At 36.1% G+C, this 72,089-nt stretch overlaps 4 protein-coding genes and 1 non-coding gene across 5 annotated transcripts; 2 read left to right on the top strand and 3 right to left on the bottom strand.

Annotated features, from left to right (window-relative positions):
• Positions 1-44,003: 44,003 nt before the first annotated feature.
• LOC136208398 (thioredoxin-like 3-1, chloroplastic) lies at positions 44,004-45,174 on the top strand. Its single transcript, XM_065999258.1, has 5 exons — positions 44,004-44,396; positions 44,463-44,537; positions 44,625-44,691; positions 44,801-44,818; positions 44,912-45,174. The coding sequence occupies exons 1-5, from the start codon at positions 44,125-44,127 to the stop codon at positions 45,008-45,010; spliced, it is 531 nt and encodes a 176-aa protein (XP_065855330.1). The 5' UTR covers positions 44,004-44,124; the 3' UTR covers positions 45,011-45,174.
• A 43-nt stretch (positions 45,175-45,217) lies between these two features.
• On the top strand, positions 45,218-45,299 carry TRNAS-GCU (transfer RNA serine (anticodon GCU)). Its single transcript has one exon. It is a non-coding gene; the product is annotated as a tRNA-Ser (tRNA).
• Positions 45,300-47,060: 1,761 nt separating this feature from the next.
• Positions 47,061-49,675, bottom strand: LOC136208351 (pentatricopeptide repeat-containing protein At1g08070, chloroplastic-like). The gene has a single exon (XM_065999190.1). It carries the CDS (start codon positions 49,565-49,567, stop codon positions 47,765-47,767), a length of 1,803 nt encoding a protein of 600 aa, XP_065855262.1. The 5' UTR covers positions 49,568-49,675; the 3' UTR covers positions 47,061-47,764.
• Positions 49,676-50,360: 685 nt separating this feature from the next.
• LOC136208072 (probable protein kinase At2g41970) lies at positions 50,361-51,446 on the bottom strand. Its single transcript, XM_065998908.1, has 2 exons — positions 51,138-51,446; positions 50,361-51,068 (listed from the first exon to the last, which is right to left on the bottom strand). The coding sequence occupies exons 1-2, from the start codon at positions 51,444-51,446 to the stop codon at positions 50,361-50,363; spliced, it is 1,017 nt and encodes a 338-aa protein (XP_065854980.1).
• Positions 51,447-53,885: 2,439 nt separating this feature from the next.
• On the bottom strand, positions 53,886-56,560 carry LOC136209790 (E3 ubiquitin-protein ligase SINAT2). The gene is made up of 4 exons (XM_066001373.1): positions 56,394-56,560; positions 55,119-55,413; positions 54,560-54,946; positions 53,886-54,483 (listed from the first exon to the last, which is right to left on the bottom strand). The coding sequence occupies exons 2-4, from the start codon at positions 55,332-55,334 to the stop codon at positions 54,163-54,165; spliced, it is 924 nt and encodes a 307-aa protein (XP_065857445.1). The 5' UTR covers positions 55,335-55,413; positions 56,394-56,560; the 3' UTR covers positions 53,886-54,162.
• Positions 56,561-72,089: the final 15,529 nt, after the last annotated feature.

Here is a 72,089-nt window from a genome sequence, read left to right as displayed (position 1 = left end):
ACTGGCCGTAGGCGAAGTAAAAGGCCAGAAAAGGCATCCCATGCAAGTGGACCACCACCGCCGCCGCCTTCAGGAACTGTTGGACACATCCCGTCAGGAGGCCAGGGGGGAGGAAGCGGTCCGACTCCCCCAGGTGGAGGAAATGGAGGGAGAGGTGGTGGTGGAGGAGGAGGCGGAGGAGGAAGTGGACGCGGTAATAAAGGAAGACGTTCGCCATCAGATCCATCGTCTGATTCAAGTTCTTCTTCTTCTTCTTCTTCTCAAAGCAGATCGCCACGAAGAGGCCGTCCCAGGGCGGATCCGGAAAATTTTGATGATAGGGTAAGGGCCCTGGTGCTCCGTATGAATAAAGAAAATGCCAGGCACAACCCGTTCGCCAATAGAGATTCGCCTTTTGCAGCTTGGATTGAGGCGGAGGAGACAGAAAGAGCTTTTAAGATTCCCAATCTCGCAATATACACAGGCAAAGATAATCCAGAAGCTCACGTTCGAAAGTATCGAATACTGGCCAGGCTCAACCGAGCCACCAAGCCCGTGCTCTGCAAAATGTTTGTCACCACGCTGGGGGGCCCAGCCTATTTGTGGTTTCAATCTCTACCTCCGGGCTCGATAAACAGCTTCGATCAATTGAGCAGGGAATTTTATGCTAAATTCGCCGGTTGTATTCCTGCAGTGGTGAAATCTGGAAAGCTTTTTGAGTTAAAGCAGAAAGCGAATGAACCCCTTCGGGAGTATGTGGACACTTTCAACCAATTGTGCATACAAATCGTTGATGTGGATATCTCCGTAGCTGTGGAATGTTTCGTAAGAAACACTACCTGCAAGAGTTTGCAGGAAGATCTCATCCGAAAGAAACCCACCAGCATGGCGGAGCTGATGGAGCGTTGTAAAGATTTTATAGAGGTGGACGACATTCGCCGAGGTTCACCATCATCGCCAAAAAGAGACAGGGGCAAATCTCGTCTTCGAGATCGGGACAAAGACAAGCGTCAGGATCCTTCCCCCCGAAGCAAGCGAAGAGATTCTAGGAATAAATCAACGTTTGTCACCTCCTTTACACCTCTCAATGCTTCTAAGAGTGAAGTTCTTATGTGGATCGAGAACAGCCAACACAAGCGGAGCATTTCATACCCCGAACCAAAGGGGGGGAGTATACCAATAATGGTAAAAACCCTAAAAACTATTGTAAGTACCATAGGAAAAATGGCCATGACACTGATGCATGCTGGGAATTAGCTCGAGAAATTGAGCGTCTCATAGAAAGGGGAAAATTGGATCGGTTCATCCAAACGGAAGGCAAAAGAGGAGAAGGTGACAGACCCAAGGAGGACCCAAAGAAGAAAGGAAAGGGTACCATCAATGTCATAGCAGGCGGACCTGGGTACCAGCCAACGTTGAAAAAGGCAAGGACTACTGCCCTTGACAGGACGTCATTAAATCGCCCCTTTTCAAATGCAGGTCCTGAGATACCACCCCATGCAGATGCTCTGGTCGTCACTATGATGGTTGAAGGCTGGGAGATGAAAAGGGTAATGATTGATACTGGAAGTTCATGCAATGTCATTACCCGAGGAGCTTTCGCCAAACTCAGGATTGATCCTGTTCAAGTAGAGCCAACCGTGGTCGATATCTTGGGAGTAACGGGACATACTATTCAAACAAAAGGCCAAGTTACTTTAGACTGTGAGCTTACAGACGATGATCAAGTTTGGAGGGGAGATTTAGAGTTTTCAGTCTTGGATGGTCAGTTAGCTTACAATATCATCCTCGGACGACCTTTTATCTCTGAAGTTGCAGCTCTTATCTCCATTCGCCACTTAACACTTTACATTCCCACGGCCAAGGGAGGTGTAATGATCAAAGGTAGCCAAAAGGTGGCCCAAGAGACGTATTCAGCATCATTAATGATTCGCCCCCAGTCTAAGGAGGAAGATGAAGAGGAGCGCGTCACAATGGCCTTGGGCGAGACCGAAATGTACCTTATGGCGGATGGAAAGCAGGTGCGAATGGCTAAGGGGCTCAAGGGCGAGATTAAAGATGCAATCACCAAAGTGCTCTGTGAGGCGGAGGATGTCTTTGTATGGAAGGATGAAATTCTCCCCGGAATCAGCCCAGACGTAATCACTCACAAACTCAACATTGATAAGGATGCAGTTCATGTGGCTCAGAAACGGAGAAATCATGGCCCGGAAAGGCAGAAGGTGATTGAGGAAGAGATCGCCAAGCTCCAGAGGGCGGATGCCATCGAGGAGGTACTTTACACTCAGTGGTTGGCGAACGTCGTGTTGGTGAAAAAAGCTGGCGGATCTTACCGTATGTGCATTGACTTTACAGATCTCAATAAAGCTTGCCCCAAGGACAACTATCCTTTGCCATGTATTGACATGCTTGTAGATGGAACCGCCGGTCACGCAATGTATTCCTTTACTGATGTGAAGTCAAGTTATCATCAGATCCCTATGGAGCCCTCAGATAGAATCAAGACCTCGTTCGTAACACACCAAGCCACTTATTGTTTCAAAGTTATGCCCTTCGGGCTTAAGAACGCAGGTGCAACTTATCAGAGGATGATGAACAAGATATTCGCAGATAGTAAAAGGGGTAATTATTCTGTCTATGTAGATGATATGATCATCAAAAGTACAACCGTAGAAAAGCATGCAGATGATATAAAGGAGGTACTGGACGTACTCCGACGCCACAACATTAAGTTAAACCCAGAGAAGTGCACTTTCGGGGCAACCTATGGAAAATTCTTAGGGTTCATGATCAGCGAAAAAGGAGTTAGCCCAAATCCTGACAAAGTTAAGGCAGTCCTGGAAATGCAAGCGCCACGGAATATCAGAGAGGTACAACGCCTTAACGGGCGTATCATAGCCTTGGGCAGGTTTATCTCTTGTTCAGCTCGCAGATGCCAGCCCTTTTACGAAGTCATCAAGAAACAAAAGGCATTCGAGTGGAATGAGGATTGTGAAAGAGCCTTCGAAGGAATCAAGCAGTTCCTCACAGAGCCACCCATGATGAGTCGACCTTTGAAGGGAGAAGATCTCTACATGTATGTATCGGTCACAGACAAAGCCGTATGCACGGTCATGATACGAGAAGAGGATGGCCAGCAGTTTCCGATTTATTACGTGAGCAAGGTTTTGAAAGACGCCGAAACCAGGTATTCAAAACTTGATAAAATGGCACTAGCTGTTGTAACCACGGCAATCCGCCTTAGGCCATATTTTCAGGCGCATACTGTAGTGGTTCGAACAAATATACCAATGAGAAAGGTGTTGCAAAAACCAGACACTTCAGGAAGGTTGATGGAGTGGGCAATTCGCCTTGGTGAATTCGATGTGAGGTATGAAAGCAGGTCAGCTTTAAAGAGTCAGGTCCTGGCGGACTTCGTGAATGAATTCACTGACGAAGGGATAGATCATCCCATGCCTCTGATAGAGGAATGGTCAATGTACACCGATGGAGCCTCCTCGGCGGATGGAGCGGGTGCAGGCGTTATGATCAAAGGTCCCCAATACATAAAATTACGATACGCAGCAAAATTAAATTTCCATGCCACTAATAATGCTGCTGAATATGAAGCTCTGATACTGGGATTACGCCTACTCCAAGAAATCACTCCGGAGCGGATCATAATCTATAGCGACTCTAAACTAATGGTCAACCAAGTAATCAAGAATTACGAGGTGAAAGACGAGGTTCTGGCCAAATACGTAGCGGAAGTCAAAAAGTTACTGGATCACCTTGAAGCTAAGGAAACTAAATGGGAGCTGATTCACGTACCAAGGGAGTCCAACACAGAGGCTGATCATTTGGCCAAAATGGCCTCTTGTGAAGAAAACTGGACAGATCCGGATTGTCCCTTCGAAGTTAAAATAGCTCTAGCATTTGCCTCAGAGGAGGTATCCCTACTCACAACGGTAGAAGATGATTGGAGATCGGTCATTCGCCAATATCTGCTAAATGGAACCTTACCTGAAGACAAGGAAGAGGCACGACGGATAGTCAGGAGAGCAGCTTATTTCTCCTTGATCAATGACGGCCTTTACAGAAAGTCCTTTAGTCATCCTTGGTTGAAATGCATTCTACCGGAAGAAGGGCAACAGATCCTCAAAGAGCTACATAAGGGATCATGTGGGGCACATGAAGCATCCGCCGCCATCTTGAAAAAATCCAGGTTAGCAGGTTTTTACTGGCCCACGGCTGAATTGGATGCCCAAAAATTGGTAGAATCTTGTCACAATTGTCAGATTCATGCGAATGAATCACATACTACCAAACACATTCAGAGGCCAATCATAGAAGGACGTCCATTCGCCCTCTGGGGAATAGATATTGTCGGCCCATTTCCCCCGACTCGTCGGCAAAGAAGGTACGTGGTAGTGGCAGTGGACCATTTCACCAAATGGGTAGAAGTCGAAGTTGTTTCATCCATTACTGCAGAACGAATGGTGGAATTCGTCAAAGACAACATCGTAGGAAGATACGGTGGTCCACATACCATCATCACTGATAATGGAACACAGTTCAACTATGGAGAATTCAAGGCTTTCTGTGAGGGGTTGGGCATCCTGAACAGATTCGCCTCCGTTTATTATCCCCAGTCCAATGGAATGACCGAAGTAACCAATCGAACGATCGTGAAGGGGATAAAGAAGAGATTGGGAGAGCATGATAAGAAATGGGCGGATCAACTAACAAGTGTTTTATGGGCTTATCACACCACCCCAAGGACGGCTACAGGGGAAACACCGTTCGCCCTTTCTCATGGCGTTGAAGCCGTTATTCCAGTCGAAATACAGGTCCCCAGTGACCGAGTGGCCTTTTATTGTGAAGAGGACAACGACAAACGACTAAGGGAGCACCTAGATCAGATTGAAGATCGCAGGGATCAATCATATGTACGCATGGCAGCATACAAACAGCGGATTGCAGCTTACCATGATAAAAACGCCAAACTTGTGGATCTAAATGTGGGAGATCTCGTGCTCCGTAAAGCTGATAAAGTCCAATCTCGAGAAGGCAAGGGCAAGCTAGGACTTAACTGGACGGGTCCATATCAGATAGTGGACAAGATTGGACCAGCCACGTTTAAAATACAGGACATGGAGGGCAATACACTACCACGCATGTGGAACCTCCAAAATCTCTGCAAATAGTTTGTCAGAAAATGAAGTGTATACACAGTATTGAGTACTCTTTTTCCTTTAATAAGCTTTTTCCCATGTGGTTTTTCTTATTAAAGGTTTTAACGAGGCTCACTTATAAGACCTACTTGCTGTAATAAGGTTTCTCCCATTAATAAACATCATTTGTTCTATTATCTATGTTCTTTTTATTGTTTACTGCAGCAATATCAATATTCCAGTCTTAAAAAGAGGGGGGGCATCCAACGCTCTCCACATTTGCAATGTATCGCTATCTTAGAGATACGTCCTCGATGCCCTTAAAAACATAAGAGGATCAATCTTATGGGCGGATCCGCCTCTAGGCGGATCCCAATCTCCAATAGAGTTAAAACGATCCTTGGACGCAAGGTCTTTACACTCTCTTATCCTTCCCAGAAAGGAATTCACAAGTCCTACGTGCGGATCATTTCACCTCAAAGATAGGTAGCAAATCGATCCCCTGGGCAGCTTTACTTCCTCTAGAAGGAATAGAACAGCTTTCAAACCTTCACAAAGGTTCATATAGTAGAGTATGGCTGGCCACCTACTCCAAATCCTAGGTGTCTATATATTTCCTTACGCAAACGTAAAGGTAAAATAACATAGTTTCCATAAAGGATCAAAACAAATTGTACTTAGAAATGTTTTTACAATATCCCAAATAAAAGTAAGCTAAACAACAATAGGAGCATCCTCCTTTGCGCTTTCTTCACCCACGGTGCTTGCTTGGGGATCCTCCTTCTCCACATTCGCAGATACGCCATCAGGAGATACCTCCTTATTCACCAAAGATGCGGGACCAAGTGGAAGAGCCTGGTCAGGAATTGGTTCTGCATCCGCCTTAAGGGGCACTTCATCAAGCTCATCCACCAAGACCGTAGTAGAGGGTTTGGTTTCCTCCATAGGTCCCTTCATCCATCTCCGAACGTAATCACGGAGGTACTCCTTAGCGTCTGGCATTTTATTGAACTTCGCCACATCTTCCGGTTCAGGGACGGCGAATTGCGGATCTGTGAAGTTAATCTCAGGATGCGCCAAGGAGAAGTACGCCATAAGCATCTCGCCGTAATAAAAAGCTTGCACACTCGCCGTGTATTCAGCTTCTCCAAGGGCGTCTTCGTGGCTCTTGGCATCAGATGCAATCTTTGCCTTTAGACTCTTAATCTCCTCATCCCTGAGAATTAAGGCGGCTGTGGCAGAAGCAAGGTTTGCATTCGCAGAAGCAAGACCTGCATTAATAGAAGCAATAGTGGAATTGGCTTCCACTATCTCTTTCTCCAACCTCTCAATAGTTTCCTTATCCGCTACATTCTGAAGGAGCTCATTTTCCATGGTGAGAAGGCGAGCATACAACTGTCAAAAACAAACGATTCAATCAAAAAGCAAAAGGACTAAGGAACTAATACTTTCTACATCTTTTCTAAAAAAAAAAACTCACCGAAAGGAGCTCCGTCTTCCCCTTTTGAGCATGAATTGAACCAGGAATCTGGTCATAGTTCCTCTGCACTTCGCCCACCTGACCCAAGGCCTCATCCAGATCATTTAGGATGGATTCGTTCTCGAAAGAACCTTGGGCTCCCAATTTGGCGGACCAGTATCCACCAATATCAGGCTTCGCCGTCTACACAAACATGAAAGAGTCATACTCCGGTCCGAAACTTAATGAATGAAGGGAAATCAAAAGGTAGACTACCTGTGCAATCTCCTCAGCAGGTTTGGCGGACCTCATGGCGTCCGCCATAAGCTTAAGGCCCCCAGTGGTGTTGGGCTTCCTCCTCTTTAATGGCGGATCAACCACCTTCTCTGCGGGACGTTTACCAGTATCAGCTTGAGGATTCACCGCTTGACCTTTCTTGTGTGCGTCAACCTCCAAAAACTTCCTGCGTGTCTCTGCAAGAGCGTGATTGGCCTTAGATACACCCCTGCCAAAGAAAACATTAAAGTAATTAAAGTTCACGAAGAAATGAAGGGTACCTTGGTCAAATTGCGCAATCTTTGAGTAAATAAATTTATCCTCTTCCCGGCGAATCAATGGGATATCACTCATCATGAAAGCTAAGGCATCTGCATAAGTCCATGCATCCGCCTTAATCTGCTTCATGAGCTCCGCCACCTCCTCATCACTGTTTGTTAAAATTCGCATGTCACCTGCCATATGTAGCGGCCTGGGATTCCAGACTGAAGGAAAGCCCAATGGTTTGCCATCCTTTATCTTCACGTAGAAGAATTTCTCATCCCAGCAATGAACATTAGACATTTTTTCGCTAAAAGGCGAATAAGCTCCGAACTTGGCGAACGTGAGATAAGATTCGGACTTCCTTTTTGAGGGTTTGTGAAAAGCTCTAAAGATACGGCCTGTGTATACAACTCCTAAATTCGAGGCAAGGTAGCAGTCTAAAGCAATGTCCAACCAGCAGTTAGGATGTAGCTGGCTGACTGTGATGTCAAAGTAAGAGAGGATGTCCGCCATCATCTTTGGAAGAGAAAGTCGGAACCCTCTCTCCACATGACTACTATACACTGTGAGGAAGCCGTTAGGCGGACAGGAAGGACGTTGATGAGATGCGGCGAGCTGGGTCTCATAATTTTTTATCCATGGAAAGCGATCTGCCAGATTCGCTAGATCCGCGGCATTCATGCGAGACGGAGTGGACTCCGCTCGGGGATTCTTTTTCTTGGGAGGAATCGAAAAAGAGGCCATTGATCCCCAGAACCACCTAGGGTCACCGGCCGGAGCAACACCGGAGATAGAAGTAAAAAGAGAAGGATTCCTAGTGGAACGAGTCTGGTAATGATTACGCGCCGAGTTATCAAACTCAGCTAAATCGGAATTAACCGTGTCCTCGGAAGAATGGGAGTTCTCCGATGATGAGGTAGTCCAGCTAAAATCTACTTCAATTTCAGGAGGAGGAGAGGAATTAAAAAGTTCTGAAGTTGATCTAGAAGATGAAGACGAACTTCTAAACATCCAGGAAAAGTTAAAGTGAAAAGAAAAACTTACATGAGAAATCGGAAGCTTGGTGCAAAACCCAGAAGAAATCCCAGAAAAGCTTCGAGCGCAGGAGAAAAATGGGGAAATGAAGAAGACAGAAGTTTTCTTCTTCCTGGGACAGTGTGTCCACTACACGTGTCAATCATCCAATGGCATTGAACAATGTGCTCATTAATGCAAGTGTTTATGACGGCGCGCGGAAGTTTAAAAGCCCTAAAGGACTTTAAAGACATTTTGGGGGGGCTTCTGATAACATTGAGATATTATCCTGAGGACCAAAAGGGGTATTCACCTCAAAGTACGCCGCGAAGTGGTCTCCAAAAGGAAGCTGGTTGGCGGATCTCCCCAGATCAGCTCAGAGAGATCCGCTGGCGGACCTATAGGGCGAATCTCTCCCTTCGCCTCTATAACGGCTGGCCGCTGACTCGGCCATAAAAGATCATTAATGAGTTATTAATTAGCTAATCCGCCAGGTTCAGAATAACCCGTAACCGCCATTAATGAGGCATTAATGGAGACTTTCTAGTTACCTGAAGGTTACAACTTCCCAGCTATATATAGCCTGACCCCCTAGGTTATCAAGGTACACACACATTCTCACCATTCTTGTCAATTCTGTTGGTTTCCTTGATCCATCTTACTGACTTTGGCATCAGAGTGTCCCCGGCCGATCCCAACGGCACCTCACAGGGAAGTGCTCCGATCGAGGATTTTTCCTCAAGTTAACAAAAAAAAAGAAAGAAAATCCCAATAGGTTGAAAATCCGCAAAGGACGGCCTATGCAACAATAAGGGACACCCCAATAAGTGAAAACCTCATAGGGCGCTTATTTGAAAATTCCGGGGGGGGGGGGGGGGGGTAAAAGGAGAGCGTTAAAATAACTGAAATGTGAAAACCCGAAAGGGCATACTTTGGTGACAGTGGTTAATGAACTGAGCAGTAAACAATTCAATTTATGTTTGCCAAGTGCTTTATTTAAGCTAGACGGTTGCATTTGCAATGAAAACACCCGCATCAATAGACACCCCGTCTCAACTAAAATCACACCCATAAACCGATCCAAAATCTAGAAAAAAAAAACTAAAAAAAGAGACTATTCCTCTCTCTCATGCCCCATGAAGTATGGTTCCTCCGATCCTATGTGGTCCTCTCAAGAGTCAAACTTCGACCAAAGCATCTCTCCTCCATAACTACTCCCAACGGCAGTATCCCTAGCTTGAGCGCACGTGAAATCTCACCTCAAGTTGGCAGGGGCATGCGCTCGCATCAACTTCTAACCCACACCAAGACGGTAACTTTAATCGGGGGCACGACCATGCAATCAGATCACCGTCCATCTCGCCCCGGAAGCTTCTCCATTAACGAAGGCACCAGGCATGAACTCATCGTCAAATGCTCAGCATAGAAGTGGCCCGTGGATATGAACCCCCTGTGCTATCCGGTATCATTTACAATAATAAAAAAAACTGAACAAAAGTTGGATTGAAAACCTCAAAAGAGGCGATCCAAGCAAAAGGAGAGATAGAGAAAATCGGTGAGATATAGAAAAGATGAATTGAAAACCCCTAGGGGCGGTTCATGCAAAAGGAGAGATAGAGAATATCGGAGAGATCCCGTTGAGTCGAAAACCCGAAAAGGGCGGCTTAAGCAAAATTAGGGAAAAAATGAATGCGTCAATCTCTGGTTAAAGGCGAGAGCCCCTTGACACAAGCTCATCAAAACCAAATCCCTATCCTTACAACCCTTGGTTTCAAACTTATCCTCGCCCTCATCCTTGCACACCTAGGGGATGGCCTGAAGCATCATTTCTCGATCTGAAGCCACCGAAATCCTCCAGCCTATGAAAAAGGGAATCCATTCGACCATCTCATCCACACATACATAGTTTGAATACACACGTGTCCATACATCCATATAAAGCAAAACGCATAGGCCACATGTATGCACATTCAAACACACGCACGGTCACCTACATACACACACATAAGTGTTTACACGCATCCATAGATTAGGCTACATCCACCCATCTATATTCATCACTACATACCTCCCCTTGACACAAGCTCATCAAAACCAAATCCCCATCCTTACAACCCTTGGTTTCAAACTTATCCTCACCCTCATCCTTGCACACCTTGGGGATGGCCTGAAGCACCATTTATCGATCTAAAGCTACCGAAATTCTCCAGCCTATGAAAAAGGAATCCATTCGACCATCTCATCCACACATACATAGTTTGCATACACACATGTCCATACATCCACATAAAGCAAAACACATAGGCCACACTTATGCACATTCAAACACACGCACAGTCACCTGCACACACACACACATAGGTGTTTACACGCATCCATAGACTAGGCTACATTCACCCATCTATATGCATCACTACACACCTGCGGTCGATTTAGAGACTAGGGTCGCTAGAAAGAGCCATTTTACCTGTGGTCGATTTAGAGACCAGGGTTGCTAGAGAGAGCCATTTTACCTGCGGTCGATGACCGAGGTTGCTATTGAGCCATCTTACCTACGGTCGATGACCGAGGTTGCTATTGAGCCATCTTACCTACGGTTGATGACCGAGGTTGCTATTGAGCCATCTTACCTACGGTTGATGACCGAGGTTGCTATTGAGCCATCTTACCTACGGTCGATGACCGAGGTTGCTATTGAGCCATCTTACCTACGGTAGATTTAAAGACCAGAGTTGCTAGAAAGAGCCATTTTACCTGCGGTCGATTTAGAGACCAGGGTTGATAGAGAGAGTCATTTTACCCGCGGTCGATTTAGAGACCAGGGTTGCTAGAAAGAGCCATTTTATTTGCGGTCGATTTAGAGACTAGGGTCCCCAGAAGGAGCGTCCGCCGGCACCCGATTCAGAGGCAAGGACGGGACAACCAAAGTGAAGATTGAAGACAAGGCAGGAGCGTGCGACATGGAGATCAGGTATTTCTCCTCCCACTCTATACGTGTCTTTTACTTTAATATGTTTCACATTGCATGTGTTGTATTTACGAAAATGGTTTTCGAAAAAGCACACACGTCACTGTCAAAAATAGAAAAGTAGGGGCAACTGTAGACACCGGGGTCGGAGGACCGATGAAGAAAAATTATAAAAAGGGATCTGAATCAGTCGATTAAAATAAATGATGAGTCAATAAAAATAATAAATAAAAAAACGTTGTTCAAAGGAACCGTGGAGACCGGTTTGATCGAATTCGGGAATCGAATCGAAATGACGGGCGAATCGGTTCCGCGAATGAAATCTTAAACCTTCCCGCCAAGTTCGGAGTATTTCGTGTCATTTTCTTATTAATTCTATTATTAATAAAATTTCGGGTCAATAAGGGTTTTGTTTTAAAACTCGAAAAATAAAAAGAGAGTTATGTAAAAAGACCAATTTTATAAAAGCTAATTTTATAAAATCGGTTTTGGTAAAAATATTTTTGATAAAAATTATTTTTTAGTTTTGGTTAATTTTAGGTGTATTTTATTTTTATTTTCTATATATGTAAACGCGGCCCCATCGGGGGGCCACTATTTTCATCACGGGCCGTTGGACGGCCCGTGACGGGAGCTGGGCCGCCCAAGCCCAGCCCCATGGCATTTGGCATTCGGCCAAGTGTTGGCCGAATGCCAAATTAATCATTTATCTATTTATTTAAAAAAAAAAATTGAAATGATGATTGGCAGCTTACCCTTGGCTCCAAGGCAAGGGTAAGCTGCTCATCTTTGCTTGGAGCCTACCTCGGCTCCAAGCAAAGGCAAATTACCCTTTTAGGGCTCCATGCCTATAAATAGCATGGAGTCTAATGCATTTGGGAGGGGAGAAAGATACACCCGAACCTCTGAAAAAATTCCACGAGACCCGAGCCAAAGAAAAAAACACCAAAAAACGACTCAAAACACAATCAATCGACTTGATTTGGGATTTCCATTACCGATTGAAGAGGTAATAATCCGAGGAACTAGACCCGTTTACTCTTTATTGTATTTTTGTTGTTTAGATCTATTTATTTACTTGTTTTTTTACACTTTTATTGTTTAGATTTGTTAAGTTAATTTTTCGTTTTGCATTTGAACAAGTATTTGGTTTTGGTTTTGAAATAAAAACTTCGTTTGGATCCTAATACGAACCGTGACCCGATTCAAGGGTAGTTCGGGATCCAAACGTCGTAGATTCGTTGTTCTATAAACATTTTGAACCGTTATTTTCAATAAAACATCGTTTTGGAATCCTCTGTTACGAACCATGACCCGATTTGGGTAGCTGGGGGGCTAAAATGACAAAATAAACTAGATCTAATATCTTTTGTAAATCTGGAATTTCAAAGGAACTGTTTCTGATATTTTCATCTTTTTGTTTTATTGTGTTTTGGGTCCTTTTCTGAATTTTTAAATAAATCAGGGGCTGATCCTGATATTTGCCATTATACATATATATACGGCGGAGGTGGGGGAATTTAGTTTATTATGTTAAGTATATATATATATATGGCGGGGTGGTGGGTGTATTTAGTTTATCATTATTATATAATTAGTTATTTATTTATGGATTTTTTTTATAGTCATTATTTTGGGTTCATTTGAGATTCTTAGTTAAAATAGGGACTGTTGGTGAGTTTTTCTTTATACCTTTTTGGGTTATTAAATCTTTATTAATTATTTGGGTATGTCTTGGTGGGTTGAAATATTGTAAATATAGGGATATGGGTATGATAGGATACTTAATACATTTTATTCTCAATTTTAGGGTTGTCTATACATATATTTTTTTGGGTATGGATGAGGTTGTTTTTTCTATCTTTTCATTTTAATTATTTTTGGGTTAATTAATTAATTGATATTTTTATGGTATTAGCATTTTTGAGTTTATTAATATTGAAGGTGTATTTACTTGATTATTTTTGGCACATTTTATGTACAAATACTATTTTGGGGGTGTTTTGGGTCAAATATTAGTTTTTCTACCTATTAATATTATTTAGTATTTTCACATATTTTTATTTGGATTAAAGTACAATATACATAGCCATATTTTTACTTTTATTTATACACATATATATCTATAGTATATATCATTCCTTTACTCTATTTTTATTATTTACTTATAGTTATAACTATTATTTTTTTTATTATGTGTATATTTACTAGTTACTCTTATTCTTAGACTATATAAGTATATATTTTTGGGTAATTATGGACTAGGTGATTTGTGGATCTAATGGGTTATATATTGTAATTATATTCATAGGGTTTAATTAGATAAAGAGGGGCTCAAGTCTAAAGGGAGGAGTTAAAAGGTAAAAAAAATGGTTTTAATTTGAGTTTTTAATTAAAAGTACTCTATAGGTTTTTCTAATAAATAAAAGATTTCGGGTTCGTTATCACTTTCAATTGATTTTCCAAAATATCACGTTTTAAAACCTTAATTCGTTCCAACGACGGATTAAGCGAATCTTGTAATTAAAATCGTTTTCTTTCTAAATAATAGAGTTTTGAATCGTTTTCCAAACTAAACGGTTTTGTAGAAAAATAAATGGACTTGTATGCTTAATCACATTTTTGGGTTAAAACTTTTTGCTCAACGTTTTCAAACGCTCGAGTCGTTCCAACGGCGATTCGAGTCGATGTCATGTAAGTTAATGGGGTTTTGAAACATACCTAAATCGTTCCAACGGCGATTAAGGTACGAACCATGTAAATAAACTCATTTTTGGGGAATGAGATTAACTTAGAGTTAGTGTATAGCTTGAAGCATGAATCACACTGTGAATAAATTAATTCTTTCTTCTCCCCCTCTCTCTCCTATATACTTTAAATTTATGCAAAATGGGTGATTCTTTACTAAAATGGCTTTCAAATAACATGCTCAAAATGGTTTTCAAAACGAGAAAGAAAAGGTTTCAAATGGATTTTAAACTTAAAGAAATATGCGATTAGTCCGTTATCGCCTAACACGCTAAGTAGGAGGCCGGTGGTTCATAACCGGGCGATGTCGGGGTGCCTAGTAGCCTTTCTCCGGAAAGGAGCTAGCCTTCTCGGCTCGTACCTAAGTTTCCCGAACCCTCACCGGTCTCCCGCAAGGGATCGATGTTCATTTTCCCATTCGTGGGTGGCGACTCTTCCATACTCCAGGCTCCGGTCCTACCGAGCAGCTTGATTCCGCGATTGGTTGCTTTCGGCGCCAATCACAGCATCTGTCGTCAACGGTGTCCACCCCCCGGTCCGCCCGGGCGAGGCCGCGACACCTACAGTAGCCCATGAGGAATGCAATTGGACGCAACACGAGCTTCCTTAGCCTCCTCCTCAGCATGTTTCTTCGGAGCCAATTGTCGAGTTAGCAATTTGAGCCACACATTACTCATGTTAGAACCTTCACACATAGGAATCAAAAAATTAAAACAACTAAAAAAAGGAAGTGTTCGCTTCTAACCTGCAAAGATATGATTATATATATATGTTCTCTCTAAATGAACTCTATTATCCTCATCCACTATAAAAAAAAACAGTCTATTCTCCTCCAAATGACTCAATATTTGATCCCTCGTAAAAGTAAGATGTAGATTGTGTTGGTCCCTTTTAGAATTATATTAGTTCGAAGGGGGCGGGGTACCTTTTTATGAAGTTTCTCACTTGGGGTTTAAATTGGCTACAGAGGCAAGCTTTGGACTCAAGCAAGTTCAGTTTACTAAGTTAGTCAGTCTACTGAGCTTGATTCCACTTTTGATGAATGCACTTAAAGGACAACTCGCTTAGTGGAGTTGTTGACTTCTTAAGATTAGCAATTGACATTCAAAGCTTATATGTGAGATAATAATGTTAGAGCAAGCAATATAATCAGAAGTGATAAAGGCACAATTAAGAAACACGTTACTCAGCAGATTTAGACTGGTTCGACCTCTCGCCTACATCCAGTCCCCATAATACCTTCTTTTGAGATTTAATCCACTAAAGCACTCTTTAACGGGTAGAGCACAAACCTTTATATAATAAACAGAGCTTTTGTAAAGTACATACCTTTACACTCACACTCAGCTATCTATCTCTCTAGTTATTTGCCTATAAACGAAGCAAACAATAGAGCTTCTGATTTACAAATAGAAAATGGGTTCTAATATAGAACATAGTGAAGAACTGTTTCTCTATTGGGCTGACACAAATATTGAAATGAATGTGTATTACAAATATTGCTCTAGTTTCACTTGAAAGCTTTTCTATCTCTTTTCAACGTCTAAAGAATCGTCAACTATGAAATGAGCTTGGCATTAGTATTGATAGTAGAAGGTTTGGTAGAAGATTCGTTTGAATTTCAAACTAGTTGTTTGGAGGGAAAACAACTTCAATCAACATCAGCTTCTGACTTTCATGCCTGTAGTCCAAAAGCTTACCGTTGTCGAAGGATGGGCTCTCTATCTTGAGTCGTGTTCTTCTATTTTCTGATGTGGTAGACTCGTAGTATGTAATCTTTATACTTCTGGTAACAAAAGGGAGTCGTTGAGTGGACATGGATTCTCTAGCTTGTCCTTTTTGCCAAATTAGGAACGGCATGATGTGACTTAATATCAACATCTGTTTGTTCTGACTATTCCGTCTGAGCTTTAGAATGTTGGGCTTCTGGTTTTGCTTCTAGAATTAAGGCTTGGGCCTTTATTTTCCAAAAGCCTTTTTGCTTTGCATTTGATTTAATGCTTAAGTTAATAATATCATTCAACAAACTGGTTAGCAAAAATCAAACTTAATTTAATTTCTAGATTAAACATTTTGGGGATCTAATTTCCTTATTAATTATTTTTGTCAGAATAAAAAAATCATGGAAATTGTGTTTCAACAGATTGGTCAGACAATCATACATGTCTTATTCATCATCAGTAAGGGGAGCCAAGTCACGAAAGATGTCCTTTCTCATAAAGGATGGGGATATTGGTTGTAAGCTTGGTGATTTCACCGGTCTCATATTTAGGAAGGCAAATCTAGAACCAGCAAGGTTTAAACTTTTTATTGTTGGAGGGTTTATCATTCACAAAGGGTGGGCATATTGGTTGGAAGCTTGGAAAATCCATAAAGAATCATCCATGTCCCTCCGATAGGGTGTCCAGATATGCCAAAGTAGAGGCCTCGTCGGTATGAATTCCAGATCCTCGCAGACCTTGACCAAGCCTAAAAGGTCCACCTAGCTATTTGGAGATAGTTGTGCTGCACATATATCAAGCTCCCTCAAGACATTAAAAATATTGTCAGAGAAGGGGAGACGAACCTCGTTTTCAAGAAAGATTTCATAAAAACCCAAGTGACCCTCAAACGCCTCAATTATTACTTAATCAAAGGTAGGAACCCTAGCTTCTAGATGTGCGAGTTCAGAATACTTAGACACTAGTGTAGCCAATGTAAGTTCATCAAAGGTTGATGGTTGCTCATGATTCTTCAAATGTGGAATTCTCGGGTTCTTAGGCTCTTCGGCCTCTTCATTCTTTTTGCTTCGAAACTTGCTCTTCTTGCTTACCTGAGATTTCTTACCCTTACCACTAGATGAACCCGCTCTAACCATTGACTAATGAGAAGAGGGGAGACAGAGAATAAAAAGAGAAAAAACTTAAGGGGAGATAGAGAATAAAAAGAGAAAAAACTTACTTATTTATGAGGCACATCAGCTTATTGAAGTGAAAAATGGGACAAGAAAGGAACCAGATGAGAGCAAAAACTTAACTCCAAAAAATGAAAGAAAGCAAGGAATATGAGAAGTAACAAGATGGAAGAGTGAGGAATGCAGTGAAAAGAAAATGAAAAGACTTGAAGGAAAATGAAGAGTATCATTATTTTAAGAGGCGTTCTCATAAATGAGCCACAAACGCGAGAATCTAGGCCCAGTCCCAATCATACACTTAAGCATAATAAAAGCCTAAGATTGGCGGCATTATCACAACTTCAAATACATAAGGATAAAATCTCTAAAAAGGTCCTCCTGTAAAGCCAATTTTACCAAATAAATCCTGAAAGAATGTGTAAATGCTAAAGAGGGGGGGGGGGGGGACATATGATATCATAGAAAATGACATCATATGTATGATGTTGGTTCTGCCCTCCTCAAAGCCCAAAAACACGTATAAAACATAACGTCCCACGATACAAACACAGCAGCCCAAACACGACTATAGAGGCCCAAATGCAATAATTGGAGCTTCGACCTCCCATTGCAAGGAAATCTTCTAAAATCCTATGAGATAAAGGATTTCTTCTAGGATTTGGAATCCTTGAGGGATAGGGAATCCTAAGCTCATAAGGACTCTTAATAAAGAGGTGACAACCTTAACCTAAAAAACCCTATAAATAGGCAGGTATTAACACAAGGTACAGTACATTAACTACTATCTCCAAACTAGTTCATACCATTCAATTCGATCCTAATCACAATCTGACTTAGGCATCAGAGTGGGTTCACTGGACCTTGGCCCCGTTTGACCTATGTTCTATTTTATAGGTTCATTACAACATCGAATTGCTCAAGCGGTGTGTACACGTAAGCAGAATTGGGTAGCCAATTATCACTATATTTTTCTATAGTTAAAACTCTAGCAATAAGTGCATCGGAAAAACATTTCCCAGAAAAGCCAAGTCATCCATTATTGTTTTAATCTTTTGCATATACTCATTGACAGTCATAACATTCTTTTTAAGATCATACATGTCTAAACTGAGTTGAAACTGGCGGCTTCCCGACACAAGTGCAAAAGTTTATTCCAATGCATACCAGATATCATGGGAAAAATTGAAGCAAGTAATAGTTGAGTATAATTCCTTAGGAATAGAATTTAACAGCAAAGCTCTAATAGTATTCTCAACATCATTTCATTCATCATACACATGAATGGGCAGTCATACACATCAGTCGAATGAGGATTTCTAGTGTATGACTAACCACATGATCAAAGACACTGTGAGATTGCAATGTGGCCTCAATATTCATCCTCCAAGCCTGATAATTTCTTAGTGTTAATTTGATATGCAGATTGACATTAGTGGATAGCAGATAAGGAAGAGGCAAAGATGTCGGTGTTAGAAATATGGGATCACAAACATAAAATAGGGACGTGATTAATCACTGTCCTTAAGGAAATATTAGCCCCCACTATCAATTGCTATTGGGTTTCTGACTAAGTTTCCTCTAGGATTTCCCTAACATAAAATTAATGATAGCAATTTCACTAATTTCCCTATGAATGTATTTGAATAATTAAAACAGTAAGTAAAAAGGAATGAAGGATTGAAGATATTTATAGCCAAAAAACTGGTTGTCAAAATACAGATGTCTCTAGACAATACAAATGTCTCCAGACATACAGATGTCTCTAGACAATACAGATGTCTCTTAGACAAAATAAAATACAGATTTCCTTCTTATTCTTTCCATGTGGAATTTCCACAACACCAATATTAAAGACTAATATCTAACAATCCCCCACTTAGGCTTTATGTATTGGTGTTTAAATAAATCTCATTAGAGTTATGCATAAATGTCGGTATCTTGCGATTTGGACCTCCACTTAGTGTGACACTTCAAGGAAAAACGAAATTAATGGCGGCTTGCCGCTTTTGAACCATAATCCCTTTTGTTATACCGGAAGTATCACACACATAACTTCTATATAAACGTACGTTCATAGAAATGGTAGCACTATTATGGCCATGCGCTCATCCTAGACTTCATGGACAATTATAAAAGTAGACCACACTTTCATTAGGAGCGGCACCACTCCTTCTGTCCATATAGGTGAAGTTCAAATACAACATATGAAGCTTCATTAAGAGTCTAAGACTCACCCTAATAATCATATACTATATAATTTATTATTATAGTTAGTATATCAATCAGTTATCAACAACTTGTTTTTACCACATTGAACCTTTACATAGTGATAATACTATACATAGGTTGGGTTTTTGTTGTTGCTGATGTAATCATATAGGTCTTAAACCAATCTCTTTGGACATTTTATATACTATGTCCCTTGGAAGTCCTTTTGTGAAAGGATCTGCCAAATTATTACAAGACTTAACATATACAACAGTTATAATCCCGTCTGATATTAACTGTCGTACATATGAATGTCTTAAGCTAATATGTCTATACTTTCCATTATATATCTTGTTATAAGCTTTAGACAAAGTAGCTTCACTATCGCAGTTCAAAGAAATGGCTGACATCGGTTGTGGCCACAACTTAATATCTAATAACATATTCCTCAGCCATTCAGCTTCTTTTCCTGCTGCTGCTAAGGCCAAAAATTCAGCCTCCATTGTGGAATGAGTAATACAAGTTTGTTTCTTTGAAGCCCAAGAAACAGCTCCTCCACCAAGCATAAAAATCCAACCACTTGTGAACTTACTATCACCGATAGTATTTATCCAACTAGCATCTGAATAACCCTCAAGAACTGCTGGAAATTTATTATAATATAATCCAAGGTTTTTGGTTCTTTTTAAGTAACCTAAAACCCTACCAATCGCTTTCCAATGTTCACGACTCGGATTACTCATAAATCTAGAAAGTTTACAGACAGCAAATGCAATATCTGGTCTAGTACTATGTGATGCATACATCATACTTCCTATTGCACTAGCATACTCAAGTTGAGCAACACCTCTTCCCTCATTTTTACTAAGTTTACAAGATGAATCATAAGGGGAATTAGCATCTTTAAACTTTAAGTGCTCAAATTTATTAAGCACTTTTTCAATATAATGAGATTGACTCAATGCAAAACCCCCCACTATGTTTTATAGCCTTGATACCTAAGATAGTATCAACTTCATTTAAATCTTTCATTTTAAAACATGAACTCAAAATAGTTCTTTGTCTCATCAATTCCTTTCATATTGGTTCCAAAGATTAACATGTCATCAACATATAAACATATGATGACACCATAATCTTTTGTAAACTTAGAGTAAATGCACCTATCTGCTGAGTTATAAGTAAAACCATTTGATAAAATAACAGAATCAAATTTTTCGTGCCATTGTTTAGGCGCTTGTTTTAATCCATACAAGGATTTAACCAATTTGCAAACTTTATTTTCATTTCCAGGGAGAACAAAACCCTCAGGTTGTTTCATGTACACTTCTTCTTCTAAATCCCCATTTAGAAAAGCCGTCTTCACATCCATTTGATGTACACATAGACCAAAAATAGAAGCTAAAGCCATAAGTACTCTAATGGATGAAATTCTAGCCACAGGTGCATAAGTGTCAAAATAATCTACCCCTTCTTTTTGAGTAAAGCCTTATGCAACCAATCTAGCTTTGAAAGAATTTATAGATCCATCTGTATTATACTTAATCCTGAATACCCATTTGCATCCAATAGTTTTGGACCCTGGAGGCAAGTCCGTAATATACCAAGTATTGTTTGATATCAATGAATCCATTTCATCATTGATTGCCTCTTTCCAAAAAGCTGAATTTCTAGAAGCCATTGCTTCTTGAAAAGTTTTGGGATCATCTTCTACAGTAAGTATAATTGGAATTTTATTAGTAACCCCATTTCTATTTCCTTCCACCAGAAAGAGAATAGCTTGAGAATTAATAAAATCTGGACCTAAATTCTTCTCTTTTCTAGTTCTTTCACTTCTTCTTGGTTCATTAGAAGAATCAGACACAACTCTTTTTCCATTTGAGTTTGAAGAAATTTGTGGTGCTATTGAGGTTTCTGTTCCTGTGGAATCGCCACGAAATTTATTTTCAAAGAATTCAGCATCTCGTGATTCCACTATAACATTAGAATCCAAATCCAAAAACCTATATGCTTTTGAATTTTCAGCATAGCCCACAAAAACACTTTTCAAAGCCCTTGGTCCTAATTTAGTTTTCTTAGGATCTGGGACCTTGTAATATGCAACACAACCCCACACCTTAAAGTAACTTATATTAGGTTTCCTTCCTTTCCAAATTTCATAAGGTGAAACCTTAAATTTCTTAGAAGGTACTCTCTTGTGTATATGACATGCGGTTAGCAAAGCTTCTCCCCATAAATTAAGTGGCAAATTTGCATTAACAAGCATTGCATTTAGCATTGCATTTAGCATATCCCCTAAAACACCATTTTTTCTTTCAGCAACTCCATTTTGTTGAGGTCTATAAGGAGCACTAACCTGATGTATAATTCCACTAGATTCACAAAAAGAAGAAAATTCTGTAGGAAAATACTCCCCACCTCTATCACTGCGTAGAATTTTAATTTTTTTATTCTTTTGTGTCTCTACCATGGCTTTATAACATTTAAACATTTCAAATACTTGGTCTTTTGTTTTTAACAAATAAACATAGGTAAAACGAGAACTATCATCAATGAAAGTTATGAAATACCTATTACCTCCTCTAGTTAAATTTCCATTAAATTCACAAATATCAGAATGAATAAGTTCTAACATTTCTGTACTTCTTTCAATTTTAGGAAATGGTTTCCTTTTCATTTTTGCTTGAACACATACCTCACATTTATCTTCATGATCATTACCATAAGATATCATTCCATTTTTAGACATATATTTCATGGTTCTATAATTGGTATGTGCTAAACGATTATGCCACAAATGAAAAGAAGTACATTCAATTGCATGCACAAGAAAATAAGCAGAATTCTCAACTTTATTAATAGACAATTTGAACATTCCATCACAGACATAACCTTTCCCAACAAATGCTCCAGCCTTAGACAAAATTATTTTATCAGATTCTATTACAGCTTTTAACCCCTTTTTACATAACATAAAACCAGAAACTAAATTCTTTCTAATTTGAGGAACATGAAGAACATTTGTGAGAATAACTTTCTTTCCAGAAGTAAACTGAATTTCAACAGTCCCGGTTCCTTGAACCTTGGAAGAGTGATGATCACCCAACAAAACTTCATGGTCTGGAGAAGAATCAATATAAGTCTTGAAGAGTCCTTTGTTGTTGCAAACATGAGTAGTTGCACCAGAATCATACCACCAATCATTGCTTATGGTAAGAGATGCCATATGCAATTCTTGGATCATACCAATTTGCAACTCAGAAACCATGGCAATAATTTCATTATTGTCAACATGTTCAACAACATTTGCTTTGTCCTCACTCTCCTTCTTATTCTGATTTTTGCTATCCTTCTTCTTGGGGTTCTTACATAATCTTTTGATGTGTCCTTTTTCACCATAATTATAACAAACAACATCAGACAAATTCTTCTTAAACTTTTTGTTGTTGTTGGGATTATTCTGATAATTTCCTTTCCTCTTTTTGCCCCCCTTCTGATTATTACTGACATAATTAACTTTAGAACTAGAAGCAACATCATGTTTCTTATCATGAATTCGAGTTTCCTCTTCAATTCGTAAATGCTTCTAAATTTGTTCCAAATTAAAATCCTCAGAAGTGTGCAACAGTTTTTTTCTATAGTTATTCCAACTTGGAGGTAATTTGGCTATGATTGCCCCCACAAGTAATTTCTCTGGAATGTCTATAGTAAGATCCTTAAATTTAGAGGCCAAGATAAGAAATTCATGGACTTGGTCAAGTACAGATGCAGAATCATTCATAGTAAATTCAAAAAATTTCATAGTGATAAACTTATCTGCCCCTTGCTTTTCTGAATTATACTTTGTCTCCAGTGATATCCATATATCCTTTGCCTTTTGTACAGGAATGTACAAATCATAAAGACGATCAGAGAGATGGTTCAGAATATATCCTCTACATAGCGCCTCGTCTTCTTCTCGCTTCTTACGTTCAGCCACAATTCCATCAGTATCTTTGTCACTCGGTTCTGGAATAGATTGCAAATCAATGTCCAGAATGTAAAAAAATTTCAGAGTGATCAGAAAAAATTTCATAGTCTCCTTCCAATGAGTGAAATTCGTCCCATCAAACCGATCAAGTTTACCAGCATCACCAACATTCTTCAGCACGTTCTCCATAATATTTCCTTAAGATTGTTAGAAATATGGGATCACAAACATAAAATAGGGACGTGATTAATCACTGTCCTTAAGGAAATATTAGCCCCCACTATCAATTGCTATTGGGTTTCTGACTAAGTTTCCTCTAGGATTTCCCTAACATAAAATTAATGATAGCAATTTCACTAATTTCCCTATGAACGTATTTGAATAATTAAAACAGTAAGTAAAAAGGTATGAAGTATTGAAGATATTTATAGCCAAAAAACTGGTTGTCAAAATACAGATGTCTCCAGACAATACAGATGTCTCCAGACATACAGATGTCTCTAGACATACAGATGTCTCTAAACAATACAGATGTCTCTTAGACAAAATAAAATACAGATTTCCTTCTTATTCTTTCCATGTGGAATTTCCACAACACCAATATTAAAGACTAATATCTAACAGTCGGGAGAGAGGATTGGTGTGACTGGTGTAGTAGGAGCGGTTGTCGTGTCTGGTATGGTTAGGGTCCCTAGGGTGGCAGCAACTACGATTGCGGTAGCTGCTAGTGTGACATCTGCGGCTATGACAGTTACGACTTGTGGATTCCCTGGAGCAACAGTTTGCTTCTAGTTTAATCACTATTAGAAAAACAATAGCTACATTGACCGAAAGAAGATGTGAATTAATCTGAGGTATGAACAGAGTCCGGTGGATGAAAATTTGGTCTCGGTCGTTATTTTTTCCTACAGAAATTGACGAAGGTTGCAATTGGGTCGTTTAATAAGGGATAAATTGAGGTTCAGGATATGAATTCCCTTGCCAATTAGAGAAAAGGTAAGAACTGGTGATTGAGGAATGAGCGAGTTGGTTAGAAACAAACGGTGATTGGAAGTGCCATGGTTGTGAAGAGGGTTGAATCGAAGAAGAGTTATATGTGATTAAGGTAAAAGCAGACAATCCCGGGTTAGATGATTCTGGTATATTGGAAATGGAAGCAAATTGGGAGAGAGGAATATGGGCGATGGGATGTGCAGCAGTGGTGGTAGTGTCGACTACGAGAAACAACGTGGAAGCCGATGTGGCGGCGGTAGGAGCATTAAGAGCGTTTAACTCTGACATTATATTGAAACATGTTTAATTAAGAGAGTAGAACATGGTTTAGAAGACTGCATTGTGTAAAATAATTTCCTTTTGTTTTTTGTTTTGAAGAAAATAATTTCGTTTGTTAGAAAGTGTATTAAGTATTCTATTTATATATAGGATTTACATAAACTCCAACCCCAGATACACATGATAGAGATAAGACTTAACAAATTTTATCACTATAAATTAAAAAAAAATAACTAATTACCTTAAAAATAAATAAGTATATTTATTTCTAACAGTACTTTCACTTTTCTTATTTAATAGAATGACGCACGTATTTTTATAAAAAAAATAATACATAATATAACAATGAGTTGGTCCAATTGAGAATCCTAAAAATAAAAAAAATATTACTGAAGAAAAAAAAGTTTATTCCAGAATTTTTTTTATTGAATAAAATTTTTGTTCACTCTATTATTAGGTTAGATTTGATGGGTTTTCATTTATTTGGAGTTTTTTTCTATGTATAAAAGGTTATTTCTCCTTATATAAGTGTTTTGTCTTCCTATACCGGGAAAACAAACAGAAAACTAAACAAGACCATTAAACTTGAGTCATCCTAGGAAGACCTGAACCACAAATGTTAGAAAAAATAAATTCTTGGATGCCTGCACGAGGCACATTACACTCGTAAAGATCTAAAATCAAACTTCATGTGTTGTTTGTCATCCAATTAATAGTTCTGTTGCCTTCTCGCAAGACATGGACGAGCCGCACCTTCTAATCTCTATCATATAACTTGCGACACGAGGTAATTAATCAGTAAAAGCGGTGTCATGAACTAATAGCTCGACAAATTAATTGAATCCTAACCAAAAAATCCAGTTAAAAAACCTTGCGGTAATTTATACCCCATGCATATTTGAGTTCAAACACAACCTTGAAGTAAAAGCAGTGTCATGTTTTTTTTCTTGTTAGAAGAACTTTGTCTACTCTCACATAAATTTGACATATTAAAATATCATTAAATGGGAAGAAAAAGATTCTGAAATCGATTCTGGATAAAACAAATTGTGCTAAAAAGAGTTCCAGTGTTATTTATAATTGATTTATCACGATTTATGAAATTTAAAATACAAATAGAAGTTTTTTTTTATATACTTATGAATTATAGTTTTTTAAATCACTTGCTTTGAAATGCATTATTTTTCTTATGCAGACATTAACATTGTTTCTAAATAAATAAAAGTAAATACATAATCTAAAACATAATAAGTGCATGCTTACTGTACAATTTTAAAATTGAAACTTTTGCTATATTTAGATACAAATATTTGATTATGGTTTTATTATCTACTTATGGAGTAGTAACTGACTTAAAAAACACTTCAAATTTTATACAGTAACTTAGATTTGAAGTTTGCCGACATGCAATTAATATTTAATAATAAAGTATGTAATATTGTAACGAGTCAACTAGATTAACAATTGACACTTTCACCTATGTATTTAACCTCAACTTCATATAAATACAAAATAAAAGACCTAATACATTTTCAATCTTCCAATGAAAAATATTATAATTTGTAATTAACTCTTTTAATTTTTTTTTGATAGAAATTGAGACGAGAGAACTTGGATGGAGTGAGCACCCATAATCCATGACCCAAGAACTGACAATAGATATTTTGGACATTTTTTATATGTAAATTACATGTTTTTTTTAGATTTACAAGTTATTTGAATTGTTATTTATTGCAACTAAACCACTGGAGGGATTATTTATTCCAAAATAAGTAAGTTATAATAACGTTTTCAAATTTAAAGGCTAGTTGAAGTTTTTGTACGAGGATATATTAGGATAAAATAAAACTAAAAACATGACAAGGTAGATGTCTATTATTCTTTAGATAAGAACATTAAAAGTTGGCTTAAACTTGTTTAAAAAGTTTGATTGGTCTCCTTAACTTTCGAAGTGTTTGGATAATTCTTTGAACTTGCATAAGATGTTCAGTTGTAATAAACTAATCACTCGGCTGCAAAAAAAGGTAAGTTAAATACCGAACATGTATTGAATACGTCTTTAAAAAAGTAAAATGATCAAAGTCGCGGTATGCGATTCTAATATTAGAGAAAACAAATTTTATAGTTGATTTTTTTTTTTGGTATGAATTATGTAATAACAATCTAAAACACGTATAATACATATTCCATATTTAACTTACTTTTTTTTATAACCGAGTGATTAATTGGTTACATTTTACATATTTAAAAGATTAACTGAACATTTTATACAAGTTGAGATGCTATCCAGATATTTTAAAATTTTAAAGCCAATTAAACTTTTTAATAAATCCAGAGTGTATTAAGTCTTAAAAGTTAAATACAAGATTATATATATAGGTACTTAGCTGGACTTATTACGTGTCAGTGTCAACCTTTTACTGTACTATATCTATGACTACTGTCGGTGGCCGAATTCAATATTTTTATTACAAGAAAAATTCAATATTTTTAAATGATTGTTTTTATAAGGTAGGAAAAATAATCGTTGTGTTCTAAAAATAGTTTTATAATAATTTTTTTGTTGAAAGGTTTTATTGTAATGTTTTGGGTTAATTATAAATAACTACCCTGTGGTTTAGCCGATTTGCGATGTGGTATTTGTGGTATTTTTTTTTTGCAAACACAAATGTATGGTTGCAAAATTTTACATGTTTTTTTTACTTTGCCAAATTTGGCCGATAACGACTTCGAAATGAAAATTTTTAAGAATTAAACGTGTTTGGTATCATATTTACTATGGAACTATATTCTTAATTTTTCAAAATCATCATTTTTGGAGTTTTCTCTCTCTAAACATTATTTTTCCCTCTCATAAAAAACAACACCTAAACGACCTCAAACCTAAAAAGTTGAATAATTAAAGTTGCTTAAAATATCATTTAGCTCTTGAAATTTTTTATTTCGAAGTCGTTATCGGCCAAATTTGGCAAAGTAAAAAAAACATGTAAAATTTTGCAACCACAAGGTTGTGTTTGCAAAAAAAAAAAAATACCATAAGTACTATATCGCAAATCGACCAAACCATAGGGTAGTTATTTATAATTAACCCAAATGTTTTTCTTTTAAACACTTTTCTATTGCCTGGTTCTTTGCATTCCATAATCAATTCTATCGTTATCTTGTACTTTTATCATGTGTTTCTATTTTTGTTTCGCTTAATAATACACAAATAACTCACTAAACTTGTTTGAATGATGCAATTGTCTATTTCAACTTTCAATTGTAACAATTTACTCCTTAAACATGTCCAATTGTAAAACATAACCCCAAATTAAGAATTTTTTTACTCCGTACTTGAAGCAACCATAAAAACGTTTTTCGGATTCATATCACGCCAAAAATCTGATTATCACACTTCACGAGCGTTGCAACTTTTGTATTTCACGTGTTTCTTCAACTACAGTCTATATCAGCAAATTGGTGTTATGTTTTACAATTGGACAAGTTTGAGGGGTTATGTTTAACAATTGAACAAGTTTGAGGAGTAAGTTGTTACAATTGAAAGTTCGGGGAAGGCAGTTGTAGTATTTAAACAAATTCAGAGGGTTATTTATGTATTAGGCCTTTTTTTTTAAATACATATCTTACGTTTTTGCTCATCTATTTTAGTGTTTTTCTCAAAGTAAAATAACCATTCAAGTTTGATCCGTTAATAAAATCGGAAATTTGTCATAATTCCATCAATTTGACATTGTATGATATCAGAGGAGTAGGAGAAGGGTATACGAGAAGCTCTTCTGTATAGGGCCCCAAACTTAAGAGGACCTAATTTTTTTATTATACAAATTTAAACAAATTATTGTTATTAATTATTATGTGAAAAATTAAGTGAATGTTAACTTATCAAAAAAAATTAACGTTCTAAGAGTCTTAAGAGGTCCATTTTTACTATTATTAATATACAATATCTAATTTAATTATTTTTATTATGTTAAAATAAAGTTAAAAGTATTTTGGTGTTTCATTTTGTAGAAACATTATTATTATTATACGAAAGTATTAATTTTTTTTTAATAAATAGAGTTCAATTTTTTTTAATTTAGCACAGGATCCCAAAAATATTTAAGACGCCATGTATAAGACCTAGGTCAGCTAAAATATTTTAGATGCTAGCTAGTGCTGATATTTTTATGGACCCTAGACGAAAAAAATAAAGAAGCTTTTAATAAAAAATTGTATTGAAAAATTTAAAATAGAAATTTGCTCATATTTTAAACCTAAAATATCATATTATTTGATCGTTTTAGGGGTGAGATCCAGTGTGACAAGGGGTTAGGGTGTGACAAGTAGCTTATTGTGTGACATAACAAAACTACGTAGTTTTGATTAGGGGTGTTCATCGGTCGGTTCGGTCTAAAAACCGAACCGAACCGAAATAACCGAAAATCGAATAACACCTAAAATGAGAACCGAACCTAACCGAATAATATTAGTAAACCGAACCGAACTGATTATTTCGGTCGGTTCGGTTCGGTTTTCGGTTTTAACACATGCTAACTAATTAAAATAAAAAATAAATTAATATTTATAAGTTTTAATTAATTTAGTTTAATCTAAAGTCCAAAAAATAGTTACGCAAGTTGAGTAGTATACAACATAAAATTTATGCAAAGTTTGAAAATTAAAAATAAAACTTTATTAAAATGTAATTACAAACCTTCTACGACCACAATTCGCATTGCAACCATAATTTGCACTAATGTTATTGATTTGATCAGTATTAGTGCAATGTTTGAACAGTATTAATGTCTTTTTCTTAGTAGAACAATATTAATGTATTAGACTTAACATTGATAAAAAAAAATTATAAATAGTTACGTTCTTTGGATGGTCGGAGGAAAATGCAAAGTCTAGGTCATATAAAGTCTCTACCTAAATTATAAATCTAATTAATCTCTATTTCGGTCGGTTCGGTTAATTCGGTTATTTTTTCATAAAAACCGAACCGACCGATATTACCGATATTGTTAAATATTTAAAACCGAAATCGAACCTAATAGACCGAAAACCGAACCGAAAAAACCGAAATTCATCGGTTCGGTCGGTTATTTCGGTTCGGTTCGGTTTTTGAACACCCCTAGTTTTGATGATAATTAAAAAGGGCAAAGGTGGCAAATTTGTAAATAAAATGAAAGAGAGGATAGAGAAAATTGTTTTATTTCTTTTCTTTAAAATACATTTTCTCGACATCTCTAACATAGTTTTTCGAAAATTTTTATACTATTAGACTCGCCTAAATTAGACGGTCATTTTAAGATCCCTGAAGCTCAAGTAAAAAAAATTCTGGTGAACGGAATCTGGTGGACGTCTTCCGGTGAGAAAAAAAGTGCCCAGAAAATTCTCAAAAAAAATCCAAAAAATGTAAAACATTATTATAAGAAACTTTAATTCTTGGGTCGAAGCGGGATTTCTTACAGTTTAGTCCCAATAAAACGTTTTCCTTAATTTTATCCATTTTACACGCTTCAACAATTTGTTGGGTCAAAACTATAAGGAATCTCGCTTTGAGCCAAAAATTAAAGTTTCCTAAAATGATGTTTTAAATGTTTTGGAATTTTTTGATAATTTTCTAGGCACGTTTTTTTGTCCTACTTACATTGTTCCAAATCAGTATATCATTTGTTCCAACATAATACTTATATTGTTCCAATAGAAAATTGTTTTATTTCTTTTCTTTAAAATACATTTTCCCGACATTTCTAACCTCGTTTTTCGAAAAATTTTATACTATTAGACTCGTCTAAATTAGACGATCATTTTAAGATCCCTGAAGTTCAAGTAAAAAAAATTCCGGTGAACGGAATCCGGGTGGGCGTTTTCTGGCGAGAAAAAAGTGCCTAGAAAATTCTCAAAACATTCCAGAAAATGTAAAATATTATTCTAAGAAATTTTAATTCTTGGATCGAAGCAGGATTTCTTACGGTTTAATCCCAATAAAACTTGTTCCTTAATTTTATCCATTTTACATGTTTCAACAATTTATTTGGTCAAAACTATAAGGAATCTCGCTTTGAGCCAAGAATTAAAGTTTCTTAAAATGATGTTTTACATGTTTTAAAAAATTTTGATAATTTTCTGGGCATATTTTTTTTCATACTTACATTGTTCCAAATCAGTGTACCATTTGTTCCAAATCAATGTACCGTTTGTTCCAACATAATACTTATATTATTCCAACAGAAAATTTTTTTATTTCTTTTCTTTAAAATAAATTTTCCTGACATTTCTAACCTCGTTTTTCGAAAATTTTTATACTATTAGACTCGTCTAAATTAGATGGTCATTTTAAGATCCCTGAAGCTCAAGTAAAAAAAACTCCGGTGAACGGAATCCGGGTGGGCGTTTTCTGGCGAGAAAAAAGTGCCCAGAAAATTCTCAAACAATTCCAGAAAATGTAAAACATTAATCTAAGAAACTTTAATTCTTGGGTCAAAGTGGGATTTCTTACGGTTTTGACCCAATAAATTGTTGAAGGATGTAAAATGGATAAAATTAAGAAAAACGTTTTATTGGGACTAAACCGTAAAAAATCCTACTTCGACTCAAGAATTAAAGTTTCTCCAAATAATGTTATAAATTTTCTGAAATTGTTTGAGAATTTTCTGGGCACTTCCGGACTTTTTATCAGAAAACGCCCATCTAACCGCCGGATTCCGTTGATTTGGGACTAAACCGTAAGCAATCTCATTTTGAGTCAAGAATGAAAGTTTCTCAGAATAATGTTTTACATTTCAAGAATTTTTTGAGAATTTTTTGGATATTTTTTTCTCACAGAAAAACAGATCGCCGGATTCCATTCACCGGAAATTTTTTTACCCGAGCTTCTGGGATCTTAAAATGACCGTCTAATTAAGACGAGTCCAACGGTATAAAATTTTTTGAAAAGCAAGGTTGGAAAAGTTGGAAAAATGTGTTGGTCCCGTGTGATTAGTTCCAAGGGGGGGTTAGGAACTAATGTAACTTTTTCGTTAATTAATCTTGCTGACTTTATAATTTTAGTGAGTTTATTAACTCAGCTTTGGTCAGCTTGGTCGATCTTAGTGTAAGACAGCTTTAGTCAGATATTGACTAAGACTGTTTCACTTGTGAGTTGGGAATTGACACTTTTGTGGTCAGCTTCCAACTCAGCACTCTAATTTACTCAGTGTCAGCTTTAAACAGTTTGTATGCTGAGCAAATATAACAAGCAACACAAGCGCGTGCGCGCGCGCGCACACACACACACACACACACACACACACATATATATATATATATATATATATATATATATATATATATATTAAGAGAGTTAGAAATTACTCAGTATGACTTATCCTGGTTCGGCCTCTTCGCCTACGTCCAGTCCCCAGACTCCTCCGGGCTTTTAGAATCCAATACTGAGCTCTTTAAAGGTAGAGCACAAACCCTTTACAAGCAATTGAGTATGCAAGAGTACCGTCCTCTATTCGTCTACTCAATCCTACTGAATGCTATAACCGAACACTCGGATTTTCTCTACCACTAAGTACAAAAACCGAGTACTCAGCTTGACTCTCTCAATCTTTACTATTGATACAAAAACTGTTCTTTCTAGAAGAAGAACACTTTAGATGAATACAAATTCACTCTAGCTTTTACACAGAATATGAAAGTTGGTGTAAGATCTCTCTTTTGTATTTGTGTGCTTTGGCTTTTGCTCTTTTTGGCTTTCTATGATCGGCTGTCTATTGAACTTGTACATTTGATCTAAGAGTGATCTTCGTCCTTTTATAGTTGAGATCAGAGGTTCAAATGATTTGAATTTGGATCTTTCCGTTGAATCCAAACGACTCTATCTTCAGACAACGTTCTGGTCAGCTTCAGTGTGCAGGCCAATCTTGTCGTCTGAATCAGGCAGATGTCAGGCTTGTCTTTTTCTGCAGGTTTGTCTTCTAGTGGCAGTTTGTCTTTTAGCAACCGGCCAGTTGACCCATGTCTCTCGAAACCGTTACCTTGCAAGATTCCAAGGTTTCTATTATTGGTGCAGACAGATGTCAGAATTTGTCTTTTAGTAAACGAACAAATCATGTTGTCCTGAAGAACACTCAGCTTGACTCTGTCGTAGCTTCTTGTTCTTTCTTTCTGAGTTGCCTTTACTCAGCTTCCGTGGTCAGCTTGGTCTGCAGGCCTGAGTTGCGTTCCACTCAGCTTCTTTATCTAGCTTTATCTTCAGACTTCTGTTCTGAAGGTGACTTGTCTTCTATGATGCTGAGTTGCTCTTTACTCAGCTCGTGCTGTGCTGTTTGTGCTGACTGTGTCCTGTCTTACTTTTTATTTCTGTTTACATCTATATTTATACTCAACATTGAACAAACATATTAGTACAATTAAATCAAAGCACTTAAATTTAATTGCCTCTTAATCATGGCTTAATTTAAATAATTTTGTCAAATCAAAATCATATGGAAAGGTGTTTCAACAAACTCCCCTATTTTGATGTTGGCAAAATATTTAATTAAGTTTAATGGAACTCAGTTTTGAGATTCCCCATGATTGAATTTCATTCTTCTGAAGTTACTCCCCCGTAAGGGTTGCATCTGTTTACTTAACTTAATTCTAAACCTTTCAAGATTTAATCGAATAAAATTAAGACTGACTTAGTTCAATTTTAGACCTTCCAAGATCTAATTCAGATGAGTCTAGGTCAGCTTTCAGAAGAGTTCATTTGTTTACTCAGTTTTGATACTTAGTCAGTTTAGGTATCAGAAATAACCTAAGGATGTATTAGAGCTAAAAATGATAGTGTATACTGAGTTCATTGTAATGTATCAGAGCAACTTCTCGTTTGTGTATCTTAAAACAGTTCAGCTTAAAACACAGTAAGTAAGTAAGTAAGCATCACATAAGATATAACAGTTGGAGTGAAAGATGCCAAACAAGTGTATAGATAGTCAGCACAATAAGATAGACATGCCAAAATAGATTACAAGTCAAGTAAAACAGATAACACTATTTCTTCCTATTGACTTGTGCATGATAAGCAGGAATTCCTTTGCCTTTGGCATTTCCTTGTTGCTGACTTCTTGATCCAGATGCTCCTCCCATATGCCGAGTTCCATCAGCTTGCGTTTGTCTCTCCCCCGTTTTTCCAGCATCGGGTGGAGGAGGAATAAAGGAATTGGTTTGAACGGCATGAGCCAGTCTGGAGGAATACTCTTTCATCTGATAAATACTCTCCCGAAGACCATAAAAAATGGCTACACCCTCATTGATAGTTGCACTTGGTATTCTGATGGCGGCACTGATCATATTCAGCAAATATTCCTGAGATTTGCTCACCCAAGACATAGAATCTGTCAGCAGAGGTTGCATATGCTAAGTGGGCAGCATGAAGGTTGTTGATTTGCCCTTGAAGGGAATCTATGTGCTGCACCATCTTTAGTTGAAGTTCTGCCAGCTTTTCAACAGATTCTTGCTTGGACTGTTGAGCTTGGAAAGTTGTCACAACACTTAGAATATCTTTCAGTCCTTTGATTTCAGCTAAAAGCTGTGTGACAGATGAGACTTGGTTTGGCTCAGCACGACTTGATCCAGCAGCTTCAGTATGAGTCTGATTCAGATCCTGAAGCAAGGATTGAGCAGAGTCAATGATTCCTCGCCCAGATGCAGTTGCATTCAGGTAGGCGAAAGTGGGAGGATTTTGCTCAGCGGCCGGAGTGGTTTGGGGCTGGCCAGAGTTGGAGTTGCCAGCATGGTCAGCAACTGGACTTGTATTTTGATTACCAGCAGGAACTGACTGGTTTACAGGCTGTGTGGATGGATTTGGAAGGGGATGATTAGCAGAAGTATTCACTAACTCAGGATCAGTCTGAAGCTGACCAGACGGTTTAGAACTGACCTGAGTAGGAGGTTCCTTAGCTGGAATAGCAGAATCATCGAGTATTTGCTCGGCAGGAGTTTTAGGAGCAGCTTGTTCCTCAGCATAATGAACAAAGACTGGCTTTTCCTTTGGCTTTTCAGGACATGGTTTGTTGAAGAAATTGGTCAGAGCAGCAAGTTGGATTTCTGGTGGAGAGTCATCCAGGATATCCTCTACATAAGACTTTTGAGCCTTTTTCTTGAGTCTTCTTCTTTTACGGTTCTTTGGAGGAGAGGGATCAGCGGCAATTGTCTCAATATCCTCACTTTGCTCAGCCTCTTCAACCTGCTTAGTGTTCCTAACTTGCTCAACATCACCTACAGGATTAGCATCCCCAACATGATCAGTGTCCTCAACCTGATCAACATCAGCTTTATTAGTTGGCTCAGCATCAAATTCGTTCTCTGCGTCAGCATCATCATTAAACTGACCGCCAAGATTTTTAAAGTCATCACCTTGGTCAGTAGATGATTTTTCAACATTATCCTCCTGACTTCTCACAAAGTGTGAGTCTTCAGGTATGACGAAGTCAGTAGGAAGTGCTTCGATCGGTTTGGGTTCAGAGGACTTCTTCTTCTTCTTCAGGGGCATCTCAGGAGTAACTTGACTCTCTTATTCAGGCTCAGCTTGCCTTTTGAGTTTGTCTGCTGACTTAGGTGTTTTCTGACCTTCCTCTGCAGCAACTTGCTTTGACCTTGACACAATTCTAAACTTCTTTGGGACAGCAAGTACATCTTTTGAACAGGTTTTCAGAGCTTTCCTTTTTCGGTCAGCATCAACCTTTTTCACTTGCTTTCCCTTCCTGGTCAGCATACCATTGTCTTCCTCAGCTTCACCTGCTACCTTCTTTCCCTTTTCAACTTTGTTGGTGATCTCAGTTCCCCAGACTTCGATCTCTTCAACCAAACTGACTTGATAATCCTTGAGGATTTTGGTGATGAGGGATCCTAACCTAAGCGTACCAGAACTTCGCAAAAATCCACCAATAAGAAAGACGGGCATGTTCAGAGGCTGGTAGATCAGCATGTGCCAGATGAAGCACTGCTCGAAATTCGTTGCTGAGGAGGCACAGTTGACTTTTGGAAAGATAAAATTGGTCAGAATGTAATGGGCCATCTTTTGGTCTCGACCCATGAAAGTACTAGATACTTCTCCTACGTAACCGGGAGCTCTACAGAATTCAGCTGGGAATTTAATCTTACTATGGTCGTTTGTGGTTCGAAGTTCTGTCCCTTTGTTCTTCAGCTTCAGAAACTTAGCCAGATAGGGAGGATTGATGAAAATCTCCTTTCCCTGGACCTCAGTGACCAAGTAATCCCGATTATCGTTGGCTACTTTCAGGTTGGTGTAAAACTCCTTCACCAGTTCAGGATATGTTGCCTCATGAATGGAGAATAGTTCTTTCCAGTCGTTCTTAGATATCCACTCGCAGAAAGGTTTCTCTGCTTTCACAAACCCTTTTGAGAACCAACGTGAATGATCAATCTTGTCCCCCTTAACGTGGTTGTATACTAGTGAGTAGGTTCTGGGTTTCTTGCCTTTCTCCTTCTGAGTCTTTTTTCGTCGAGCCAGCTTGGTCAGCTTTGGGGTTTTTGGCGACGGTGATGTCCTGAGTTTGGTCAGGCTGACCACCTTCTTGGGATTCTGTTGATGTTTCTTCATACTCTTCCTGAGTAGAAGATGAAGGATTTTCATCGGAGTGATTTTGATCGTAATCAGCTCCGGAGAGGTTTTGGGAGTCAGACATTTTCTTAAGAGTTTTTTAAGGATCTGGGATTTTTGAGAGTTGGAAATAGAATGCCAGAGATTTTTGAGCGTAAAGAGTAGGAAATGGGGATTCTTCCACTATTTATATTATTATCGAGGAGATCTGATTCGTTGAATTGGCCGTTTTTCCTCGAGATGATAAATCGACAATCATTCTGACATTTATGACACATACGGCGTATGTATCTTTCCAATAATTACGCTTACGTCATCCTAGGTGGCTATTCAATGCGCGTGCTAGCATTAATTACACAACGAATCTTTACTCAGCATTTGGAATATCAAACGTTTTGGAACTTTGAGTAGTCAGTTTTGTGTGGCTGAATTGTTCAACGTGCTTAGTAACACAACATAGGAATAATCACTAAGTATGTATGTCTACTCAACATAGGGTGATTTTGACTCAGCATGCAATGATTACTAATTTAGCACTACCCACTTAGCATGACAATCACTCAGCATCAATTTAAACATAAAATTTTAGTTGAGAGGATTAGACATGCCAATGGCTTCCCTTAGTATGTTGAACTGCTCACGAGCCAGTGGCTTCGTGAAAATATCTGCATACTGTTCACCTGTAGGAACGTAGGTCAGCTTGATCTCACCCTTGAGTACATGATCTCTGATGAAGTGATGCCTTATGCTGACATGCTTCATCCTGCTGTGTTGGATTGGATTCTTCGACAAGTCAATGGAACTTTTGTTGTCACATTTGACTTCTATTGTTTCAGTTTTTATTCCATAATCCTCAAGCTGTTGCTTTATCCATAGGACCTGGGCTACACAGCTTCCAGCAGCAATGTACTCAGCTTTAGTTGTTGACAAGACTACTGAAATTTGCTTCTTACTGAACCAAGATACAAGGCAGCTACCAAGGAAGTGACATCCTCCTGAAGTGCTCTTTCGCTCTAGTTTATCTCGTCCATAGTCAGTGTCAGTGTATCCAATGAGTGTGAAATCATTTGTACTAGGATACCATAAACCTGCATTTACTGAGCTCTGCAAATATCTGCAAATTCTTTTTACAGCTATAAGATGAGATTCTCTGGGGTCAGCTTGATATCTAGCGCAGTAACATACTGAGTACTGAATATCTGGTCTACTAGCAGTAAGGTAAAGTAGTGAGCCAATCATACCACGGTACATCTTGCTACCAACTGACTTACCTTTTCATCAGCGCACAACACAGTGTCAGTACCCATTGGGGTGGATATGGATTTGCATTCTTCCATATCGAACTTTTTCAACATTTCTTTGGCATATTTGGACTGACTGATGAAGATGTCATTCTTCCCTTGCTTTATTTGAAGACCGAGGAAGAAGTTGAGTTCACCCATCATGGACATCTCGAACTCAGTTTGCATCTGTTTACTAAATTCTTTGCACATAGATTCGTCAGTGGCACCAAAGATTATATCATCTACATAAATTTGTGCTAACAAGATATTTTTACCCTTTTTCTTAATGAACAGAGTTGTATCAGCTTTGCCTCTAACATAGTTCCTGGTCAGCAGGAAGCTGGTCAACCTCTCATACCAAGCACGTGGTGCTTGTTTCAGGCCGTACAAAGCCTTCTTGAGTTTATAAACGTGGTTAGGAGATTTTGGATCTTCAAAACCAGGAGGCTGACTAACATATACCTCTTCGTTGATAAAGCCATTAAGAAAAGCACTTTTGACATCCATTTGGTATAATTTAAAGTTCATGTAGCTTGCATATGCATATAATATTCTAATAGCTTCTAATCTAGCAACAGGGGCAAATGTTTCTCCATAGTCAATGCCTTCTTGCTGACTATAGCCTTGGGCCACTAGTCTAGCTTTGTTCCTGACCACGTTGCATTGCTCATCTAATTTATTTCTAAAGACCCGCTTAGTTCCTATGGTCTTTTGATTCCTAGGTTTAGGTACTAAATCTCATACCTCATTTCTTGTGAATTGATCAAGCTCTTCTTGCATAGCATTGATCCAATATTCATCGTGCTCAGCATCAGCAAAATTCTTTGGCTCATGCATTGAGACGAAGGCAACATTGCTGAGATACTTCCTAAGCTGATCTCTTGTCATCAGCTTGTTGTCAGCAGCATCAAGAATGGACTTTTTCGAATGTCCTCTTGGAATTTTTATTTCTTTGGGCAATGTTGAGTTGTTTGGAACATGTGTTTCTACAATCTCTGCAGGAATAGATTGGTCAGCAAAGGTTATTTCAATTTCTTGCTTACCTTTGGTCAGCCCTTGTATTGATGACTCAGAGGCTCCATTTTGATCAGCGGAAGCTGAGCTTGGTTCATCTTCATCAAGCTGAGTTGACTTTCCTGCAGGGTCAGCTTCATCGAACTCAATATGGACAGACTCTTCTACAACCTGAGTTCGTTTATTATACACCCTATATGCTTTGTTGTTAGTTGAGTACCCTAAAAAGATCGCTTCGTCAGCTTTAGCGTCAAATTTTGCAAGATTATCTTTTGTGTTGAGTATAAAACATTTACACCCAAAAACACGAAAGTAGCCAATGTTGGGCTTTCATCCTTTCCAAAGTTCATATGGGGTTTTCTTCAGAATAGGTCTAACTAAAGCCCTATTGAGAATGTAGCATGCTGTGTGGACAGCTTCACCCCAGAAATACTTTGGAAGCCTATTTTCACTCAGCATTGTCCTAGCAATTTCGACAATTATTCTGTTCTTCCTTTCAAAAACCCCATTTTGTTGTGGTGTTCTAGGAGCAGAGAAATTGTGGTAAATACCACTGGCTTCACAGAATTCATCAAACTGTTGGTTTTTGAATTCTCCACCATTGTCACTTCTAATATGAGCTACTTTTAGGTCTTTGTCATTTTCGAGTTTCTTAATCAATGTTGTGAACATCTCAAATGTTTCATCCTTGCTACTCAGCAAGATGATCCAAGTGTACTGAGAGAAATCGTCTACGATGACTAAGGAAAATTTCTTACCTCCCAAGCTGAGTGGCTAGACAGGTCCGAAAAGATCCAAGTGTAGTAATTCCAATGGTCTCTTGGTTGAGACAATATTTTTACTTTGAAATGACTTCTTAGTTTGTTTACCTTGCTGACAAGCATTACACAATTGATCTTTTTCAAATTTAAGTTTGGGCAATCCCTCAACTAGTTGCTTTCTAGCTAATTTGGCAAGAAGGTCCATGCTTACAAGACCAAGTCTTCTATGCCATAGCCAGGAGTTATCCTCTTTAGACACTAAGCATATATTTTTAGAAAACTGTTTTTCTAAACTCAGCATGTATACATTGTCTACACGATGGGCAGTTAAAATCAATTCGTTTGTTTTTCCCTCGAGTATTTGACACTGAGTATCATCAAATACAACCTTTCTACCGCTCTTACAAAGCTGAGCTACACTCAGCAGATTGTATTTGAGACCTTTAACTAAGGATACTGACTCAATAGTAGGGTTACCTCCGATAGTACCCGAGCTGACTATCTTACCCTTCTTATTGTCTCTAAAGCTTACACTTCCACCTCGTTTAAGCTCTAGTGTGATGAATTGAGTTTCATCACCAGTCATGTGCCTCGAGCATGCGCTGTCTATATACCACAGTTTTGATTTCTCCACGCATCTCAGGCTTACCTGCATTTTAGACAATTCATCTTTAGGTACCCAATTCTTTTTGGGTCCTCGTTTGTTAGCATAAACAGGTGCAAAGTCATATTTTAATTTGTGACGACATACTTTTATAGTGTGGCCACTCTTACCACAGAAGTCACAGTGAATTACCCTTTGAGGGTGATGTTGAGTGTGGTCAGCATTATTGTGCTGAGCATGCCAACATACCTTAGTGGTATGTCCTTTCTTTCCGCAGAAGTCACATTGGACAATCCGCTTATTTTACCAACACATTTCTCTTGTGTGCCCCTTTTTCCCGCAACAGTCACACTGCGTGAACTGTTTATGCTGACTAGTACTTGAGTACTCAGCATGAGATTTATTTTTGTTTGAGCCTCTTATTTGGCTCTGTAGGGTAGTGACATCCTTTTTCAGTTTCTTTGAATCTGATTGAACCTCCGAGACAAACTTATGCATAAGTTCTATGTTACTGTGCAAAGTTGAATTGTCTTGGAGAAGATATCGGAGGTCACTGAGCTTGACCTCTTCAATCTCATCACACCGCCTGCTGAGTGACTTTACTTTCTTATTGCATTTTTTAGTTAGCGTATATAAATCACTCAGGGCGTTTATCATCTCATTTCTAAGCAAAAGTAAGGATGTTACCTCATTATTGTGTTCCTCTTGGTCAGTTTCATCAGAGAGGTCAGCTTGCTCAGAATAAGTGCGGTCAGCATCATCGGCCATGAAGCATATATTTGCTGTTTCATTTGCATCAGCTTCTGATGAGGTTGACTCATCACTATCACTCTATGTGGCTACCATAGCCTTTCTGCTGCCCTTCTTGTCTTTCTTCAGCATGAGACAGCTTGACTTGATGTGCCCAGTTTGGTGGCACTCGAAACATGTGACAGGCTTTGAGTTGTCCTTCTTATATTTGTTGCCGCTGGGCTCAGCTTTGTATTTGTCATTTCTTCTGAATGGCCTTTTGCTATTCCTAACATTCTTTCTGAACAGCTTCTTCATCTTCCTGGTGAACATTGCCATTTCCTCATCATCAGATGAGTCAGCTTCGGTGGAGTCAGCTTTCATGACAAGTGATTTTTGTTTCTTGTCTTCTGACTTCTCTTTTTCTTCAAAGTTTTTCATTGATATCTCATGAGTCAGCAACGATCCGATCAGCTCATCGTACTTATACGTAGTCAGGTCCTGAGCTTCCTCCACTGTAGTCTTTTTGGCTTGCCAGCTTTTGGGAAGACTTCTCAAGATTTTCTTCACCTGTTCTTCCTCGGTGAAGTTCTTTCCAAGTCTTTTCAGCTCATTTATAATGTTGGTAAATCTAGCGTTCATTCCCGAGATGTCCTCATTATCATTCATCTCGAACAACTCGTATAATCTCATATGCTGATTTACTTTTGATTCCTTGACCTTGCTTGTGCCTTCGTAGGTTACTTCAAGCTTTTTCCAAATCTCCTGTGCTGACTCGCAACCTGAAATCTTATTGTATTCTGTAGCATCTAAAGCACAGTGAATCATATTGATAACCGAAGCATTGTTTTGAAGTTTTCTAAGGTCATCTTCTGACCACTCAGTTTCACTCTTAACAACTTTCTCATTGTTAACAGTTTTATATGGCACGTATGGGCCTTGAACTATTGCAAGCCATGCACTCATGTTTGTGGCTTGAATAAAGTTCTTCATCCTATTCTTCCATAATGTATAATTGGATCCAAAGAATAGGGGAGGCCGACTAATTGATAATCCCTCAGGGAGTATCTGTGTTGTTTGATTCCCGGGAAGGAAACGAGTGCTGTTCTCAGCCATTTATTCGGGATCAGCTCAAGATTATTAGATCTTTGAGTTAGTGAGCTATTATGGCTCTGATACCACTTGTTGGTCCCGTGTGATTAGTTCCAAGGGAGGGGGGGGTTAGGAACTAATGTAACTTTTTCGTTAATTAATCTTGCTGACTTTATAATTTTAGTGAGTTTATTAACTCAGCTTTGGTCAGCTTGGCCGATCTTAGTGTAAGACAGCTTTAGTCAGATGTTGACTAAGACTGTTTCACTTGTGAGTTGAGAATTGACACTTTTGTGGTCAGCTTCCAACTCGACACTCTAATTTACTCAGTGTCAGCTTTAAACAGTTTGTATGCTGAGCAAATATAACAAGCAACACAAGCACACACACACACACACACACACACACACACACACACACATATATATATATATATATATATATATATATATTAAGAGAGTTAGAAATTACTCAGTATGACTTATCCTGGTTCGGCCTCTTCGCCTACGTCCAGTCCCCAGACTCCTCCGGGCTTTTAGAATCCAATACTGAGCTCTTTAAAGGTAGAGCACAAACCCTTTACAAGCAATTGAGTATGCAAGAGTACCGTCCTCTATTCGTCTACTCAATCCTACTGAATGCTATAACCGAACACTCAGATTTTCTCTACCACTGAGTACAAATTTAAAACCGAGTACTCAGCTTGACTCTCTCAATCTTTACTATTGATACAAAAACTGTTCTTTCTAAAAGAAGAACACTTTAGATGAATACAAATTCACTCTAGCTTTTACACAGAATATGAAAGTTGGTGTAAGATCTCTCTTTTGTATTTGTGTGCTTTAGCTTTTGCTCTTTTTGGCTTTCTATGATCGGCTGTCTATTGAACTTGTACATTTGATCCAAGAGTGATCTTCGTCCTTTTATAGTTGAGATCAGAGGTTCAAATGATTTGAATTTGGATCTTTCCGTTGAATCCAAACGGCTCTATCTTCAGACAACGTTCTGGTCAGCTTCAGTGTGCAGGCCAATCTTGTCGTCTGAATCAGGCAGATGTCAGGCTTGTCTTTTTCTGCAGGTTTGTCTTCCAATGGCAGTTTGTCTTTTAGCAACCGGGCAGTTGACCCATGTCTCTCGAAATCGTTACCTAGCAAGATTCCAAGGTTTCTATTATTGGTGCAGACAGATGTCAGAATTTGTCTTTTAGTAAACGGACAAATCATGCTGTCCTAAAGAACACTCAGCTTGACTCTGTCGTAGCTTCTTGTTCTTTCTTTCTGAGTTGCCTTTACTCAGCTTCCGTGATCAACTTAGTCTGCAGGCTTGAGTTGCGTTCCACTCAGGTTCTTTATCTAGCTTTATCTTCAGACTTCTGTTCTGAAGGTGACTTATCTTCTACGATACTGAGTTGCTCTTTACTCAGCTCGTGCTGTGCTGTTTGTGCTGACTGTGTCCTGTCTTACTTTTTATTTCTGTTTACATCTATATTTATACTCAACATTGAACAAACATATTAGTACAATTAAATCAAAGCACTTAAATTTAATTGTCTCTTAATCATGGATTGATTTAAATAATTTTGTCAAATCAAAATCATGTGGAAAGGTATTTCAACAAAATGCATTTTAAAGAAAAAAATAAAACAATTTTCTCTTTCCTTTTATTTACAAATTTGTCACCTCCTTTTAGGTAATTACAAAATTGGTTATTGCCACACAATAAGGCTTGTCACGCCATAAGAAATGTGTCACACCTGATCTCATATATATATATATATATATATATATATATTAAATGACAGTATTGTAAGTTTATGTTAATTGAGTGTATGGTGAGTTTCAATGTTTAGTTCAAAATGGTTAAACTCACGTTACTCGGTTACTAACCGATCAAATGAACTAAATTTTTCAGTCACCTTTACTTGAGTTATGTTTTTAGAATAAAATAAAATTCAGGTACCAAAATGTGAATTATGGTAAAGTTCAAGTACCATTGATGTAATTAACTCCTAAAACTCGCATTGACCGGTAAAATATACTAAATTGTCTGGTCATCGTTACTTCAAGTATATTTTTGGGATAAAATGTAATCTAGGTATCAAAGTGTGAATTAGGATAAAGTTCAGATACTATTGGTATAATTTACCCGAAAAAATTGATTTAAACTAGATTGACTTAAGAACCAATTTGACATTTTTCATTTATCTACACTTGCACAATTCTTATTTATTAGTATTACATACGGGCATCACATCCATTTTGGTCTCCAAATTAAAACTTCAAAGTCAATTAGGGATTTAAACTATCAAAATCATCAAATAAGTCCATAAACTACATAAAAAATTATTAATTGAGTCCTTCTTCTATCCTAAATCAGAAACTGTGAATATTTGATATTGACTATAATAATCTATGTGTTGGTTCAGAATGAGTTTGGGATACAAAGTCTGAAACTGTTCAACCGAATGATATTTAATGAGACCTCAATTGATGATTTTTGTTTAGAATAAAGATTCGATTGATGATTTTTTATTAATTTAGGAACTCAATTGATGATTTAAACTTTAAAGTATTGATTGACTTTGAAACTCTAAGGGCCAATGGATATTATGCTTTATATATTCCGATAGGTAGGTCCACATATTATGATTCCTCCCATCCATAGGTGAGCCTGCAGATAAGGTTTTGGAAAAGAGAAAAAGAGTTTATTATTATTATTAATAATTTATGTAAGAAAAAGCATTTGTTTCTTATCCTAAACACTAAAAACCTTAGAAATCAACCATTTTCTATCATATCCTAAAAAGGAAAGAAAGAAAAAAGCATGATTTTGTTGAATATTTGGTGAAGAAGAATGTCATGTTTGGCAGCAAATTCACATATTCTGTGCAGATACAAGCACAGAGAGCAGCAGGAGCAGCAAGTGTGGAGTAGTAGTAGGTTATTGCAAAGAAATAATTATTCAAGTTTATTAAGGAAGAGAGATTTAAGAAGAGAAGCATTCTGGCAAGATATGACTAGACCCACCTCCATTGATATGGAAGCTATTCAAGATTCTGATCATCTTGATCAGGTTCTACTCCAGGCTCAGGCTAATGACCTCTCTCGTCTTGTTCTCATTGACTGGTAATATCTTGTTCATTTTTAACAATTAGTTTACCTTATGGGTTTCATATTAATTGTAATTTGTAGGATGGCTTCTTGGTGCCGCAAATGTATCTATTTGAAGCCTAAATTGGAGAAATTGGCTGCTGAATTTGATACCAAGTAACATCATCTTATTATTAGATACTTTACTTGTTTGATGAATTACATTACATACATATTTGAGTATGAATTTGGTGGAAAATGTAGGGCAAAGTTTTACTGTGTGGATGTGAACAAGGTGCCTCAGTCACTAGTGAAGCGTGGAAACATATCTGTATGTTTCATCCAATTTCCAAATCATATTTCCTTTTCTTTTCTTTTTCACAACTCACCTTCTCATAAATCTCTTTTTTTTTTTTTTTTTTTGACATAAATAATGCCAGAAAATGCCCACAATTCAGGTAGCTAATCCATAACTTAGCAGCTTCTTCATCTGTTTAATAAATAATGCTTTTATATTAATACTAATTGAATTTCATTGTATTGCATTGCAGCTGTGGAAGGATGGAGAAATGAAAGCAGAAGTAATTGGAGGTCACAAGGCATGGCTTGTTATTGAAGAAGTCAGAGAAATGATCCAAAAATTCATCTAATCTCTCTCTCTGTAATGTAATGTAATCATGCCCAACCCATACAAAAGTATATATTTTATTTTTTTTAACTTTATGAATTAATTCAGATTATATTCTGCAATCTGAATCAAAACATTACGGACATTCATGGACTACATATATAACAAGGCTGCAACTTGCAACTACGAAGATAACTATTATTATGTTAGACCCATCATCTTCAACAATGTCGCTTTGGCCGAGTGGTTAAGGCGTGTGCCTGCTAAGTACATGGGGTTTCCCCGCGAGAGTTCGAATCTCTCAGGCGACGTTTTCATTTTTCACTTTTTCTTACATATCTCATCATGTGCTGTTTCACTTAATTAATTTTTAATCCAAAAACCAAACACCATGCATGTCTTGCCAACAGTTATTTTATGGCAAAAACCATCCAGACCTCTTTAATAATTCCCATTTTAGTGGATTTACTCTCTAATCTTTTAAACCCTTATTTATTTGTTTCTGGTGAGATTAAGTTTTTATTTATCAAATTACATAACTATAATTGTGAATATCTAATTATCGGTTACGATTTCTGGTGGCGAATACAAGATTTCTCAGGGAGGCGATTTTAAACGTGCGTTAGCAAAAAAATTTTTTGCTAAATCGAACTTGTTCAACTTTATATATATATATATATACGTGTCATAATTTGAGTGGTCAAGAACCAATTTTTAAGTATTAATGTACAATTTCTCAAAATTAAATTAGATTTTGTTTAAGATTCCTACCATGTAAAAAATGGATTTAAGGAGGACCGAACAGGTAAAAAAATTAAAAATTTTGATTTGAAAGGGTCTACCAAGCAAAAAATAATAATAATTTGAATTTAAGAATGACCTAACATGGAAAAAAAATTAGAAATTTGGATTTAGAGATGCTTAGCATGTCCCCAAAAAATAAAAATTTAAATTTAAGGAGTACTTAATAGGCCTAACACTTAATGGGTCATCTTGGAGGGCTAATTCAACACCCCCGATAAAAAAAAAAAAAAAATTTGAGACCGAAACTACCCGGGATCAAGGTGATTACAGCGGCCAGAGGGCTCCGGGCCCCTGTCTACGCCCCTGCTAATTAGGTTAAAAGAACATCACTTGTTTTACTCATTTTATCTGACCCTGAAATCATATTTTTACAATTTTTCTATGAACACATAAAAAAAAATTATGTTCGAAGTTGAAAATGTAAATTTCAAACACATGAAATGAATAAACACTATAATCGTGTTTTACGATCAAAACTGACTATTTTTAGTCATCAATGAATGGATTAATGAGATAAAAATAAAATACCAAAGATTTAAGGCTTTTTTTTTTTTTTGTAAAGATGTTAGAGTCCATTTAGATAGATCCTTTCCCAATTAAAGTTTTCTAAGTACATTACTCGAACTTGACAGCTCTAGCTTAAGCGATTTGAAATCTTTAACCACTGAAGTCAACCTTAATTGATAAGCTTTAATACATTGAAATGAAAGATTAAGGGTTGAATCCACAGAAATAAAAATGTCTGAGGAGCTCAGAATATTATTTTAGGTTATTTCATTATTCTGTGTCTATCGATCCTAAGCTCCTAACATACAATGGGGGAGGAGAGTAGGATAACACAGAAACTAGGAGAGTTGAAAATACCATCCATAACTCTTAACAGGAGAACCACTAGCTGGCTAACTCCTGAGTTCCCCAACAACAAAATAAGAAAACAAATCTTGTAAAATAGCAGCAATGTCCCACGAAAGTGTATTAAACTCCAACAATGCAGTAAAGAAGGAACTCATTATCCATATCAGAATATAAGTTTACAAGTGCTAATATGATACTCTCCTAGAACATATGAAATATTTGCAATTTCTTTAGAATCATAATCAACTGGCCATCAGAAACACATAAAGATGCCAAACATATTGCCACATAACCTTTCTTTATTGAGTTATTTTTGTTCATGATCTCAGATAAATTTCAGCTACAACAAACATGTCAACTATTATAGAAACATAAACAGAACACACAACAAATAGGGATATAGAAACATAAACTGAGGTCTCAACTGAACTCCCATACAAAGATAACCTGATCAAAGAACATAGCCATCATTCTTTATAATTCTTTCCTTCTCACTCTATGCCTCTATATATACTAACTAAAACACTCACTCTCGAATCACGTGTCTCTTACCCTTTATGCCTATTAGCATATTCCCTATCAAACTATATCATATCTCAAATTTAATTTACACAGCCGGGAATTCTTCATCTACATCTTTAACATCTATGGAATTAACATTTTATTACTTTTTATTAAGAAGAAAAATCTCTAATTTCTTTTAGAGTGAAACATTCAAGTTCTACCTTCATACACAGTGAAAGATAGCAAAGTTGTATTGCTTGGATCAGATTCCTGCAAGCAAACTCGCCTTCTGCAATCTTGGAGACATCAGGCGTGTTCTTCTCATTGGCTCGATAGATTCATTAGTCCTCAAAAGCACTTTAGAACAGTATCTATTGAGTTCACTAGCAAGCTATCACTTCTGAATCGCCTTAACTGATCAGGACATCTCCAAATTTTGAACCCCGATTTCTGTTCCACGTTTGTTGATCTATTCAGCCCGCTTCATCCAATAATCATAAGTTCCCGAACATCAAACTGATAATGGATATAAAGAAATGCTTGTATGTGGTGGAAAGCATCATATTAGCCAAAACAATTGTCAGCAACCTTTTAAAAAATGAATGAATCTGCTTCATTGAGTGGCCCAAGAGGGTTGGGATCTCAAACCTGCTAAAAATGTATGAAACCTCTTATTTGCCTCAACCGAACTACGGCCAGGTACTTTTCTCAACTCTCTTTCCTCCATTAAGTTCCGCAACCTCACAACATCTTCCCATCTACCAGCTTCAGCATATACATGTGACATGAGGATATACGGAGCAGAAGTTTGAGGATCCAACTGGGACAGCTGCTCTGTTACGAGCTCAGCTAGTTCAACATTACCATGGATTCTGCAAGCCCCAAGCAAAGCTCCCCAAACACCTGAATCGGGCGCAACTGGCATTTGACGAATAAATTCATAGGCCTCTAACAAACAACCCGCTCTACCAAGAAGATCAACCATACATGCACATTGCTCCACACAAGGCACAATTGAATAATCTCCGGCCATGCTATCAAAGTGTTTCTTGCCTTCTTCTACAAGGCCAGAGTGTCTGCAAGCAGTTAACACAGAAGTGAAAGTGAAGCTATTTGGTTTAATTCCCTCTTCTTTCATTTTTGAGAAGAGCTTGAGAGCGTCATCGACATGACCATGAGAAGCACAAGCCCCAATAATTGAAGTCCAAGACACAACATTTCTATGATGCAATTTCTCAAAAACATCCTTAGCCAATTCTATATATCCACACTTGCCATACATGTCAATGAGAGCATTCATGACTGAAATATTGGTTTCAAATTGTTTTCTTTTTACAAGCTCATGTAACCATTTTCCAGTGCCAAGTGCACCTAAACTAGTACAAGCTGAAATAACACTAAGAATTGATATATAATCATATTGCACTCTCTCGCATAGCATTCTACGGAAGAGCTTAATTGCATCTCTTCCAGCATTATTCTGCTCATAAGTCGCAATCATGGCATTCCACGAGACCAGATTCTTAACAGGCATGCCATCAAATAACAATCTGGCAGTATGAAGATTTCCACATTTCCCATATAAAGCTATCAAAGCATTAGTCAATGTAATATCAGAATCCAAACCCAGCTTCAATCCATATGCATGAATCAACTTCCCTAAATTAAGAAACCCTAAACCACTACAAGCAGGAAGTACACTGATCAAAGTAACTGAATTTGGCTGAGTTCCTGATCTGACCATGTCTTCAAAAACTGTCAAACCCTGGCTAAAAAGCCCATTTTGGACATAACCTGCAATCAAAGCAGTCCATGAAACTATGTTCCTCCAACTCATTTCAGCAGAAGCTCTCTCCATACTGAAAGTGTCACCGCATTGAGCATACATAGAAAGTAAAGCAGTCTGTACAATCATATCTAAATTAAAACCCAATTTAATAACATTACAGTGCACTTGTCTCCCCTCCCAGGAAGCTAATATCACTGCACAAGACCGAAGCACAAAAGGGAAGGTATAATCATCAGGTAAAAAACAAGAATTGTGCATGTTTTTATAAAGTATTAGAGCCTCATGGCAGGGACCGAGATCAGAATAACCTCTAATCAAGGTATTCCAAAGAAAGACGTCTCTTTGGGACATATTGTCGAACAGTTTACGAGCGTAGTCCATTGTAGAAGAGAAATTGGCGTATAAAGAGATAAGCTTTGTGGAAAGGAGGAAATTGTAGCGAGAGCCAGTTGTAATAATAAGAGCATGAACAAGTTTAAGGTGCGAGAGAGAGGTACAGGAATTCAATTGGTGGTTAAATGGCGGGAAACGATAATTAGCAGCAGAGAGGCGAAAGGGTAGAGTAAGAATTGTACAGGTATTGGATTGCAGACTTGTAGACAAGATACGTAGTGCATTCGCCGACATCAATTCCACATTCTAAAATTGTTGCACAAACAACACCTATTTCAACACTGGTTTGCTCATTACAATTAGGAATGGAGCACGCCTATTTATTTTTAAAAAATTATCCCATTATTTGGGTCGGTGGACATTGACTAGATAGTTTCTCAATTAAATTATACTAGTTCTCAAACTTTAAATCTTTAAATAATTATTCCATTTTAGATGGATGAAATAAACAATTAATACAAAGGGGTGTTTGATTATTGCTTTTTAACATCCTCATTTTACCTTTTATAATTAAAAAGTTGTTTTTTTTAATAAAAGTAGTGAATCACTGTTTTTTCAAAAAGCAAATAGCAAACCGGAACAATAAATAACAGATAAAATAAATGAATCTAAGTTAAAATTCTAAATTGATACGTTTAGAACAAATGTATCCAAATGTTTTGATTTTGTCCAAATCTTTAGTGGTTGTTTTGGTATTCTATTTAGTTTGGGAAAATTGAAAAATGAAAAGAAAGTATGAGAAAAGTATGCACTGATTGCAGGCAGTAAACAAATAAATATATCAAATTACAAGTTTTGTTTTAATTGCAAACAAGTAAAATAGAGTTTACATGGGATATGGTCGTGTAATAATAATCCCTCTTTAAGTTATAAAATCCTAGAGCAATGTTGAATATATTAATGGGATCATGGGTCATGGGTCCCCGGACCTAGGCTAAAAGATAAATGTATCAGAGAATGTCCCAAAAAAATGAGTAAATTTGAACATATTTTAATCCATGGGATGGGAGGCATTAATGAATAGTAATTAAGAAGGTGGAGGTTGTTTAGGGGTGAGAAGTGGTCGTAGAGCCTTTGCAACAATAGTCATATTTGGTCTGAAATCTGGCTCATACTGTAGACAAAGTGCTGCAACTGCTGCTAATTTAGCAACAGCCTTTGGTTGGTAATTAACAAGTTTGGGATCAACACATTGTTTGACTTTATCCTCACTCAACCTAGGACTTGCCCAAGTTACAAGGCTCTGTTGTCCCTTTGGCTTAGTATGATCAACTGGCTTTCTACCTGTCAATATCTCTAGAAGAACTACTCCAAAACTATATACATCACTCTTTTGCGTTATTTTTCCAGTCATAGCAAACTCAGGAGCATGATACCCAAAAGCCCCTAACACTCTCGTTGAATGTAACCGAGCTTCAACATCAGAACATGAATTTGATATGTTAAAGTCTGCTATTTTTGATGTCAATTCATCGAATAGTAACACATTGCTTGATCTTATGTCTTCGTGTACTATAGGAGGATCTACTTTTTCATGTAGATACTCTATTCCTTTTGCAGCACCATATGCTATTTTAACTCTTTCTTCGCAACTCAGATTGCCATTGCCATGTAACACATCGTGTAAAGAACCATTTGTGGCATATTTATAAACCAATATTCTATTGTTACGCTCCAAACAATATCCTATTAGTTCCACTAAGTTATCATGCTTAAGCCTCGAAGCCATTGCTAACTGCATATTCATATTCATATTCATAATTAGATTCTTAATTATATTAATTAAGAAGAATAAGAAAGGAACCTGCGCTGCAAAATGGGCATATGTTGTTTCTTGTGTGTTATCAATTTTCTTAACACCGTTATTTAGCTTGGCATAAAAAATACGACCATAAGAACCTTGTCGAAGGAGTGCACTTTCACCGAAGTTATCTGTTAATCTGCTTAATTCCTCCAGTGATAAAGCTGGAATATGAATGCTTGTAATTCTGCTATTTGGCTCTCCTCCTCCTCTTATGCTAACATCATAGGTATTGCTTACTTTACGTGTAGGTGTGAATTGATTATTACAAGGTGGTGGAGCTGTCACTTCTTCTTCTCCGCAACACAACATCGTTATCTTAATTAGAAAAAAAAAAAAGCTGAGATAATTAAGAAGAAATTGATATAAAATGAAAAGAAAAATATGGGATCTAATAAAACAAAAGAAGGTAGTTAGGCTCAAACTCTTCAAATGGTTGGCCAGTTACCAATTTCATTATATGACTTGAAATTCAGTTATATCAAAACAGACATTTTAGTTACTTCTACTCTTGTTTAATTATTAGTTGTGGACTTTTCTTTTTATTTTTTAAATAACAAGTTCAAACTTCATTTACTGGAATTTATAAATTTTGTATTTCAGTTGTTTTATATTTTACCGAATTGCAACTCCAAATTTGCTGTCCTAAGAAAAGTTCATTGTTGCCTCAAACTGAAACTTCTTATCGTAAAAAGCATGGTTTTTTCTTCTTCATATCACCAATTATTGAATATTTCTAAAAACTTTTGTTTTTAAATACTCAAGCTTAAATTATGGTAAATGCATTCAGCAAAATATTTACTTTTGTTACAAGATTCTAGAAATGACTGACTGAGATAAAATTCCAGAGAGTCAACGAATTATTATTACAACCTTGAATATTTTAATTGTCTCCCAAATTTAGTGTGCTCAAGAGACTTTTAATTTTTGAATTCTTATTATTACTATTAGTATCAGTTAAGCTATTTTTTAACGCCTCGTGATTTTCTTCGAGTTTTCTACATAAATTTGTTTCTCTGTACTACATTGTTTGTGTTTTTATTATTGTTCTGTTTTAAGTTATATATATTACCTTATTATCAATTTTATTTACGAGTTGTAATAGCTGGTATTAGAGTTTTTGGTTCCATGGTTGCATATAAATTAAAATATAAGGTTTTTCAATTTCCATTATCAAATTAAACGGTCAATTTGGAAGTCAATAATAAAAAATATTTTATACCATAGAGATATGTATGTGAAGCAATATAAAGTCAACAAGGCAAGTTACAAGTTAAAGAAAAAAATATTAGGATTATCCATAGTGATTAGAGTTTAAAGGTATCTTAACGTGTTCCACCATGTGTATGAGGAATGTCTATCTGTAAATTATTGAAGAAGTTGCAAGAGTTTTACGATAGAAAAATAGTTGGGGACAAATTATTCATGATAAGGAAGCTTGACAACGTATATGAGGACAACTCTATCGTTAAATACTTAATTGAATTTTGGAGTGCTATTAACCAATTGTCTTCTATAAAAATTATACTCAATAATGAAATTCAATTCTTATTTTTACTTAGCATTTTATTGGAGAGAATGAAAATCAATTATCCTTAGTGTATCTGTAAGCAGTTCATCGCTTGGTTGCAAATTATCTGAAAACTATGTTGTTGGTACCCTTCTCAACAAAGAGCTGGGAAAGCTACCGTCATTGACAATAGTCAAGCTATTTTCAAAAAGCACATATGCATGAGTAAAAAAAGATGCCCCAACAATCTTGATAAATCCAAAGGAGGAGATAAGTTGAATATCTCCATACGGTTAAAGGAGGTGAATACATATCTAATCAGTTTGAGAGCTATCGTTTTAAACATAGAATCTGATATAAGAAGATTGTACCATGTAGTCCACAACATAATGCTGTGATAAAAAGAATGAATTGTAGTAGAATGGATAAGGTCATATATATGCTGAAAATGGTTAAATTACTTAAGTCATTTTTAGGGAGAAACAGAACCACAATAGCCTATTATACAATTGCCATATCACAATCTAATGCTCTAGATTGAGTAAAGACCGACTAAGATGTCAATACTCTCATATAAAGATGTTTGAATGAAAGACATTTGTTCATGTACCTAGATATGAGTGATCAAGAGGTTGGTAAATCAAACTTTTGAATCTTCTTAGAATACAAAGATAAACATTTTGGATATAAATTGTGAGACTTGGAAAAGAATAAAGTTAATTGAAGTAGAAAGTATCTCATTTCCGCTAAATCCAGTTCCGAAAATCTCAAACTGGAATCTACAGGTACATTTCTATAAATCCTTTCTCATACAATAGTCTCGTTCGCTCCACACATGATAGATTTCTTTCCTTGTTGACCTTCAAAAACAAAGTAAGTATAGTGAATTAAGATCGTTGAAAGGTCCACATTTGGACACTCATAAACCAACAGCTCAAACCCAATACAGCGCCAAAATCTATACATATATAATAATTGGGCCATTATAAAACTATCAAATTTTATTTACATATAAAACCAAATAAATAGTGATTTCCTTTTCAATACCATCATATGATTCCAATTCCAACAAATCAAATTATATATACATATAAAATCAAACCAAACAAACAAATAATCATTTGAAACATAATTCCAAATCCAAAGTTTAAACCAACTATCCACGGCATCAATAAAATAATAGCAAGCTTGTAAAAGAGTATTAAAATATTCCATCAGAATAGCCAAAAGGAGTAAACATATGTAAAACAGTTGAGTGATTCATTCATTCATATGCAAAGAGAAGAGACATTATCTTTATTTCCTTTAAACTCAATATGGTACATAAAAAGCAGCATCCACAAAACACAACAAAATGCACAACAAAGTGACACTCCACTTCTTCTACTTCCTGCATTTTCTTTTCTTTCTTTACCAAAATAGCGTGGCAAGATATTATAGAAGATGAAACTTCATCATCTGCCATTTGCATCTCATTAATATTCCAACTGTACACTCTTTTCTCTCTCTCTCTGCTTCTCATTCTTCTTTCCATATCCTCCCTGTAATTCTCAACTTCAGTTCTTGCCTATCCCCGCCTGAAAAATACAGAGCCATACTTCTTTGTACAATAAGTCCGTCCTGGCTATCACGAACTTTCCTGTGACTGTCTCGGATACTCCTAGGAATCCCCTGCCATGTTAGTTTCCTCCCATTCCCACCAACTTCTAAGCTGTAGCTAAATTTCTTTGCTTCGTTATCATCGCCCATAAAGCGTAAGAAGGCCATATACACTGGTGCCGTACCCATCTGGAAAGCCTCGAAATGCAAGCAGAATTGTCTTCCAAAACAGTTGAAGACCTAACCCCAAAACAACATTCTAAACTCAGTTGAAGTTATGCAAAAGAATGTTATATCTTATTACAAGAGAACTTACTGTTAGCATCCATGTGGCGTTTTCAACTTCATGAGGATTCGATTTCACATAGCGGTGATTAAAGGTACAGCCATCGTGCATGTCAACCTTGTGATCATCCTTAAGATGTGAAACAAGGGCTGGGATGTCACCTGTGATGGAGCACTCAGATCCAGCATAAGGACAACTGTAAGGACGGAATCGACAGTGTTGTTCATGCTTGAGTTTGCTGTAATACGGGAAAATATCATGACATCCTAAGTCCTGGTATTTGCAGGGCAGTTCTAGTGACTCTGCAACTTTCTCCAAAGCTAAACATCTTATGTTTCCGAGATCATAACGACAGGTAGGACAACAGTTATGCACTCTTATCTTGCAGTTTGAACATAGTGTGTGTCCATTTGGGCACTGTATTTATAGGAGCAAGAGTCAGAGATGGTTTTGTTTAATCAAACATAAGAAATGGTAACTGTAACGTTTCTCACTTGGAGAAAGTTTCAGTCTTTCTTTCACAGCAACAATCATGCAAGAAAACAGAAGCTAAATGAAGACGGAAAAAAAGATAAAATAAAGAACAGACCTGGTGAATTGGGGGGTACATTAAATTAGTGCAGACAGGGCACTCAAGAAGTTCATGCACACCGTTGTTTGAATAGATTCCTTGCTTTCCACCCAAGCCAGTAGCACCTTTTGTATTTGTACTATTAGTCTCTGATTTTGATGTTTTAATATCATAGTCTGCGGCTGGAGGGTGAGATTCAAGAACCTCTTTGCAAGCACCGCCCACTGGAGCCATTGCTATCCCAATTTCACAACTTGTTTTAACTTTAATAACCAAACTCAGCACTTAATATGCCTACTTTCTGAACCTGGACCTGTGAACACAGACAGAGCAGGGACTTCAATTTCTAATTCTAATCTCATACAACACCAGTTTATATTCAAATTTACTACAAGGTCACCAATGTCAAGAGCAACTTCGTTGGTTTTATTTATTTTTTCATCTTTCCTCTTTTCATGAACAATATGATTGGAATGTCAAATAGTTGAAAGACCATATACAACACAGAACAAACGGATCATTCAGTACCAAAGCAAACTTGTTAAATGAAAAAATATGAGAATAGAATGAACAAGTAGTTTATTAACTAGAAGAGAAAAGAAGATATAACTAAGTAGAAGAAAAGAACATAAAAGGAGGTAGTTAGACGAAAAGGAATAATTCAAGCATAAGCTAAAATGATTGACAAAGACAATCATACATAAGAAAACGTTAAAACATTTATATAGCAAGCAGAAACAAAAATCGAAACTGGGTTTGGGAAAAACAAAGGCCTTTTATCTCTAAATCCCCAAAAATCGTCTTAAAATTGAATCCCCAAATTCAAGCAATTTTCAAATGGCTCTTACCACCCAAAGAACAATTTCAGAAAATGAGACAAAAACCCATTTCAAAAAAAGGAACAAATTTTATACACAGAATTCAAAATTCAAACCTTGAGTGTGCCAAAAGAATACCTTTAACATTAACTAAAAGATTAGACAAAAAAAAAAAAAAACCATTACCGTATTTAATAGCAAAATTCCTCTACTGCCCCAATCACCAAATCAAACACAAAGCAACATGACATCGGTAAAGAAAAAAAGAAACAGAAATGAAAGCCGCATCTCCAAGTCCCTTAAGAGATCAAATGGAAAACGAAGGTACCTAGTTTGGGATTATCCAAGCGGTTTGGCGTTCAAAAAATTGACTAATATGCAAAATAAATCGAGAATTGAAAAATCTTGAAACGATTAAAATAAACAAGAGAGAGAGAGAGAAATAAAACAAAATTTTACAGAAAAAGCGCATTACCCGGAAATGAAAACAAAGGAAAGAGATGTCTGGTTGGTTGGCATGGGTGGAAACCTTCGAAAGGTCTCGTCTTTGCGCCTGCCTGGTGCTGTCTACACAATCCGGAAATGGTTTCAGTTTTTCCCCTTTTTCCCTTTTAAATATTTGTTTTTGTTTTTAGTGTGTTTTGAAACCAGAATAACCAAACCCTTTTTTATATACTCTAAGCAACTCATGAAAGTTAATTTAGCACATCAACTCGTTTAACAAATTCTTTTATGCTTATTTTGGTTTTTACTAAATAATTCCTAATTATTTTTGGATCAATTTCTAATTAAACCTTGTACTTTTACATGTTCTTACGGTTTAAAAAGTTTATAATACCAATATAAAGTTTCTTCTATTTATAAAGATGTGAAAAATCATATTTATTTATGCTTCAAATAAAAAAATTTAGGTGATATTTCCATATTATTCCCTTAACTATCATTCTATGGAAGTTTTTAGGAATTATCTAGATGATTGTGATTTATTTTATTTACTATCTTCTGGTGGTTGTTTTACATAGACCAATGATAGAAGAATGAATTCACGAATTTGGGAAAGATTAGATCGTAATGTTTCATAGGTTAATTGAGAGTTGTTGTTCTCAAAGACCACAGTTATTGTTTTAGCCAGAGTCGCCTCGGATCATTCACCTATCTTATTAAATACTGATGGGGTATACATTGTTAAGCAACGATCGTTTCGGTTTGGAAAAATGTGGATAAGGGATCCGGGTTGTCGTGATGCCATTTAGTCAATTTAGTCCTCAGGTTCTGGAGCCAATTTGAATGTTTGTGGGAAGTTGAAGCAATGTAGAGTTTCTCTCAAGCATTGGAATAAATCAAGTTTTGAGCATATTATGACTAAATTGAAAAGCCTAACAAATGAGTTGTAAGAATTCGAGAATGGCATAATGACAATTAATAAGGAAGAAGTTATTGAAAAGGAGATTATTCACCTACATGAGGTTGAAGAGATCATGTGGCAGCAGCTTTCACGAGTGTCCTGGCTTCTGGAAGGGGATAAAAACACAAAAAAAAAATTCATTCAAAGGCGAATGTCAGGAGGCAGATGCATTTGTTGGTCCCGTGTAATTAGTTCCAAGGGGGGGTTAGGAACTGTTGTAACTTTTTCCGTTTAATAATGCTGCCTTAATCAATTTTTTAAATCACTTAACTCAGTTTTGGTCAGCACGGCCGAGAGAGATGTAAGACAGCTTTAGTCAGAGGCTGACTAGAACCGTTTTACTTGCGAATTGGGAATTAACACTTAGGTCAGCTTCCAACTCAGCACTCTGATTACTCAGTGTCAGCTTATATAATTTATATCCTGAGTAATTTAAGCAAGCAACACATACATATATATATTGAGAGAGATTAGAAATTACTCAGCAGACTTATCCTGGTTCGGCCTCACCGCCTACGTCCAGTCCCTAGAATCCTTCCGGGCTTTTTCAATCCAATACTGAGCTCTTTAAGGGTAGAGCACAAACCGTTTACAAGGCAGTTGAATATGCAAGAGTACCTTCCTCTATTCGTCTACTCAACTCCTACTGAGCGCTATAACCAAACACTCAGATTTTCTCTACCACTGAGTACTTAAAACTAGGACTGGGCGCGGATCCTGGAGATACTGGACCGGACTGAATATCCGAGGAAAAAACTCCAGAATTGAACCGGACCGTTGACTTTTTTTGGAGAACCGAACTGGATTGGACCGTTAACTTTTCCTCAAAGAACTAGACCGAACTGGACCAAAATTTATCCAGGACCGGACCGATAACCGGATTGGATTGGATTGGACCGAACTGAAATAACCGAAAGTTTAACAATAATAAATTTATATTTCATGAATTAACTTTATATAAATAGAAATATTATATAATATATAGTTATATATTTTGTAAGGTTTGGTAAACTAATTACAATAATGTAAATTTATAATTTATTAATAAGGTATAACATTATTATATAGTCATAAAAATTATCCCGATTAATTCCCGTTTATAAAATGAAATAAAAAATATTTACCTAAAATATAGACATGGAGAATTGAACACCTAACCAAATGAAACATTGTTAATCACCTTAACCATCTAAACCAATTCTACTTCTTATTAGCCATTAAGCAACAAATATTAGAAGTTTTAAATATTAAAAATTTTAAACATTTTATAAAATAGAATCTCGTGCTTCTTTTACCCATTCTCTCTGCTTCGATTTTTTTCTAGGGTTCTATCTCCTCCACTGCACTCCATTGCCGCTACCACCTCGCACGCCGCCACCTCCACCTCCACCTCTTACCGATCTAAACTCTGGTAAGTTTTCTAAACACTAAACTTTTATATTTCAATTTCTAAATTATGTGTTGTGTACATTGTGTAGATTTGAAGTTTTATATGTTCTGTGTTATATTTGAAGTTTTATATGTTAGTGTATTAGATATAGTTCTTAATTAATTCACAGAAGCTTCCTCTCATGGAAAAACAATTAGGAAAATTTTCTTCACCGTTTTTCAGCCATGGAAAATTTTCTAGACAGACACTCCCACCTTTCCCATCTCATCACCTCTTGTTCAATCGGGTATTATGGGGTCTCAAATGGGGTATTATGTCAAAACAGTAAAAATCCTTCCTTTAAAATACATGAGAACTCAAATGAGGGAAAATTTTGATAAGTATTGGGGTTCTGTTGGCAGAATGAATGTGATGCTTTTTGTATCAGTGGTTTTTGACCCAAGGTATAAAATTAAGTACTTGATGGCTAAGTACACTGAATTTTATAGTGAGAACGATGCTAATGAGTTGGTGGCACAAGTCACAAATATTATTATTGCATTGTTAGATGAGTATATAGTGCAAAATGTGCAAGAAAATGTGAATCTTGGAGCACATTCTTCTAGTTTGGATGAAGCGGATGATGACATTGATAATGAGATTGATGATTATTTTTTGAATATTGATAAAGATATGTCAATTGAGGGAGAATGGGAAATATATATCAATGGGGCACCTGAAAAATATGTAATCGAGTTTGACCTTCTATTGTGGTGGAAAGTTAATGTTGTGCGATATCCTGCTTTATCCAAAGTTGTAAAAGATGTTTTTGCAATTCAATGCTCAACTGTGGCTTCTGAATCTATGTTTAGCACACGTGGTAGAACTTTGGATCAATTTAGGAGTTCTTTAACTACTGCTACAACTGCGGTTTTGATTTGTTGTCAAGATTGGTTCAAAACTTCAACTCAAGCTTTCAAGCATGAAGAAGAAGTTGAAGATCTTGAAGCTATTGAAGAAGGTAATATTTGCTTAGCAATTATATTTCATAGTTTTATTTTAATTAAATGTTTATGAATACTAACTATATAAATGTTATTTAATTTGTAGAAATTAGTTCTGATCCTGAAATTGCATCATCTCTTTTATCCATATTTCAATTGGATATCTAAGGTTTTTTAACCGAATCAAATACAATTTGGTAAGCATATTTTTTTTCCTTTTACTTTTTACTAATGTGTTGATTAATTTTATTGAAGTGAAAACTAATTAAATTAAATTTGTTGATTCACTAATATGGTAAATTTTATATGTTTAAGTTAATGTTTGGCTTTTACTGGAAAACAATGAATTTGTTGTGTTAAGAAGATTCAATTACAAATTGGGATGATGATTAGAGAGATTTTGCTAATTAGGTGTTGTCTTTTTTGAATTAAAGGTTGTTTGTTTTTATGGATTTGTTATTTTGTAACTTTGATTTTGGGGTTTTTTTTAGCCTTGTTGTCTACCGTAACTCTTAATACTTTGATTTTGTGGGTTTTTTTTAGCCTTGTTGTCTACTGTAACTTTTAATGAATGTTGTTTACTTCCTAAAAAAAATATCATTTATTTCAAGTTATGTAAGATAATAAAATTTTATATTTTATTATCTTGTAAATTAAATTTTTAATTTATTTTTTAGGACTTAAACTATTAGATATTTATCCGAATCACCGAAAAATTATATTGGATTGGACCGGAACCGAATCTCCGAATCCCCGAACTGGACTGGACTGAAATTTTGGGGCAATTCAATTCTGGAGATTTATTCTTTCAATCCAATCCTGGAGATTTCCTTTTATCAATCTCCGAATTTCAATCCAATACTGGAGATTCATGAATCCCCGACTTGGATCGAACTGTGCCCAGCCCTACTTAAAACCGAGTACTCAGCACCACTCTCTCAACTTTTACAATTGATACAAATCTGTTCCTTCTAGATGAAGAACACATTAGATGAATACAAATTCGATCTAGCTTTTACACAGAGATAGAAATTTGGTGTAAGATTTTCTTTTCTTGTTTGAATGTGCTTTGTATGGATAAACTACACCAATGGTACCTGAACTTTACATAATTTACACTTTGGTACCTAGATTACATTTTGTCCCAAAAATATACCTGAAGTAACGATGACCGGACAATTTAGTATATTTTTACCGGTTATGACCGGTCAATGCGAGTTTCATGAGTTAATTACATTAATGGTACCCAAACTTTACCATAATTCACACTTCGGTACCTGGATTTTATTTTATCCTAAAAACATAACACAAGTAAAGGTGACTGAAAGGTTTAGTTCATTTAATCGGTTAGTGACCGGGTAACATGAACTAATTAAACATTGGGACTCACCATACACTCAATTAACATAAAATTATAATATTGTCATTTATGAGCTAAATAACAGTATTATAATTTTATGTTAATTGAGTGTATGATTGGTTTCAATTTTTAATTTAAAATGGTTAAACTCGGGTTGATCAATCAATGATCGGTCAAATATACTAAAATATTGAGTCATCTTTACTTGAAGTGTATTTTTTGGACAAAATGAAATCTAAGTACCAAAATGTGAATTCGGGTAAAGTTCAGGTACCATCAGTGAAATTTACTCATCAAAATCGCATTGACCGGCCATTAACCGGTAAAATATACTTAATTGTCCGGTCATCGTTACTTCGGGTATATTTTTGAGACAAAATGTAATCTAGGTACCAAAGTGTGAATTAAGGTAAAGTTCAGGTACCATTGGTGTAATTTACTCTGCTTTGTATGTATGCTCTTTTCTTTTTGTACTTCGACAAAGGATCCAAGTGAAGCACTTGTCCTTTTATAGTGAATTTCTGATGTGGCAATCATTTGAATCTGGAAGTATCCGTTGAATTCAAACGGCTCCTTGCGTCATTCACTGGTCAACATACAGATATAGCAGGCCAATCCTGTCTTCTGAAATTAGCAGGCGCCAGGCTTGTCTTCTTCCGTCAGGTTTGTCTTCTAGCATCAGTTTCGTCTTTTAGCTAACGGCCAGTTGACCCATACGTCTCGAAACTGTCTCCATACGTAATTCCAAAGCTTCTGTTATTGGTGCAGACAGTTGTCGGATCTTGTCTTTTAGCAAACGGATCATTCGCGCTGTCCTGACGAACACTCAGCTTGAACTTATAGACGTTGCCTTTGATCTTTTATCTTTGGCTAGGCTGAGTCATGTTCTACTCAGTTTCTTTGATTAGCTTCGTCTTCAAGCGTTGATTCTGAGAAAGGCCTTTTCTTCTATTATGCTGAGTTGTGTTCTACGTACTCAGCTTCTTTGGTCAGCTTCATCTTCAAGCGTTTGTTATGAAGATGACTTTTCTTCTATTATGCTGAGTCGTGTTTTACTCAGCTTCTGTGCCTCATGCTGACTTCATTCTGTCGTACTTTTTATTTCTGTTTACTTAAAATTATACTCAACATTGAACAAACACATTAGTATAATTAAACCAAAGCACTTAAATTCAATTGCCCATTAATCATGGATTAACTTAGATAATTTTGTCAAATCAAAATCATGTGGAAAGGTATTTCAACAACATTGTGTTACATGATTACGCGATAGTGATGGTATTTGGCATGATAAAGAGGATGAGATTAGGAATATTATTGTTTCTTACTTTGTAGCATTATTCTCTACTTCTGATCCTCCTTCCAGTCCCCCTGTTTTGAGTTCAGTTGATAGACACCTATATCGTTCCACTACATCAAGAAGTAAACACCAGTTTGTTTTTCATCCTTATTTATCTTATTTACGTTGTTATATTCAAGTTTCTCTCCATCTCAACTCTGTCCCGTTTTATCACCTTGAATTAACAACTTAATTCGATAAACATGGGTTCAATCTCGGTCCATCTTAACATGCCTCTATATTTTAGCTCGAATATGAGCTAAACCACCTTAGGCTAGTATGTTGGTGAACCGTGTTTAACGAATATGGGCCATTAAGGAGTGTTTACATTGTGTTATGATAAGTATAGTAAGAGAATTAGTTAAAACATACTTACTCACCTCGAACTAAGAAACATACTTAAGTAATTAGTAAGAGAGATTTAATTGTGAAACCTAATCAAGTAAAAGGTTCAACCGACTAATTTAACTATTCGTATACCTTAACAGGATAATGCGGCTTCATATTCTAAGTTACGGCTTAACTTTAGCTTTAATGTAATTAATGCTTCCTAGCACACTTAGGGATTTTGCCTAACCAAACATCAGCCTAAGGGTGTTAGGAAAAAAGTTAATAGTTCTAGACCGGGATTATTATCTTTATAAGGGAAGTTACCGTCTCGAGTTATCTTCATTACACACAATGTACACAAATTAATGCATATAAGTTAATACGGGGATTCAAAGTCTTAGCCTTTCTCACTCATACATAGACAATCGAATATTACTTCTTCGCTTTCTAATTTAATTTAGTAAGTAAAGTGACAAAACCAAATCAAATAATTCAATCCTTAGATAATATAGAGTTTTAGTATGGGTATGGAATTGGAAGCTAGTCTTTGTGGGATCGATACTGTTCATAAGAATATTTGCTACTTGGTGCGATGGAGTTCACTTACTCTTAACCAACATATAAGATTCAATCCTATCAAAGAAAGAGAGATAATAATTAATTACAAAATCAACAAGGATGCTTATGTGAAACATACATGAACAACTTTTACTTAAAATAACCTATTTGGTGTCTATAAAAATGCATGTAAATGAATTTTGTTATGTTTTATGTTGTATGATTATTTTTCCATTAGCACTTTAAGCACACCATACAAGCGTACGAAGACATGAGAAGTGTATCCTATCGCAACAAGTAATATAGTGTTTAAGCACAAGATCGAACCACAAAGACTATTATCCTAATCAGTTTATTCAATTGGTAAATCTATCTATTTAGCAAGGTTGAAAAGCAATTGGGTTGAAAACTAGTAAAATAAATAACTAAACTAAAGAAAGCAGTAAACAGAACGAGCCACATGGTGGATTGTGATTAATGGTAGTTACAACCTAGAATGGGGAATTCATTGGTTAATTCCTAAGTATGGGTTCAAAGGGTTTCAGGTTTAAGCTCAACTAATGATTGAAGGTAATTGTCCTAAGTGAAAGACAAATGTGATCAGTATTCGTCTATCCTATTCACATGCATTCGGGTGACGGCTTGATTAGGCATATACCCTAGATCATGCAAAGCATTAGGTCTTTTGACAAATAAGACTAAAGTTGTGGCCCAGTCACAAAGCCTCATTCCTAGTGGTCTCTAGCGAAGTCAGGTTAATACAGATTCGATATAGACGATTCTGTGGTCAAGATTTCATCTATCTATAATCCTATCTAAGTTAGGGTCACAGGCATTAAGCTCATTATTTACATTAAACAGGCTAGTTGATCATTATCAATTCTCATTCTAGCATAAATCTTGTTCCTAACATCATCTAGGCATTAAGTATGTATAATCTGATCGAATCAAAAGCGAATACATTAAACCCTAAACCCTAAACATACATAATCATTTAACCAATTTCATCCCCATCCTAGATTGGATGGGGATTAGCTCATAGACAAACTAATCACAATAATTATGCAAAAGGGAATAAACGAAGGCATACTTTGATTAAATGTAAATAAAGATAAAGGGAAAGAGAAAGAATTTCTAAAACTCGTTGTCTGATTACAGTATAAACAATGTAGGTCGATCCTCCACCCTTTGAGCTGTTCTTCAAAGAATAAAATCTAACTACAAGAACTTAACTGAAATCTAAAGCTTAAATGTATTTAAAGTAGCTATGAAAAATATAAAACTAACAAATCTCCCGAAGAACTGAGTTGAGCTGCCTGTTTATAGACATGGGCAGAAAACCTAGGTCTCCCGGGGGTGCAAAAGTCCTTTCCGTGTTTAATTAGGTCTTCAGAGGCTTAAAAATTCGAGATTCCAGCAGGGGAGATGCGTTTTTGCACCTCTCCCGCCTCGTCTCGTCGAGACATAGGCTGTCTCGTCGAGACGAGTGCCTGTCTCATCGAGAAAGCTTTGTGTCTCAACGAGACAGTGCCTGTCTCGACGAGACAGCTCTATGTCTCGATGAGACAGGCATCCAAATAGGGCAAGGAGTCCAGTTTTTCTTCGTTTTGGTCCTTGGGCTTCCGAAATCTTCTCTAATGGTCCCTGATGAATCCCAAAAGTGCTCCGACGGTCCCTGAATTGTCCGGAAATGCTCCAAAAGGCTCAGGTCTGGTTCGGAAATGCTCAAATAGGCCTAAAAACACCTGAAAACACAGAAAATATCATAAATAATGGAAATTACTAATTTTAACCAAAAGATAACAAAACGATACTAAAATTAAAAGGAATTGAAGCAAAAATGAGCTAAAATGATCCTAAAAACCTATATAAATGGGAGCTATCAGAATACATGAGAAGCTCCAAATTCAAAAGAAGTTGGAAGAATGAAGATGTAAGGGTGTATTGTCATCAATATCAAGCAAACTAGCTTATGTTCCAGCATGGTGTGGTAACAGAAATATGAAAAAATAAAAAATGAGCTCGTTAGATTGAAAACTCGCAAAGAGTGGTCTAGACAACAATGGATAAGAATAAAAAAAACAAGAAAAGAAACAGTCTGCTAGGTTGAAAACCAAAAGGGAGGCCTTGGAAAAAATTAAGGCGACTCACTAAATTGAAAACCTGTAAAGGGAGATTTTAGCAAACAATTAGATTCGTTAAAAAAACTTCATCATAGGGGCATGTTCCATAAAAATAATCCCCAGATGAACATTCTAGCTTAACAAGTCTTGGAATCTTGCCTCTATTCTCGACACTCAAAAAAGCTAATTGATCTCGTATCCTCTTCAAAAGGCCTAATTGTTACAAGATAGCTTGAACTCTCTACAAGGTTACCATGAGACAAAGTGAACATTCAAGACATTCTAAACCCTCAACATGAGAAGACTTCGAGACATAAAAATGAAAAATATATATTTTCTTTCTATATTCATACGTACATCCTACCATACACATCCTTACACATTACTTCTACATTCACCCACATATTCTTTTTGTTTATGGTCTCAAGAGTCCCTATGTTCATCATGGCATCCATATGTCCATATATGACTATAAATATAATTATAAATGTCTAGGACATTATATGCAGCAGATTATTTAAAAAAAATTAAAATATTTCTTTAACCTGAGAAACGAATAAGTTCGTTATTCGACAATAATATAATTATGTTTCAAAGAGTATTATCGAACTGCCTCTTGAAGCTTACAACCGTTGATGCAGTGTACCACAAGTTCTTCAACCTACATGTATCAACTTGTAAGCATCCAACATAAAGTGCCTCCAATGGTAGTCCACACGAATCTCGAACCAAAAAGCAACCCGAAACAAAAAGTGAATTTCAGTTAGGTGTGTGTGTGAGAGAGAGGGAGAGAGAGAGAGAGAGAGGGGACTAGGGTTTGACTCTATATAAATTTCGGTTAAGCTCTCACTCCTTGGAATAATTCCAAAATTATTATGTTGCCATTTTTTCTCAGTTCTTAGTGTGTGACCTATCAAGTTCATACCGCAACTAGTTATACATATTTATTGCAATTCACTTAATGCTGAAAAAATATTCAATTCAATTGCTTAATTCAATCTAAATTAATCCAACTAAATGTATAACGAAGTGAGTGTCCCGACTTAAGAAAAAAGTGTCTCACTCCCATATGAGCCATAAAAAGTCAAGTTGATTTGACCTTTTACCTTTCAATGTATAGTTGCATTATAATAATATCATTCATCAGCTATATCCAAACGAATCATCACCCGGCCCGGCCCTGAGGGCGTGCAAGAAGTGCGACTGCACATGGCCTCCAAATGTTAGGGGCACAATATATATATGTTCAAAAAGAAAAAAAAGCTAAAAGGGCATTAATAAAAAATTCAAACGTTCTTTCAATAAATAAAAATATAAATTAAAAAAAAACACAAAAGGGCATTAATTAAATTAAGCAAACAAAAGGCAGCAATAAAAATATATATATAAAAAAATTTATATAAAAAATAAAAAGAAAAAATGTTTGGCATTGGATTGGTAACTACTATTTTCAATGTAAAAGAGACTTTAGAATTGATAAGCATTAACTGAAAAAGAATTCAATTACCATTTAAACTCCTAATTGGTAAAACCTTAATAAAAAATTTTTCTACGCTATCTTATCATATCGTCTATTCATATTCTCCTACTCTTTCAAATTAACGCTACCTTACAATTTGCAAATCATATTCTCTAGATTCCATCTTTCTAGTAATAACAACAATCAGACTACATCTTTCTCACTCATTGAGAACTTTAAGAGTTGTGGTGCGCAAATAATTTTTTTTCGAAATAGATTTCTACTGATCTGCAAAGATCCTAAATCATGTTCTATTTTTCCATTTTATTTTCTGACTTTATATCTATATTTATTGTGTATACTTTTGAATTTTGCTTGTAATGCCTCCTAAAAAGCAATTATCTGGACATGAAAAACGAATGAAAAAAAGGAGAATTGATTTCCCAGAGGAATCTGTTAGAATCAATTATTTTATTTATTTAGTAGATCAAGTAATTGGATCATTAGAAAGAATGTTTGATCAATTCACTACATTCGAAAAGAATTTTATATTTCTTTTTTCTTATGAAAAGTTAAGTTCAATGGATGAAAGTAATTTGAAAATATCATGTGACAATCTTGAACATGTTTTAAAACACAAAGATTCTTGTGATATTGATAGTCAGGATATGTTTCAAGAGCTAAAAATTTCACGTACTATTTTACCAAAAGAGATAAAAAAAAATGCTTTTGACATATTGAGCTATTTGAAATGGTTTAATTGTTTTCCAAATTTATTTATTGCTTATAGGATATTATTAACGATACCGTTAATGTTGCATCTGCATAAAGGAGTTTTTCAAAATTAAAGTTACTTAAATCATATTTACGACCAACCATGTCACAAGAAAGATTAAATGGATTAGCATTATTATTCATTGAACATGAGTTGCTTTAGTGATTTTGCTTCAAAAAATTCAAGAAGAACTATTTTTACTTGATTTTTTTTATTTAATTGTAATTTTTTTTGAACTTTATTAGCTAGACACTTTTTTTCTTTGTACAGGACTCCAAATCTCAGGACCGACCCTGATCATCACTATGGAAATAAGTCACATATATAGAGGCGTGTGTTCACTTGCTCATGTTGAATTAACTCATAACATATAGGTTTAGTGAAATCGCTCTTAACCTATCATCCTGCAATGGGTTAGAGTAATTTTACTACAAGAGGCTTGTGGTATCTCTCTCATCTATCGAGAGTGATCAATGCTCAATCTATCATTTGACTATCATACATTTATTTCATATGATACTCAATCACTGCCAAGACACACCTTAATGGATCGTGCTAGTTAACAAAGTTAGGGGGGTGTTTGATTGCTCTTTTTCATACTCATGTTTGCCTTTTCACTTCAAAAATGAGAATTTTAAGTGTTCGGTTAGTGATCCCATGTTTGCCTTTTACACCTGAAAAGTAGCATTTTACAAAAGCAGGGAATCCCTGCTTTTTGGAAAAGCAAACAACAAACAGTAGGTAAAACAAACCGACCCTTAAAGTATCACACTACATAATCAATAATAACCTTGAAGATTACTTGAGTCTGAGGATTAGTTATACTTACTATCACAAATGAGATAAGTCGGGTGACATCAAACAAGTTTATCCATCCTATTATCTCATACTGGATCCTTAATGCACATGAACTCATTCATACACATCCATGTAACTGTCTAGATATTTATAGCTTGTGAGATCAGCTTCCTGTTCAGGAACAAAAGATATTATTATATGCAAGTCTCAATGATATTATGTCAATCCTTTAACATAATGGTTGGCTTGAATTCTGTAAGTTTATTATCATTTAGTTAGAAACATAAAGTATAGTCTCACTTCATCTTATATGAACACTTTATGTTTATGATAAATTAAAGATTATTTTTATTAGTTACGTCATAAAAAGATAAAATGCATTTTAACAGTTGACAACTATATTAAATGAATCAAATGATTCAAAATGAACAACAATGGTTTTCACCTGGTCAGTGACTGACCAAGTGAATTTGGTCACTTATCATTAGATCTAAGCTTATTTAAATTCTGTGGTGGAGATTAAAATTATCGTAAGGCTTAGATTCATCCCTGCTAGATCTAATGGTGAGTGACCATATTCACTTGGTCAGTCACTGACCAGGTAAAAATTACTGTTAGTTATTAATAAAAGCAGGGCCGTCTTAATAATTTTGGGGGCCCTATGCTAAATTTTTATTAAACTCTTAATATTTAATAGAATTTTGTATTAAAAAATATATAAAAATATGAATGAATGATAATGTTGTGAATTTGGAATGATTAAATATCTAAATCAGATATGCACTCAATAGAGTGAAATAGTGTAAATATATTTTACTCTATTATATTATTTTTTTTTCAATTTAAGCTAATACCTATATTTGACTAAACACGTTTTAAATTTTGGAACCCTTATAATTTTGAGATCCTTTGCAGAAGGACTCATTGCACACCCTCATTTACCTCGCTGAATAAAAGTATCCTAAAACTATTATTTTTGGAACAGAATAAGTACATAGAAAAGATTCATTAAAAAATTCTCCCCATTTATATAAAAAAAAAAAAAAAAAAATTCTCCCCATAAAAAATGACTCCTAAAAATCGGGAGTTATTTGCTTCCAAAAAAACCGGGACTAGTATTTAATAATTAAAATCATTAAAAAATAATCTGAAAGTAAAGTTTTATTTTGATGCAGACAAAAAAAAAAAAAAAGTTAAAAGAAAAATATGATATTGCGTTTAACTATTGAGAAGAAAGCAAAATACGATGAATGCGCCAATTTTAAGTTGTGAGTTCCAAATGGTTATGATTGAATACTCGAATTTAGATGATTTCCTCTAAAATTCAGTTTTCAAATTAACTTTGAATAAAGAATGAAAGAGTAATGACTAAAAAATACATTGAAATAAGAGTATAAACTGTCACTAATCAAATTTTTCTAGTTTCTCAACTTTAAATGTCAATTTGCTATTCTATGAGATTCTCATGGACCACTGTCGGTTTATATTTTTCTCAAGTTTCTCAAACTCTCATTAACAAATTTTATTATTTTATGTTCAAATTAATTATTAATATATTATTAAATAATTAAATCTCATTTTAAATTAATTTAATGTGTAATGTGCACTTTGTATATATATTCATATAAAATTAAGTTATGTGATTTGCATCATTTCAAATACAGTGTCATATTTCCCAACTGGATAAACATGAGTTTTGAGGTGCATTTCATTAGTAAAAATATTAAAAGGGCTAATTACAAATCTAATCCAATTTTCTTTTTGACTGAAATTAAATTAAATTAAATTAAATTAACTTAATTGAACTGAACTGACTGAACTGAACTTAACTTAACTTAACTTAATTACACCAAATAATTAATTGAACTTAACTTAACTTAACTTAACTGAATGCTGCTGAACTGAACTGAACTGAACTTACTTATGCTGAAATTAAGTCAAAAAGAACAGGGCCTAAGAGGGGTCATTTACATATCTAATTCATTTTGTTTCCACCTTACCAAATTAGACACTTTCAACCACTTTGGACAAAATTACCCTTAGTTCTATTCGATCGATCTACTCCTGCTTCTTCTTCTTCCGCTTCTTCTTCTTCTTCTTCTTCTTCTTCTGGTTCTTCTTTTTCTTTTTCTGGTTCTTCTTCTTCGTTTCAACTTCTTGTTCGGTTCATATTCTTCAATTTCTGATACCAATCGTTAGCGATTTTTGAGATTATTGACGTATTATGTTCAATTTCCTGTAGAAATCGTATGTTTTTAGCTTATACGTCTGCTTTTCTCATTAGTCTTACCTCTTTCTTCATCTGTAATGGTATTATTTCAATTTCCTCTATTTTCCACAATTTTTCCTCCATTGTTGTCGCATTTGTGGCGAAATTTATCGCATTTCGTCACAAATGCGACAACAGTTTACCGCATTTCGTCGCATTTGTGACAAAATGCGACAAATGCGACAAGAGTTGTCGCATCTACAACAAAAGTTGTCGCATTTGCGACGAAATACAACAAATTTCGTCACAAATGCGATAACAAAAAAGCTCGAGGATAAAGTTGATGAAGCACCATTTTTCATTCACACATTGGAAATTTGGAAAATGGAGGATGTGGTTTGTGTTTATTTTTTTTGTATTACTTTCTCTTATTTCCTCGTTTTTGGGGTTATGGTTTGTTTTTGCCATTGTTCTTTTGTATTATGTTTCCCCCTTTTTTTTATTAAGAAACTCCTTATCGGGTTTTCTGTTATCTTTCTGTTTTGTACTATAATCTTCTTCTATTTCTGATGTCCCGCTGAAAATTTGTTACAATAGAAATGGGAAGTTTCAAATCTTTGAAAAACAACTATAATTACTTTGTGAAAGTTCAGTTTGTTGAATTTTTGATCAATTAGTTCTTTAATAAGAGTAGCTTAAAACCTATAATATAGTTATCTACCTTGTATTTTTAGTTTTTATTTATTTCTTTCCACAATGGAAAATGAAAATCAAAATTCTAAAATGAATAAATGAGTCGTAAGTGCAGAATTGCCGACAAGATTTTAGGATGCGTGATGTCGTACATCCACAACTCGAAAGATGGTGACACTGTTTCATTGGTTTGCCACTGGTGGTTCAAGCTTGATGCCTTGATAAGAAATCACATGACGATCGCTTTACCACAAGTGTGAATTGATTTTGGTAATAGGAAATGAGGCTTAGAGGATTGTGATTGAATTGATTTCAAGAGAGAATGAGAGATTAGGAGAGAGAAATAAAATAGAAATGAAATGATAAAAAAAAATACACATTGGTATTTAATCAAAAATTACATATCAACTTTTTTAGCGTCGTTAGCCAGTTTGAACTGTATTTACTAACGAAATGAATTTTAAAGTGCATGTTTGTCAAATTTTGAAATATGGATGGTATTTAAAAATAACAAAAAAACATGTGATTTATTTTTATATTTTACCCTAAAATTAAACAATAATTTGTACCAACTTCAGTCTCAATAATCATACCTATTATAATTATAAAAAGAAAATAGAATTAAATATTAATTAATCTGAATAAAAGAAATTATCCAAGGGATTAGTTAGGAAATGAAAGGCACAACTTACCTTATTGGGTTGACTACTCACCACTCTTTGACTTTTGACTGACTTTCATCTACATGC

The sequence above is a fragment of the Euphorbia lathyris genome, chromosome 10 (genome assembly GCF_963576675.1).
Source record: "Euphorbia lathyris chromosome 10, ddEupLath1.1, whole genome shotgun sequence".
Lineage (NCBI taxonomy): Eukaryota > Viridiplantae > Streptophyta > Magnoliopsida > Malpighiales > Euphorbiaceae > Euphorbia > Euphorbia lathyris.
Note: the sequence above shows the minus strand (reverse complement) of the source record. Positions and strands in the feature narration are given on the sequence as shown.

What these genes read in the sequence shown, in the direction of transcription:
- LOC136208072 (XM_065998908.1), bottom strand. Translation starts at nt 51,446, where the DNA reads ATGTTGTGTTGCGGAGAAGAAGAAGTGACAGCTCCACCACCTTGTAAT. An exon ending in ATGCCCATTTTGCAGCGCAG is followed by an intron (nt 51,069 to 51,137) that starts GTTCCTTTCTTA and finishes ATGAATATGCAG; the next exon opens with TTAGCAATGGCTTCGAGGCT.
- LOC136208351 (XM_065999190.1), bottom strand. Translation starts at nt 49,567, where the DNA reads ATGTCGGCGAATGCACTACGTATCTTGTCTACAAGTCTGCAATCCAAT.
- LOC136208398 (XM_065999258.1), top strand. Translation starts at nt 44,125, where the DNA reads ATGTCATGTTTGGCAGCAAATTCACATATTCTGTGCAGATACAAGCAC. An exon ending in CGTCTTGTTCTCATTGACTG is followed by an intron (nt 44,397 to 44,462) that starts GTAATATCTTGT and finishes TGTAATTTGTAG; the next exon opens with GATGGCTTCTTGGTGCCGCA. An exon ending in GCTGCTGAATTTGATACCAA is followed by an intron (nt 44,538 to 44,624) that starts GTAACATCATCT and finishes TGGAAAATGTAG; the next exon opens with GGCAAAGTTTTACTGTGTGG.
- LOC136209790 (XM_066001373.1), bottom strand. Translation starts at nt 55,334, where the DNA reads ATGGCTCCAGTGGGCGGTGCTTGCAAAGAGGTTCTTGAATCTCACCCT. An exon ending in TGTACCCCCCAATTCACCAG is followed by an intron (nt 54,947 to 55,118) that starts GTCTGTTCTTTA and finishes CTATAAATACAG; the next exon opens with TGCCCAAATGGACACACACT. An exon ending in ACGCCACATGGATGCTAACA is followed by an intron (nt 54,484 to 54,559) that starts GTAAGTTCTCTT and finishes TTTTGGGGTTAG; the next exon opens with GTCTTCAACTGTTTTGGAAG.